Source organism: Pipistrellus kuhlii, unplaced genomic scaffold, assembly GCF_014108245.1.
Source record: "Pipistrellus kuhlii isolate mPipKuh1 unplaced genomic scaffold, mPipKuh1.p scaffold_m20_p_6, whole genome shotgun sequence".
Lineage (NCBI taxonomy): Eukaryota > Metazoa > Chordata > Mammalia > Chiroptera > Vespertilionidae > Pipistrellus > Pipistrellus kuhlii.
This window is the reverse complement of record NW_023425562.1, coordinates 58,263,428-58,335,516: the sequence shown is the minus strand read 5'-3', so window position 1 is coordinate 58,335,516 and position 72,089 is coordinate 58,263,428. Positions and strand designations below refer to the sequence as shown.

At 41.7% G+C, this 72,089-nt stretch overlaps 1 pseudogene; it reads right to left on the bottom strand.

Moving 5' to 3' along the window:
• Positions 1-43,468: 43,468 nt before the first annotated feature.
• On the bottom strand, positions 43,469-50,356 carry LOC118708435 (annotated as a pseudogene).
• Positions 50,357-72,089: the final 21,733 nt, after the last annotated feature.

Sequence of the window (72,089 nt, the reverse complement as noted above, 5' to 3'; positions counted from 1 at the left end):
TTTCAGCCAACTCTAACCCAGAATCACCCAGAGAAGGGGACTCTGGGAAACAGCCAGTCAACACAGCACAAAACCGCTGTTTGATTACAAAAATTCACACAGGTACCTGCGCTTGCAGAAAAAAATTCAAATAAAATCATATGATATGAAATGAAAGAGGAAAGTTATTATTTCCATCTAAGTCTTTGTTTTTTCTGTGCACATATACATAGATGTGTTCATTTATTATTATACAATACATGTATAAATGATATACATTTACATACTTTCTAAATATAAAAAGAGCTATAAATATTATTGAACATCTCATGGACTCCTTTCCATGTCAATACATAGAAATTTACCTATCTGCTTGTGTACAGACTATAGCATAGCATTTGTTTATGTTAGTTGGAGACTTCAGAGTGTTTCCTATGTCTCTTTATTGCAAACAATGATTTACATAAGAGACATATATGAGTTTATAACAATTTCTTTTTAAAAAAATATAGTTTATTGATTTTGTACCGAGAGAAAGGGAGAGAGATAGAGAGTTAGAAACATCGATAAGAGACAGTCATCAATCAGCTGCCTCTTGCATACCCCCTACTGGGGATGTGCCTGCAACCAAGGTACATGCCCTTGACCGGAATCGAACCTGGGACCTTTCAGTCCCCAAGCCGACGCTCTATCCATTGAGCCAAACCGGTTTTGGCTATAATAATTTCTATAAGCCATAATCCTAGAGGTAAAATGTAATTTAAAATCTTATATTTAATGTCTCAACATAACTGTCCCCGCAAAAGCTTATACTAATCAACATGTTTATCAGCTGCGTTTTATTTATTTCTTCTGTTAATTTTCTGTTATTTGTAGATTATGTTTACAGTGTATTTTCTAATACATTATTATCTTTTTATACCAATTTGTTGACTGTTAAATATAATGTGGATGCATTCTCAGTTGATTACCTTTTCATTTTGTTTGTGGTGGTGTTTTTAGTTTTGTGTATTTAGTTTTTCCCTTTATGCTTTATAGACTTAATGACATACTTAGACAGACCTTTTTGCACTCCAGGACTATAAAACTTTCACTCATATTTTCTTCTGGTTCTTGCATTTGTTTTATATTTAGACCTTTAAGCCATTTGGAATTTACTATTGCGTTTGAATGTGTAGTAAAGAATTTAACCTTGTCACAAAGAGGTCTGACTTTTGACCTCAGCTTTTGGGAGGTAATCCCTGAGTCCTTGAATGTCATGCCTATTAGGGGTGTCTTGGTTTGTCTGGGAGCCTGGAATAGGATAGTTTAAGAGTATGATTTATGGGAGGGACTGGACAAACTTTAGAGCAGGGGTTGGCCACTTTACAGAGACCAACCAGATTAGGGTGGAGTTATGGGTCATGTGGTATCAGTCAACATGGAGACTGAAATTAACCACATGGGTAATCAATTATTCATGTCTATGTAATGGAGGCCCCATAAAACCTCTAACACCAAGGTGTGAGTGAACTTCGTTGGCAGTACTCTATGGTATTGTCACATGGTGATATGAAAAATTAATGCATCCTGATCCCATGAGGAGAGATTACTGGATACTCTGCATTCATTACTCCCCCAGATCCCAGCCTGTGTGCTTCTTCCCTTGGCTGATTTTTTTTTCTTTCGGTTTATTGGTACACAGCCACAAGCATTTGTTACTGTCTGTGACTGCTTTTGTACCCTTTTTAAAAATACATTTTATTGATTTTTAACAGAGAGGAAGGGAGAGGGATAGAAATCTAGAAACATCGATGAGAGAGAAACATCAACAGTTGCCTCCTGCACACTCTCTACCGGGAGTGTGCCCGCAACCAAGGTACATGCCCTTGATCAGAATCAAACTTAGGACGTTTCAGTCCACAGACCGATGCTCTAGCCACTGAGCCAAACCAGTTTCGGCTCCTTGGCTGATTTTAATGTTTCCTTTCCTTGTAATAAACTGCAGCCATGAGTACAATAGCTTCTGACATCCCAATGACTAGACCAAAACTGAGAGTGGTTTTGGAACCACTCAAATCTCCAGTAGCTGTCAGAACTGAGGGTGGTCTTGTATGGACTATTCCCTTAATTTAGCAGTTGGCTAAACTCTTACAGCAACATAAGTAGGAATCAACACTTTTTCTCTCTCTTTTTCCAATGAACAGCCAATGTTATCAACTTTTCTCTCCTGCCACTGATTTGGAAAGAGAACTGAATTATATATTAAACACAGAGATTTGTTTACAAAGAAATATTGTTCTATTAAACATGAGACCAAACTGTTTAAGGAAGTTTGTGATTAGGTTGAGATCCACAGAATGTGTCGTTAGGATGCTTTTTGGGACCATCAGCATTGCTCTGGGGGATGAATAAGGATCTAAGGAACACTGTTTCTATACCTGTGTCTCCCTCCACCTCTGTTCCCATAGCAATGGTTATAGGTTTCATGCTCTTTCTGCTCCAGCTGTCACACCAATGCATCCTCGAGCAGGCACTGGTAGACTCTTTTTGATATTACCATGGATCCAATACAACATGGGGACCCATCTTTGTTTTACTCCATGTGTCAGTGTCCTATTTCTTCAGTCTCCTATTTCCACATTTGTCCCCTCCTGGGGTATTTGTGGAGTGATAAGAGCTGTCTCCACAGACCCCCTTCCAACAGAGACTTCACATGGGGCTCTTGGTTGTGTCCTCTTTGGAGACACAGGCTCAGCAACCCTAGAATTCACCGCAGGCAGTAGCCAAGTTTTTTCAGCAATTCTATTGTTTTGTTTTGATACTTAATCCAAAGCACATTATGCATAATTGCAGAAGAATCATCTCGAAACCAGGGGGTCACTTCTCCTAGAGTAGAAAGTCATGGGAGAGAGCGGCTCTTCTGACACATCCTGTTTGTGTTCTGAAGAGCCTTGCCCAGCTTTTCTGATTGACGTCGTTCTTCCTCTCTCCCTTTCCCTTCGGGCTATGAGGATAACACACGTATACACTCCTCTTTCCTCCTTCCTCAAAGGCCAGTTCATTTTTCTGCCAGTAAAGGACACCTTCCAATGAAGGCAGACTCCAAAAATCCAGAAATCTTCCTTTTCAGCTTCTGGCCCCGGTGGGAGAAGAACATGGTCAACCACTCTAAGCAGTTTAGGTGGACATAAGAAACACTGCTGAATGCAACAGAACAAAATGCAACTCAGTGGAGAAAGCAAAACTCTGGAAGTGCACTGTCCACACTTGGCTATTTACATTTAAATTCATTGAAAAATTTAAAGGTTAGTAAATCAGTTCCTCAGTTGCACCAGCCACATTTCAAGTGCTCAGTGGCCACCTGTGGCCAGTGGCTACCCCATTGGGCAGCACAGGTATAGAGCCTTTCCAGCACTGCAGAGACTTCTATGGAACACCGCTGCTCTTCTCGGCTGGCCTGGAACCCCGGGCTCCACTTTCGCTGAGTCATCTTGGGGAAACACTTTCTCTTTTTTGTGCCTTTCACTGTCTGTATGTAGCAGAGTTTCCGTTCTCTCTATGGTCTTAAGTGTTGTTTCACTGGTGTGTCCTAAGACACACATACATTTTTAAAAATATATATTTGCATTGATTTCAGAGAGGAAGGGAAAGGGAGAGAGAAATAGAAACATCAATGATGAGAGAGAGTATTGATCGGTTGCCTCCTGTCTGCCCCCCATGGAGGATTGAGCCTGCAAGCCGGGCATGTGGCCTGAGCAGGAATTGAATTGTGACCTGGTTCATAGGTTAATGCTCAACCGCTGAGCCACACAGGCTGGGCTAAGACACATATTTTGACAGAGAATTTTATTTTCATATTCCCAGTGGGAATTTATAGTTCAGTTCCCAGAATGAGAATGAGTGCTGTCAGTAGCAAACATTGAAAAACCAATAGGTTTAAATAAAGATACAAATGAATATGTGATGGAAGAGTCCAGGATTCTTCTTCGGGGAACATGTCTACTTTTCTATTTAGTAAATTACCATATGAATAGAGAGCAGGCTTAGAAAATAAATGTGCTAGTGCTAAATCTGTTGATTAGCAGGGGTTGTGTACATGTCTTTCAAATTGGTGCCAGGAGAGATGTCTGTGGGTGGCAAACGCAAGCTGTCACTCCTGCAAGTGATTCTCTCATCTGGACTTCCTCCCCCTCCCCTTTTTGTAGGCCATTGATACAGTGTGATGACATTTTTATTTTGTTGCCCAGAAGTCCCCAGATGTTCTTGTTCTTGGGTTTCCTCCCCTGGGGTGTGCGTGGTGATGTTTCATAGCTTCTGCAGCTAGAGCAGGGCTCTCCCTGCATCCTCCCTGTGATCAGTGACTGCCTCATCTTGGTTTCCATTTCCTCTGGAGTGTCATTAACATCTCTTGAAAATGTACCAGAGTGATCATAACAGTTGCCCAAGAAGCTGGCGAAAGAACAAGTAGAAATAAAGTAAGTGCTCCCTGAAGACAAGCTAAGTCTTTGGCTGTGCATTCGTTTACCTCCTAAAGCTGTGGGATTCTCAGCCAGTGGAATTCCAGCTGTGGCCTCAGCATGTGAGGATTCCGTCCAGACTGGCAGAGAACAGGAAGTCATCCCCTCCTGGAAGTGGTTGAGCTGGATGCTATGGACACCCACAGGCTGCCATTGAAATGGGGTGGCCAAGGATGCTTCAGGACAGTGTGTGAAGCCTGCAGAGGTAGCTGGGCAGAGGGAACCGGGGGCGAGGAGCTGGGAGGAGCTGGGAGGAGCAGGGCCTGCCCAGGCACTGTCATTTCTGCAATGTGACCTGGGCATCCTTAGCATCTTTGTGCCTCAGGAGGAACTGGAGATTACTTCCAGGGTTCTGGCTACCTCACAGAATAGTGATGCTGAAATGAGGTGAGCACCTCGATGTAAACATCATTAATTGGACACGTGCTGGAGAGAAACACCACCCTCTCCCCTCTGGCTTCCAGGATAGGTCTGAAGGATGCAAGAGAGCAACACACCTGACAGAATGTTTCTCCTTAAAGACTGATTTTGCCCTGGCCAAGTGGATCAGTTGGCTGGAGCGCACCAAAAGTTTTAGGGTTCAATTCCCAGATGGGAGGCAACAGATCAATGTTTCTCTCTCACGTTGATGTTTCTCTCTTCCTCTCCCTTCTTCTCACTATAAAAATCAATGAAAACATATCCTCAATGAGGGTTAAAAAATAAAATAAAATAAAGCTTTTATTTCATGGTGAAACCCAGCTCTGCATTCTTCATCACCACACAGGTAAATAGAGTCACTCGAGTACTTACATATTAACCATTATCTCCAGTCGTGGAATGAATGCTTTGGTTAATTTTTTTTAATTGGGGGTCAGAATTGGCAAGGGGGTATTGAGGCCATTACCCTGGGCTCATGTAATTCATTAATAGCCCCCAATTCTTCACCTCTCCCCACACTTCTTGCCACATATCTCTTCAGTCTGTCTCACTAAACAGGTGAAGTCTATTTTTTTTTTACCAACTGCATCTGGGCTCAACCATGTGATTTGCTTTGGCAGACAGAGAATTGCAAATGTGACAGTGACACTTTTGAGCCTGGATATTGCCTCAGTTGTCCTAGCCATGGTCAGCCTTTATAGGCTGATAGCCAGCTCCAGATCCTGAGTGAGCCCTGCTGAGACCAGCTGAGCAGCCCAGCTGACCCCAGAAGCACAGGTGACAAATGCTTATGTGGAATGCCACTGAGGTTGTGCTGCTGTTTGTTATGCAGCGTCGTTATGGTAACTGATTACTGGCACCCCTCACAGAGTGAAGGATGAGCCTCTCTCAGCGTTAGGAATAAACTGACAGCATGTCTCTCACAGGGGAAACAGAAAATGGTAGCTTTTTAAGAAAGATATGTGGGCTCCAAAGTTGTAATCTCTTCCTACCTCTGCACGTTTTTAGTTCTCAGATGAGGCTGTTGACTCCATCTTAGGCCCAGCCTTGCTCAGACCCTGGGCCAGTCCTTTCCTTCAGGGGAAACAGAAAATGGTAGCTTTTTAAGAAAGAGATGTGGGCTTCAAAGTTGTAATCTCTTCCTACCTCTGCACATTTTTAGTTCTCAGATGAGGCCGTTGACTCCATCTTAGGCCCAGCCTTGCTCAGACACTGGGCCAGTCCTTTCCTTCATCTAGAAGGGTTTAGAAAGCCCTGTGGTGCTAGTTTAGTGATTCGGCAGTTCAACCTCAAAGCTGATTTGCTGTAGGGTGTGTTTTGTTCTCATCTCCTTCCTTGTAACCAAGCCCTGCTCTGTTCTCAACTCACACAGCAGCTGTGACCTTCTTGGTTCCCAGAGTCCACATTCTCTTCACTCCTGTGAGTTACGGGAGCCCTACCACCAAAGTCTGGTTTCTAAGGTGGAAGTCCACACACTGCGCATGGCCACAATGACCTGTCTAGCATGCGGCACTGTGTTAGGCTCATGTACTTCCCCCTATCATTCTGGACTACCTTTTTGCTCTATAAATTGCTCTCTACTTTCATGCCTGGTTTCTGTCTGCACTATGCCTCAGGTGGAGACCATTCCACCATCCCACTCTGCAGAAGTGGGTTTTTTTGTTTGTTTTATTTTGTTTTTGTCTTAAATCTCATCCTACTGCTTCCGGAAAGGGGACCTGCTTAGGGCTGGCCAGTAGTGTGTGGGTTCTTGACTTTGTGCAGGAAAAAATTCACTACGTGAGTCCAGGTGACTGTGAGGGAACATTTATTAAAGCTGGGGACAGTAAAACAAGAAAGGGCTTAGCATAGAGGAAGCAACAGGAGAGCCCAGGCTGGGCTGCCCCAGCTCTCTGGGAAGTCAGAGAAAAGGGGGCCTTGGGATGAGAGGTTCAGGGTTAGTCTGGGACCAGGGGCTGCTGCCCATTGTGTCCCTGGTTGCAAACCTCATGGGATCCTATAGGGTTTAGGGGATGCATGCCTGAGCTGGGAGAAGAGGGGAAAGAGAATGGCAGGGGCTGCTCCCCAGAGGGAGAGCATGGCTGGGTCCTTCACTTGAGGCTTTATCTCTGTCTCTCAGGCAGGAATCTTAGGGGAAGGTTTCAGCAGAATATTCATCCATTTTCTAGGCGTGCTCTTCCAGGGCCATGGTCAGTGTCAGGCAGGGGGTCCTCAGTTATCGCAGTTGGTCCTGGTGTTGCCCACTCAGTTCTGCCACTTTCCCGGGTCTCGAGGCCTAGAAGTTCTCTCTAGGGAGGTGGCCTCTGCATCTGCTGTAAATTGTTCTGTCCGTTTGTTCAGCTATCTGTCTCCATTTTCCTCATCTACCTGTCCTGGCTCACTGGCTGCCTCACGAGTACCAATTCGAACCTTTACAGGACAGAAAAAGGAACATAAAGGGAGCATGGCTTTTGGAGACAGCGCCTGGGACACCACTAGGTTCCAGGGAAGATGGTGTCTAGCGCCAGGCCACGTGGCTTCTTGCAATAAACACTGGCTTAGAAGAAAATGTTCTGAGTCCCTCTGGCTTCATCCGAGGCTAGAAACCACCCTAGCAGCTGGACAGTGATTCCATTTTAACCAAACTTAATAAGAGAGAGAAATTAGGGAAGAATTTTCTTAATATTGAGAATACTAGGCATTACAGAAAAAAAGGGGCGTCCACGTTCAGACAATATTGAGAATACTGGGCTGAGCAGTGCTTGGTTGCAGTTCTTTCTCCTTGGAACTTTTATAAGTGATTACATGCTGTCAAACTCCAAACGAGAGGTTTTAACATGCATTATCTCAGGGCTCTTCACCACAGTCTCTCCAGGGGATCGTGGAACACGGATGTGGAGGAGGGGGTGAGACCAGCCAGCACAAAGAGGGGCTCTGCGATGGTCTGTGCAGAGCAATCTGAAACCCAGAGAGAACGCGGGCTCTGGAGGTGCCAGAGATGAGGCAGAGCAGAGGTGACATGCAGTTCCACCTGGAGAGTTGGGAGTGTTAGGATGCCATCCTATCACCAGGTATGGCAGCTCTCTGTGCTCTGAAGATCTAGTCAAAACTACAAGGCTCTTCTAGAAAGACAGGCTTCTGCTTGTTGGGGAGTGAAACCAACTCAAATCTCTCTCAAAGCAAAAGCTGAAGCATTTATGTCAGGAGCCATCTTGAAAAGGAAGAGGCTGTAAGTCTCCTCCTTCTTACCAAGTCTCAGGAATCAGGTCAGCCCGGCTGCTGTGGCTCAGTGGTCGAGTCAGGGCACACACCCGGGTTGTGGGCTTGATCCCCAGTGTGGGGTGTGGAGGAGGCAGCCAATAAATGATCCTCTCTTATCACTGATATTTATAGCTCTTTCTTCCTTTCCTTTCCTCTCTGAAATCAATAAAAATAAATTTTAAAAAAAGAATCGAATCAAAACCGACTTGTCATTGCTTTGGAGTTGTACAGTCCACCAAGCCTTAATACTCTTTCTTTGACCTTTTTCTTTTCTTAGCTTTGAATTTTTATGATGGAGAATTCTCTTCTATCCCAATTATTTTATTTTTTAAACTTTCCTAGAGATATTTACTAAGGTATTTTTACAGACCTTTGTGAAAATTAAGGACACACGCTTCCTTTATAGATAGGTCAAGAGTAATTTGCTATTCAAATGGAGATATTTTTGAGAAAAGGAGGTACACTGCTAATAACTGAGAACAATATACTGAAACCAAGACTGTGCCAGGCAAACTACAATGTGTGGTCACCCTCCTCAGAGATTTATAAAAATCTGTGCAGCATAGGAGTTTTGATACCACATGTCAGACACTGAAGCTATAGAGATGAGGGTCCAGGGAGAAAAGGTGCATTCCTGGCACAGAAAGACTTTGGGAGTGGCTGGTGCAAGGAATCCAGAAACAGGAAATGACTCTGATTATTATGGCATGGAGATTGTCACAGTCCTGAAAAAGTTGACTTGGGAGGACATGGGAGATAATATTGAAATGCAGAATAAGGGCTCTTTCTGTAAGTTTGGGAGAAAGTTTGTCTTTGAATTAGGCTCAAGTTTACCATCAACAGGAGCTTGCCTTTTGCTGAAAGTGATTCCCAGATGGGCTCCAGGGCTCCCCAGGGACCAAGGCAGGTGGTGAGTGATGGGCTTATCACCCTGACCAGCCTGCCAGAGCTGAGAGGGATGGATGGGGCCGGGGTGCGGGAGGCATGCTCTGCCATGCGCTGGTGGCACATATTTCTCTGGGGCTGCCAGACATGACAGATAGCAGGCAGCAGTCCTTAATCCGAACAAATTATGGAGAAGGGCAGCTTGCAAAAATTTATGTGAAACTTAGAAAGATTGGAAGCTTTATTGTTTTCAGCCATAAATTAAAGTCGAAGGAACTGGTGCCAAGTAATAATGAGTGAGAAAGAATAACTTGTGATTATAATTTGTGTGTTGTTTTCAATTAAGTCTTGAGTGTTTTAAAGAGAGTTTTCTTTTAATGACATTTTACTGATTATAAAAAAGTAAAATCATTATAGGACTCACACAAAAATATTAGATAGTAATCAGCCACAATTTTACCTCCCACAGTGTATTCAGGTTTTGGAATCATATCCTTTTTACTAAATAGTATGCTTAAATATTTTCCTCTTCATTAGTCATTCTATGGACATAGTTTTAATAGCTGCATATTATTTCATTGTGTGAATTATGATAATTTATTCACCTTGTTCCCTGTAATTGGGTTTTTATATTTTCAAATTTTTATATGCTGAATAACACTGTGCCATACACCTGAAACTAATATAAAATAATATTGAATATCAATAGAAGTTCAAAAATTAACTACAAGGTTGGGCAAAAGTGGGTTTATAGTTGTTCATATGGAAAATAATACAATAATTTCAAAAATAGTACAAACAAAAGTAAATTCTGTGTTTCTCATACTCACAACTGTTTACCTACTTTTGCTCCACCCTGTAAATAAGCAAATAGCACTGCAATGAACACCTTTGCAGGAAAATCTCTCTATAGGGTACTAAATCCTATCATAGATTCTAAATCATAATATTTTTGAGGCAAAAGTTATACATTTTAAGACTCTTAGCATGTATTGCTAGATTGCTTCAATAATAAAGGTTTGACCAACTTACCTCCCACCTACAGTGTTAGAGAGGGCCTCCCCCCTTACCCCACCATCAATGAGGAGTTCTAAATTCTCCCAATTTTAATAGAACAAAATAGCATTGTTTCATTGTAACTTTTAAAAAATGATGATTATGGTATAAAAGGGATATATCTGGTCTTTCTCCCTGGTTCCTAGCACAAAGCTTCCAACATCCTTGGGACGTCCTGAGCGATGTACAAAGGTGTCTTTGTTATGCTAATGAGGTGACTCAGGATGGGTTCCTAGATGGTAAGAGGATGGGGGCTGGTCATCAGAAAGACCAACCAATCACATGATTAGAGGGTTGGAACTTTGAGTCTTCCGGACCTCAGGGAGGGTTGGGGCTGAAGATTGAGTTTCACGAAGTAGAAATCATTTAATCAACTAAGCCTACATAGTGAAAGCACAAGAAAAAACTCTTACTGCAGTACACCCAGTTGTGAGTGAAACATAATAAGGATTTTTGATACATTTTTTTCTCATGGTTACTCTCAGCAGAGAGGTATTGCCCACCCTCTACATGCCAGGAAGGGTGCTAGATGCTGGTAATTTCATTGGGAGCAAAACGGGAGCCAATCCTTGCCTGTGCCTGTGGGAGTTAAGTCTAGTGGTGGGTGGAGACATTAATCAAATAATCACCTGACGTGCAAAATTGTACAAAAGGGAGGTACTAAGAGATTATTCAATAGGAAGAGAAATCAGGGAAGGCTTTCTCGAGGAAGTGATCTAACTGACCTCTGAAGAAAGAGAAAGACTTACCTAGGAGAAGAGGGGTGAGTGGGCATGTGAGGAGCATTCCAGGTGAGAGAGCTGCCCATGCAAAGGCCAGAGTGCTGGGTGGAGGGACCATAGCGAGTGATAGAGCTGCGGGGCTACGCGTCCAGGCCACAAGGGGCATCCTATTACCGATGATTTAAAGTGCTTAAGGGAAAGGTTTCTATTTTAAGGAATTAATTAAAGGAGTTCTTTATATATTTTGGATATTAAACCTTATTGGATATATCGTTTGCAAATATCTTCTCCCACTCAGTAGGTTGCCTTTTTGTTTTGTTGATGGTTTCCTTGACAACGCAAAAGCTTTTTAGTTTGATGTAGTCCCATTTTTTTTTTTTGCTTTTGTTGTCTTTGCTCTAAGATTCAATAAAAAGACAAAAACAAAACATTTCTAAGAGCAGTGTCAAACAGTGTATTGCCTATAGATTCTTCTAGAAGTCAACTGTAATTGAAAGTAAATTTAAAAGAAAGGAGACAGAGGTGAGAAAAAGGATTATAGACCATCCATGGGATACAAGGCAGTGGGCCAGCACCTTAAAGAGATGAGACAGCTGACATCCATAGGCCCCAAAGATAAGAGTGCTAACAAAAAAGAATATACCCTGAGTTAAGACACTGTCAAGGATCCTGTTGGTGGTTAAAGTTTTATCCTTTCTTCAGTACTTCTTCCATTGTTATTTGCAAGATAAAAAGTATATACAATAAATATGACAAATTTGTGTAGCTCTTCTCGAAGCCCATGCCTCATACTGGTGTACTGTCATGCCCAGTGCATCTGACAACTGCTACCCAACGAGTATTTGCTTGTGGGAGTTAGTTTACTTTCATGGGGCTAGCCCACTCCTCTCTCCTGCTTTCATTATCAGGAAATGTGTGAGTTGTGCTAAGATGCTGGAATTATAGCAGTCAGTTTTCAGAAAAGTAGCTCAATTTCTCCCTCTACTGTAAAAAAGAATGCTGTAATTTATTAAGGAACTTTAAAAACTGGGAATTTTTCTTTTAAATTTAAAGGAAATTAGGTTTATTAAACACTGTTAGGAAAAAGATATTTGTTCTGCTGTTTAAAATCAGAGAACTTTTGAAATTGGGAAGCATTCTTTTTATTTAAAGGAAATCAGGTTTATCAAACCTTTTTAGGAAAAGGGTATTTGTTCTGATGTTTGAAATCCAACAGCCTTTGACAAGGGAGGGAGGAGTCCTGGCTGTATTCATAGGTGCTCCCCATTGATATCAAAGTAAAAGCAGCTGGTGGGTCCATACTCTTAGGATGCCTCAAGAGGGCACCTAACACAGGGCTTACAGGGCATTAAATAGTTGCTCAATCAATAAATAATAATACAGTACTAGTAAGTCTCCCCTTTACATTATTGATAGGTTCTTGGCACTGCAATGAAAAGACATATCATAAAAACAATTTTACCGCAGGCTAATTGATATAAACAAGAGTTAAGTTCCTACAGCATCTCATCATTATAACAAAAACATCTTGGAAGGAACTATGTTACCCAAGGACCTATTATCATTGATTCTGAATGTGAAAATTTGTTCTGTTCTAGTGGGATTTTGTACTAAATTTAACATCCAATCAGGTCAGGGCCATGACGTTTACAAAATTGACTCAGGAGATAGAAAATTTCACCAATATTTTGTAATATAAGATGAAGGTAAGATTAAGTTAGGGTGGTAAGAAAGAAGAAACCCTTATGGTTTATAGCAGAGATGGCTATGGCACTTTCTGTCCAGATAGAAGTAGACTCAGGACTTTCTCAACATCATGCTCTGCAATAACCATTATCAATTAGTTGAACAGAGTTGGCCTGCCAGGTGAAAGGTATTTGTAATCTCTTTCTTAAGGTATTCAGAACATCCAATTAACATGCCCACAAACCATCAATGAATTAAATAATAACTACCTTGTAAGCACTGCAGTATCCACATTAATATGGATATCCATATTAGTATGCAATCCTTAGGAGTAGCTGTAGTTTTTTGCTTTGTTTTATTTTTGCTTCAAGTAGCAAAGCAAGTAATTGTAAATGGGTAGAAATGAACTGAGACTCAACTAAGTCTGATTGTGAGTGTCCTGTTCACTTTCTTTGAGTGGCATGGCAAGCTCAGACTCACAGACACATGTTAACATCAAGGCCAAGATTGGTGGAGAGAATACAGTGAAGGCAAGAGAGAGAAAGAAGAGGGATCAGGGGCTGAAATGATCCTAGCAAAGGCTGCAGGGACAGGAATGATGCCCACATAGTTGCCTAACACAGGGCTTACAAGGCATTAAATAGTTAGCAGTCAAGGCCCAAATTATTAGCATTAGCAACTGTTATTTATGGAGCAAGCTGTCACTGGCCAGAATCTCACTTAACTGACATAGATATTGTTTAGGGCAGTTTTTATTCTCCTGCTTTACCCGAGAACAAAGGGAGGCTCAGAGAACTGAGCAGCATACTTAGGGTGATACAGCCCATACCTGGATTTGAGCCAGTGACAGGGGGCTCCAAAGAAATAACCACACCAGACTGCTTAGATGTAGCAAGCAGGTGGCCTCAAAGTAGATATTGGGAGGGTTACACACAGGGATAAACATTTTAAGCAAGGCCAGGGATTGGACAACTGAGGGGACAAGATGTTCAATAATTCTGCCACTTAAATTTTGCTTTTTTATTTGCCTAATATTATTCAAACAACAGTATGCATTAGTTTAACTGCTTCATTTAGAGCGGGCTAAATAAGGTGATACAAGAGCTAACAGGGTGTAAAATGAAGAGACTAGCTGAGTATAAAGTGGTACCTACTTTTACCTTCCATGTTCTCTGACCCAGCCACAGCCTCCCGGCTCACAGTGTGGCCTCATAGGCCAGTACCTGCCTCACCTGGGCACTCATTAGAAATGCAGAATAGCAGGCCCCAGCCCAGACCTGCTTAGTCAGAATCTGCTCTCTAACAGGATCCCGAGATGATCATGTGAACATCACAGTTGGGGTTGCTGGGAGCACAAAACAGCACCAGCTATACACAGAAAGAAAAGGAAGAAGAAAAGATGGGTTGCTGTTTTTTCTCAGAATTAAAAAAAAAAAAAAAAAGGCAATTTAAAGTTTAGTTTGAGGAGAGAAGTTTTTCCTGGTAAAGTTATAAGCAGAATCTGTTGTTTTTGAAGCAAAATAAAAAAGACCGAAGACCTATGAGAGCTGCTCAATGGCTTCAGGGTGCTTGTCTTCCTTTGTGACAGCCAAACCCAAGGAAATGCACATTAAGGACAAAAACTGGATAATTTCACTCATATGTGGAATATAAAACAAAAAGTACCAGTGAACTACCGAAACTAACTCACGAGATCAGAATGGTAGTTACCAGATGGGAAGATGAGAAGGAAAGAGTGACATGGGTCAAGGGGATCAAACATATGGTGACGGAAGGGAACTAAACTTTGGGTGGTGAGCACATAATAGCATATACAAATAATGAATTATAGTATCATATATGTGAAATTTATATAATGTTATTAACCAACGTTATCTCAATGAATTTAATTTTTTTAAAATACTTTAAAATGTAAAAAAAAAAAAAATTATAAAATGATGTCTTGAGGGTGGGAGAGTTCTAGGCATGGGGGTGGAGGGAGAGGCAGCACCTGGCCCAGGCCACAGAAACAGAGGGAAAACTCTAGAAAGGAGAGCTGACTCTAGCTACCAGCCTCAGGCATGTCTGTTGTCACTATGCCCAGTGTATTAAATTTCAGCAATCCATAAACACAGCTCTCAGAGATAAAAATAAAGAATAATTTTCTTGGCCAGGAAGTCACCATCTATTTTTTTTTTTTCCAAAATGGAAATAACTCTGTTGTTTTCTTTCCTGATTATGAAAGTAATACTTGTTGCGAAGAAACGAAGAAAGTGAAGAAAAAAATGTGAAATAGAAAATCACTTCAAACTCTAACAGAGAGAACTGAATTGATATTATACACACACACACACACACACACACACACACACATATGTACACACACACAAGTACATGCACTTTTATATACCAGATATCACATAAAACACTTCTCCAAAGCTGGGCTTGGAGAATGCAGTGCTTTGTGCTCCTAAAACTCAAGGGATGGATGGTTGAGATGATTCTTTCTAGTTTGAGAGGGAGGTAAAGTAAGCCCAGGCAGTTAATATTCATCTTTTAAAAATGAAGCCTTTTAATTAAAAGTCTTGATGCAGAAATATCAATATCCCTTCTGTGAAATTCATCTAGAGCAAGGAAAATTTATACAGCTAAAAAACCAAAAAACAGAAAAAGAAACCCAACAAACTGGTAAGTTTTGTTTAGCTAGACTCTATAACCGAATCCTGCCAACTCTGAGAAAAATAGGGATTGGGAAGGAGGGTCATGGGAGTGACCTTGCCAGCTTGGCCTCAGGGAAACTGCTCTCAGGTTTGTGCCTCCTGTGGCCACAGCACTGAGCTGGGGAGTGTCAACGGCTTTAGTTTGATACTTCTGGCACATTCCAAGGTTGACAGGCTAGCCCACTTAAGTTGACCCTCAAGGGACCCCAGGGGCCTCTTCAGAGGCCCCAGCCTGGAGCAATCCCCTCCTGCCTCTGGGGCATGGTTGGGCACTCTGCCTCACAGCCTGAAAGCAGTCAGTGGACACACAGGTTGAAGTAGAATAAGTGCTTGCTTTGAGCCCCCACTGCATACCATTGCTCAGGCACCAAGCTTCTCTCCCTGATGGCCCCTGAGGCCTTCCCCACTCAGAGCTCCCACCCCATGGCCCTTTCTCTCTTCCTCTGGAGCTGAACCCAAGACTGTCTTGGCCTTGCTCAGTGCTTGCGATCCTTCCTTCTTCAGGTCTTATGTTTGTGCTTCTGACCCTGCTCTGGCATTTGCTTTGTCCCTACACTGCTTTCTTTGCTTGAGACTTGGCATCAGCACCCTGGCCTCAGCCATCCCAAGGTCAGGTGCCTGGTGTTCTGAGTGCTTTCAGCAAGAGGGTCCCCGACAGCCCCTCCTTCTTCTGCAGCCTCAGCCTCTCAGGTAAGTTTCCTTGGGGCCAGACTTTGCCACCCTCTTCCTCTTTAAGTTGCAAAATCAACACATCTGCATTGCATCAGGGAAGATGGTGAGTCAAGAGCATGAGAAAAACGTGAAGATAGTTTTCATGACACCCAGAGGGGCAGAGAAAGAGGGGCAAATTCTTCCCTGTGAAACCCTCTGCCACGTGAAAATGGATGAGGAGGTGGTATTTGCTCATCAGAGGATAGAATCAGTGGGGAACAAATGCTTCCTTCAGTGTCACTTTCCTGTGCTATAAAAATCAGGTATGAGCTGCCATTAAGGGAAAAAAATTTTTTAAGAGTTCATGACCACTTTCTCAGATTCTTTTTTTAAAAACAAACAAACATACTCTAACTCAAAGGCAAAGACACACACACACACACACACACACACACACACACACACACACCTACCTGAGTTAGAGCTGATTCTAACCAATGCAAACACATTAGTTAACAGTTCCCATGTGGCCAGCGTGAGAACTTGGATCCCACCTGCCTCTTCTTCAGCAAAGGATGGTCAGACTAAATATCAAGAGGCGAGGCTGGGCATGTGGTGGCCAACTCACAGGACTCATTGGCAGAAGAGAAACTTGGCAAACCAATAACTGAATTAGTAATACCAACTGAAAAACAGGGCCAGGACCAGGGCCAGGCACTGGGGATCTGAAAGTGCTCAAAATCTCTTTCCTAGCTGCCACAGAGAGTCATTAGAAAGCTAGACATGAGGTTAGACATCGCAGAGAAGTCAGGTATTATGAGCCAAGATGGGTCCTGAGAAGGAAAGAAGTAGGGTGCTTTGAGGGCACACGATGGCAGACTGGCATGGTCTACCCAGAGACAGGAAGCCTTCCCTGAGGCTGTCACGTGAGCTGAGACCTCTAGGATGAGAAGGGGTTTAGCAGACTGGGTAGAGATGGCAGGCTGTGCATTTGGGCAGAGCCCCTGTGATACAGGCCAGTATGGCAGCAGCGTGGCAGGTAGTAAAGGCTGGGCAGGGTCACCCCTGACATCTCTTCTCACATCATGACAAAGACAGCCCTCTGTTACACCAGAAGCTCGGCCGAGCTGGGAGGGAGCAAGCTGAGCTGCCAGGTCTCCGAGGAGCCCCTTGAAGCAACAAGCTGAGAATGAATGAGTGAGCATGTGACATAAGCAGGACGCTTAAACAGGAGACAGCGTAACTCCTCCTGTTCCACGTTCCCTCCTGGAGCGTCTGGTGGATGAGCACAGAGGTGAGGTCTTCTCCCTGTTGAGGAAGCCAGACAAAAGGCTCTGGGTGGGGAGGGAGGGTGGAGAGGAAGGGCTGGGAGTGGGAAAGCACTGGGGAGAGAGAGTGGAGAAAGGGTCTTCAAGATGTTCCTCTCCTCCCCATGAGGAAGTTCCACAGAGGCCTGAAGATGGCCTCTGCCCAAGGCCTCAGGTAAGGAGACCGAGGAATGAAGCACCTGAAGGTGGAATGTGAATATGCGAAAGAGGTGGCCAACCAGGGGTTCCTGAGGCCTCGGCTGCAACTCCCCTCAGAGATGCCACCCCACAGGCTATGCCCCCAGGCTGGTGGTGGTGGTGTGGGTAGGGTCGGGGGCTGCCAGGTAAGCCTTTGTAAGGGCCTGTGATCTGTCCTAGAAAATCACATATTACATATTCCTTGCTGCCAGGCATTCTACCCTATTCTGGAAGAAAGATTTAAGCTGAGGGAAGGTAACAGCAAAGGAGAAGGCAAGCTCCCTAGTTCACTGTGTGCTGAGCATCTGCTATGAGTCATTATGGTGGAAAGCGTAGGGCTCAGAGCAGGGCTGAGAACACAGGCATGTCCTGCCTGCAGTTTCCAGGTGAAGGGGACACAATTAATTGCACACGCACACACACACGCACAACAAATACATATTAAAACTGAAAGTGATTGCTATATAGGGTGTTTGAGGGAGAAAAGAAAAGAGGAACTTAATTTAGATTCAGGGGAGTAGGGGGTAAAAGAAGATCTTCCTGAGAAAATGAGGTTTCCAGTAAGTCCTTTCAGAGAAAATGAGTTTTGGGGTTAAGTTTCTTCCAAGAAAGTGATAGAGAGTAGGCATTAGCCCAGGAAGTGATGATTCAGGCAAAGGGAACAGCAAGTACACAGGCCAGATGAGGAGTTTGTGCTTTATCCTAACTAAGAGCGGGACGGGATCGAACGTGAAGGGTTTGGAGGGGAAGGACAGGAAGAGAACAAGGATAGGAAAAAAGCTAGTGAGAAGAAGAGAGGAGAGAGGCATGTGACAGGAAAGGAAACCAGGGAAAAGGCTCGAGAAGTCGGTATCATCATGGAAGGGCTTGTTTGACACTGAAGGGGACTGGGAGGTTGGGGCTGAGAGAGCTGCATCCGGCAAGGACAGCCCTGTGGGGAGCACCTCCATTCCCGGAGCTGGCTGCAGGCTGGGATTCTGGGCAAGGGTCGGGAAACCAGGGGCCAGCCCCTGAGAAACGTGCTCATCCTCCGAGCTGGAAGTCAGGACAACGATGTGCGCTCCCTGCCAGGAGCTCCAGCAGCTCCGAGTTCAGAGACAGTGAGAGCCGTCCCTACGGCTCTGCCAAACGGAGACCGCATGTCCCTACCCCCCGGGAGTTGGACACCGGATGCCTGCAGCACACACAGCTTCCACCCAGGCCCTGGGTCTGCAGATGAACAAGAGCCCGCCCCCTTTGCGTCTGGGCTCAGAGGCTTGATCACTGTCAGTTGGTGTAGCCAGTATCAGAACCGCAGATTTCACTTGGCAATAATTCGAATTCCCTATTTTAAAGTAAGCACTAGATTAAAAGCTATTATGCCCTGGCCGGTGCGGCTCAGTGGTTGAGTATCGACCTCTGGACCAGGAGGTCACGGTTTGATTCCCAGTCAGGGCATGTGCCTGGGTTGCAGGCTTGATCCCCAGTGTGGGATGTGCAGGAGGCAGCCAATCAATCATTCTCTCTCATCATGATGTTTTTCTCTCTCTCACCCTCTCCCTTCCTCTCTGAAATCAATAAAAATGTTTTGTTTTTTTTTAACTTTTAAAAAAACTGTTATGGAAAATTGGCCAAAACTTGGAAATTAGGTGAAAGAATGACTATGGCCCCTCAATGTCAGTGGAGCCTCATCTAGCAGGCTACCTCAGAGTCCATGTAGGGGGATGTGTCTTTGCTGGACGTGGTGTTTACTGTGGTGGCCTGCCCGCTGAAGGACAGCATGTCCCGTAGCGCAGTTCTGGGTCTGCGCTCCCGCTCTGCCTTCTAGCATTTCACTGCCCTGGGAGCTGAACCTGCCTCTGATGCTCTCTGAAGAATGTGTGCCCTTTTACATTAGGCTGTATCTGTGTTCCAGAACTTGATGTCAACTTTAATCATTGTTTGGACTAGTTACTCAGCTAAAAGAATCTGCTTCTTGCCCAAAAGGTAATTATGAGAATGAAATCAGTACTCTAAAGACACACTCGAATATCTTTATAAGGCCACCACAGGGACAGCAGGAGAGGAATGATATCTCTTTTTGCAGGCTAAAGGAAAAGTGGAAAAACACCGGGAAGCACACCTTACCAACGTCCCAGCTCTCCTCAAAGTGATCTGTCCAAGGCATTCATTTGAAGCAGCCGCAGAGAGAGGTAAGAAAGGAAGAGCGCAATGATTTCCCTAGGCACAGGAGGGATTGGTAGATGAAATTTAATTTGGGTGAGATTTACTCTCATCAAATTGATTGATGTGGGGAATGAATTGAGCAAATTGGCCATTGGCTTGGGGGTTCTAGAGATAAACCACATTTCCGACTCTGCTTCCAAGACTTCTGGTGGCAAATCAATGGAGTGAACTCTGCCCAAAAACCAGCCAGCTAGCCACTGGGACCTGTCAGTGGCATTGTTGAGGGTTTGACCTGATCATTGACTGATTTTGTAGAATCTTTTGGTATAATCATGACGTTGCTAGTTGAAAATGACCGTGTTTAGCCCCCCAGAATTGAACTGATAGATTTTTGGGGTGAGGTATGGCCAAATCTATAGCCATAGCCGCGCCCTCTCTGGGTCTGGTTTCTTCACTGATAAATTGGAATGAAAATATCTACCTTGCTTCCCTCACATGGCATTTACAGACCACGGGAGAAAAGGAGGACACTTTACACTACACAACGATGTAATAATATTTCAATAACTATAGTGAAAGCCCCCGTTTGATAGAGGAGACCCCTCAAGTCTGCTTTATTTCTTTGCTTCCAAACCCATGTCTCTCTTTTTCTCAATGTAATAGGCCTATATTGAGACCAACTGAAGCAATGTGTCTGAGAGGGCAACATTCTCTATCTGAACATCACCCCAGGCCTACCAGTAAGCTCCTTTGGTGTACTGGAAAGTTCTAATGAAATTGTGTTGTTCTAAATTCTCTCTTTTTGGGGGGGCCTTAACTCTTATAATTTAGGGTCCAAAGCAATAGGTCTTTCTATCACCCTTGGGCTCTTAGTTTCTGAATTTCCTCTATTCCGTTCACTCTCTGTCTAAAAGCCAGACAAGCTGGCTTGAGCACATCTCTTTTTTTATACCTTGCTAAACCCAGCAACAGCCAATGCACACTGTCACTTCGGATTATTGCAAAAATTTCTTTAGAGACACAGATTCAACAGGCACATGGTCCTTATTTTAAAATAAGGAATTTCAAGGAATTGCAGGTTTCATTTGAACGAATGTTTTGCCACCACATAACTCAAGTCACCACCTTTCCTCCCGTGTTACCTACTGCTGCCTGATTCAGTCAGTGCCACACAGTTTTAGTCTTGAATAGCACAGTAGCCAACTTCATCGTACAAACTTTTGTGCTTGGTTGGTTAGGGTGGACTGTGGTAACAAACAGACTGAAACATGTAATGGTTCTACACTTATTTATTTCTACATTTATTTCTCACTCAGAGAATAGTTCTGAGAGAGTCTAGATCATTAGGGAGGTAGTGTGTGTGTGTGTGTGTGTGTGTGTGTGTGTGTGTGTGTTTCTGCCCCACAGTCATTTTAAGGACTAACTAGAGGTCTGGTTCATAAATTTGTGCATGAGTGGGGTCCCTTTGCCTGGCTGTCAATCAAGACAAATTAGTGCCTGTCAGCTGGGGGAAGGGATCATGGGAAGTTGGCCAGCCATGGGAGGTTGCTGTGGGAGTGCACTGACCACCAGGGGGCAGATCCTGCATTGAGCACCTGTCCCCTGGTGGTCAGTATGTGTCATAGCTGCCAGCTGGTTGTTCAGTCACCAAGTTGTCCAAACATAAAGGTCACTTAGGCTTTTATATATATAGATGTTTCATAAGGGCTTCCATGGCACCATCCCATTGTCCAATCAGGAAGGAACAACATGATGTGGGAGGTTTTTATGGTCTTGGACAGGAAGTAGCACACATCCCTTCAGATTGCCCTCCATTGGCTAGAACTCAGTCACATGGCCATAGTAACTGCAGAACAGGATGGGCAATGTAGTCTAGTTGTATGCCCAAGAAGAACATTTTTTTGTAAAAAGCTAACAGTGTCTTCCACAGTGCCCCTCATCTGTAACATGTGAAGAAGTGCAGGTCTCACAGGTCTAAGTGAGGAGAAGGTGAGATAATGTGTGAGATAGCACTTTGGAATGCTAAGGCTTACGTGGAATATCTTGAGGGTAACATAATACAACATCAGGTAAAATATAACTGATTAGACAAACTACCCACATGGACTACATCTGCAATTTTCTTCCCTTATGGAACAGGATGGTTTGCCACCATCGGAAATGGCCTCCAGACATATGTGTGTATATATATATATATATATATATATATATATATATATATATATCCATGCACCATACATCTAGAACATAATATTCTGCTGCCTTCTATAATAATTGTCACTGGAGAAGAATGTGTCAGCCATTTACATGGGAACTTTGACAATGATGTGATGCCTAAGCCATTTTCAGATACTTTGTCTACTATAAAAAAAATGAGCGAGGAAAATGGGCTGTCACTTTGACAGTGTGGCTCTGTACACATGCCCTACATCTCTGCCAACTTGAGCCATGTCTCTTACTAAAGGGCCTGGTGGTGAAATCCTCCCCTGCAGGGAAAGGTTTTTAGAGTGGATATTGGGGTATTTGTGAACCCCAGTACTCTTTGATCTCAGGAAGGGTTCTGGGAGATGTGGAGATGGAAGGAGTCTTTGGGTGGCTTCCCAGGATCAGAGAAGGAGGCAACTCTTATCTTTGGAAACACCTGAGGAGTTAGAAAAATGAGTATTGGTGGAAAGGAGGCTTCTGGGAAGAGAATGCAAGTGGTTAAATGGCAGGGGAGTAAGCATTTGATGAAGGCTTTACATCTGAAGGATGAGAAGGAACTTTGTGACATGTAAGGCCATATGCAAAATTGGATCTCTTTCATCCTTTTGATTGCAAAACAATGCTTTCACTATCTCCCCATCATTTTGGGCCATATTAGTACAAAATCTGAAAGGTTTTGGCTACCTTCCCAGGACAAAATAAGGGTGTGTGTGTGTGTGTGCATGTTTATGTGTGTGTTTCTAAATCATCTCAGATTCTTGTCTTTCTTTTCTTCAAATTCATCCAGGAGTACAGACAAATTGTGACTATTTTGATTATATATTTTTAAGTGAAAGTAAAGTATGTAACTTTAGCCTCACACTATGTCCCTTTGTCTAAATGTATATGTGCGTAGTGTCTCTGTGTGTGAGAAGTAATTACTTGCAAACAAAAGTAGATGGATCAGATCAGTGTTTCAAAGAGTTATGATTCTTGATTCACCAGCATGGCCCAAGTGACAAAGCTGCATCCACAGGGACCAAATCAGTCCTTCCCACTACTTTAGACTGCTTCCATCACTGAACCACTTAAAGTATGTGCTCTGTCAATGAGACATTGGCATTTCACACTCTCCTGGGATTTAATAGCTACCAGGCCTGGCTCACTTCAATATACCCTGCAGTGATCACCCAGCAATACTTTTACAAATATCACCTTCCCCATTTCCATTCATAACCAGCATTTGTGATTATAACCATGATAGCCAGTGCTATAAAACACAGTTTTCTTGCTACATAATCCAGATATGCTCTCTCCTTTGAGGCTTTACAATATTGTGAGAGATGGGCAAGAGTGGTGCTCCCCATTTTTTTCAGAGATGAGACGACAAAGCACAGCCTAAAGAGGTAAGTGACCAGCACACAGTCCTGGGGAAATTAGAGCATAGTCAAAAACAGAACAGAGATATAAATTTCCCTTCCTTTTTTAATTTTTTTTATTTAAAAAAATACATTTTATTGATTTTTTACAGAGACGAAAAGAGAGGGATAGTTAGAAACATCGATGAGAAAGAAACATTGATCAGCTGCCTCCTGCACATCCCCTACTGGGAATGTGCCTGCAACCAAGTACATGAAAATAAATAAATAAATAAATAAATAAATAAATAAATAAATAAATAATAAATAAATTTCCCTTCCTGTTTCCTGCCACACTACACCTTTCTGGACATTTTTTTTTTTTTTTTTTATGAGGAGTCAGATTTTATTTTAAGCCCTTGACTAGCATCTTGTTTTAATTATGCCGCTTGCTTACTGAATTTATTGTGGTTGCCATGAGGCAATTTGACGACTTAAGTAGCTCTGGAGGAAAACTCTGAAATTGGGCTTTTAATTGGATTGGCTAAAGTTAAATTGAGCATAACCACAAGTGAATTTTTAAAATGTTTCTATTGGGCAGTTAGAGTGCACTTTTACCCTGGCCCGTTATAGTTACTCATCATCTCCTATTCCTGGTATCTTTTTACATTCTTCCTTTTCCCTTTTGTTTGCCTGCTCCACCGGAAGGTCAATGCTTTGTGAAGTGGAAACTTGGATTCTGGCGTTGATCTTATCATGCGAAAATGCTGGATTTACTTTATGTAGCACACATGAGCAGAGGATTTGCTCCTTTGCATCCTCCACTTTCCTATCCCCTGCCCACAGAGCCAAACTGGGACACAAGGTAAAGCTTTAGAGGGTCTGGCTTAAGAGCTGCGTGGGTAGCCCAGCCCTGGCCCAGATGGGAAGATGAAAAATAACCTCCAATGTTGAGTCCAAACTCTGAAATGTCCACAACTCTATGGAACACTTAGACTGAGGGAGACTACAAAGTCCCTCTCTTAATGAGATTATTATCAAACTAGAGGCCAGATGCATAAAGATTCATGCAAGAATGGGCCTTCCTTCCCTTTGCTGCCGGTACTGCCTTTTTGCTGTGGCCCAGAGCTGCCTTTCTGCCTTCCCATGCTGCCCAGAGGCCCAGAACAGCTGGAGTGGTGTGGAACGCCTGCATTATCACCATGGCAACGAGGCAAGTCTCCTGCCCCAACCCCGTCCACTTGGTGTCTGCATATGCAAATTAACACAACATCTTTATTGAGTTAATTTGCATACTCACTTCTGATTGGCTGGTGGGCGTCTCAAAAGTATGGTCAATTTGCATTTTACTCTTTTATTAGTGTAGATGACCATTGCCAATTTGATCATGTTCTGCTGGTTATAAATCTCCCCAAGATAATGTCAAGTGGAGGGAACTAACTGCTAGACCTGAGTCCTAGAGATGGATAGGGCAGCTCAGGGCCAGGGAGACACATTCCTGGAATTTGCCACAGGAATCAGACTTTAATTAAACCAAGCTGAAATAGCCTGGGCATTGCTAATTGCAATATTGCCAGCAGGCTAGGTGTAGATTAGTCACCCTTCTGCAACTTTGATGTCTCTATTAACAACCAGCCTCATTGCCTCTGGGTAAACCAGTGGGGCCATTGACTATGATTTGACTATCTACAGCCTTTCTGATTTAAGCAGGAAAAATTCCAAGAGCCATAGGTAAACTTTTGGTACCATTAAAAAGGAAAGTTCTATGCAAGTATGAGTCAGGCTATTTCTTTATTATACTAGAAAACTTGGTATTCAGAAAGTTCTCAAAAACTCAAATACCAAGAAATAGTCTGTCAAATCGGGGTAGAAGCTCAAATGGTTAAGCTGATGTTATTTCTTTGGGTCTAATTTGCCCCAAAACCTTTAATGAAATTAGCAAACAAGCTCTTCACACTTTAAGGCAACTCAGGAAATATTTCTTAGCAAGCTACTCTGTATAGAGCATGGCATTCTGTGAAAAGAATTTCAGCAAAACTCTGCAGTAGGTGATGTAGGACAGAGGGAGCCCAAACACGGTGTTGGTATCTTTCCATTTGTGGTAGTTCCTCTCAGCTTGCCAAATCAGGGAGAAGCTGGAATTTGACACTTAAAAATGAAAACATGTTGAAACCTACTGTGACTTTCCCTGCAGCCCCCATTTCCTAAAATGCTGCAGCCCTGGTGGAACAAATTACCCTCCAATTTAGCTTCTCTTGGTTCCTACTTCTTGACTGCTGACCACATTTGGAAAATCCATTTATTTCTCCAGTAGCTTAAAATCAAGTGGCCCAAAAGACTTCATACTGGTGGCTACTGGAAATATTCAACAGGGACAAGCTTAAATAGAAGAATTAATGTAGTGATGTTTTCATTCAACAAATGGACATTGAATAGAGCAAGTGTTTATGATGGAAAGATAATCGATCTACTAGGTAATTTCAGCATTGGGGAAGCATATTTAGCATTTCTCAATAATGGCTTCCCCCGGCTCCCCCTCCCCCCCTCAAAAAAATTTACGAAGTTGGTAAGGATTGCTTTTAGGGACTTCAGTCCTCACCTCCACTCCAACCCTTACTTCCAGGTGCTCTGCTTTTGGATTAACAGAACACCACCCTTGAATACATGTCTGTCAAAAGCTGCTCTGTAATCTCATGTGCATCTTCTGTGACTCACTACAGCCTATTGCTCCAAGTCCGACCAGTGGCTGAATATTTCCTTTTTTTTTTGTAGCTTAATTCCCCATGTGCTGCGAGACTTAGAGAACCTTTTTCTGAAGATACTAGTGCTTTGAATTTTTTTTGAAAATTCTTTGCATCCCAGTAGATTGTCAACTTGGACAAATATTCCATGTATATTTAAAAAATACATGCATTCTACAGTAGTTGAATGCAGTGCTATGTTAAAATCTCCACTATCATTATGGGCTAGTCTAGTTCTCCTTTAGATATTTCGAATCTGTGTTATTGAATGCATGGAAATTTAGAATTGCTTTATATTCCTGGTGGTTGATTATTTTATCATTATAAAATATTAGAGTGGCTGCTGGCCAGGGCCTCCCTCCCTTTCCCTAGTCGGCCTGCCTCCTGGTGGGACTCCTGGAAGAACTCCTGGTCAAGGGGACAATTTGCATACTATGCTTTTATTATATAAGATTTTTCTTTATCTCTAGTCATTCTCTTGTCTTGAAAATCTACCTTGCAGGGTAATTACATACCCACATCCTCTAGCTTTTATTTAAGATATACATTATTACATTTAACATACTTTTGGCCTTAATGCATCTTTATACTTAAGGTGAGATTCATGTAAGCAATAAATAGCTTTGGGGTTTTTTAATCTAGTCTCATAATCTTTGTCTTTTAATTGGAATATTACCTATCAACATTAATAAAAGAGAAAAATGCTAATTGACATTACCCTAGCCACGCCCACAGCCAATCAGAGTGAGTATGCAAACTAACTCAACAAAGATGGCAGTTTATTTGCATACGCTGAGGGAGGGAGGAGTGAAGACTAAAGACAGCATAGAAGAAAGAGGGAGGGAAAGTGGAAAGCAAGGTGGCTGCTGAAGGGAAAGTGCGGCCAGCATGTGTGGCTGCAGAGGCAGGAGGGTGGGGCAGGGCGTGCAGAGGTGGTGGTGGCACACGAGGCTTCAGCTGTGGGTCGGGGCATGCAGTGGTGGCAGAGGTGGCGGTGGCGGGAGGGAAGCCCGCTGGAAGTCTTGCAGGAATCTTCCTGCAACGGGCCCCTAGTCTATTTATATTTAACGTTATACTTAAGTTTAAATGTGCTGGCCTACAATTTATTTTCTATTTAGCTCACCTCTATTTGTTCCTTTTTCTACCTTTCTTGCCATTCTCTGATGACATTGAATTATTATTATTTTATTATAATAGTATTTTATTCCATTTCCTCCCTCTCCTTATTAGTTATGCCATCTTTGAATACTTTTTTATAGTTAACCTGAAAGCCACACTATTTATTTTTGACTTAGAAAATGTACATTAAAATGTACATTAAAATCTTTCTAATGTACATTAGTATCTTACCACTCCTTGGACAATTCAAGGACCTTAGAACACTTTTAGTCTACTGTTCCTTCAGTATTCTATTTTATTTACTTGGTTTCCAAAAATATTTATATATTTTTTCATTTTTATTATTAATCTTTTTAGGATAACACTTTCTTTTATGTGCTTATATTTACTTTATATTTCAATTATTTGACTTATAAAGTAATTTTTTTCAAGGATTTCTGACTGGTATATTTTCTGAGCCTCTCAATGCATAAAATTGAGTGTCTCTTACCTTCCTACATAAACAACAATTTCTCTAAATATAAAATGTGGCATTTACAAAGTTAGATCCTTAATAATAATATGGTTTTGTTTTTAATCATGACATTTAAAAAGAGTTTTTCTTGACTGTAGTTTATATACACTGAGTGGCCAGATTATTATGATCTCTGAATGCATAATAATCTGGCCACTCAGTGTATACCCTATATAATAAAAGCCTAATATGCAAATTGTCCCCTTGACCAGGAGTTTGATCAGCAGGCAGGCCAGCCAACTGCCTATGTCCCCTCACCCTGGCCAGGCTAGCCAAACTCCACCCATGCACGAATTCATGCAGCAGGCCTCTAATATATATCCTATATAATAAAAGACTAATATGCAAATTGACCATCACTCCAACACACAAGATGGCTACCCCCATGTGGACAAAAGATGGCTGCCACAAGATGGCTGTCAGGGGAGGGCAGTTGGGAGTTACCAGGCCTGCAAGGGAGGCAGTTGGGGACACCAGGCCTGCAGAGGAGGCAGTTGGGGGGGAGGGACCAGGCCTGCAGGGGAGGGCAGTTAGGGGTAACCAGGTCTGCAGGGAGGGCAGTTAGAGGTTCAAGGCCTGTAGGGGAGGGAAGTTGTGGGAAATCAGGCCAACAGGAGAGGGCAGTTGGTAGGGATCAGGCCTGCAGGGGGAGGCAGTTGGGGGGAACCAGGCCTGCAGGGGAGAGCAGTTAGGGGTGACCAGGCTGGAAAGGGAGGGCAGTTAGGGGGGTCCAGGCCTGCAGGGTAGGACATTTGGGAAGATCTAGGCCTGCAAGGGAGGACAGTTGGGGGTGACCAGTCCAGCAGGGGAGGGCAGTTAGGGGCAATCAGGCTAGCAAGGGAGGGCAATTAAGGGTGACTGGGCCATCAGGGGAGGGCAGTTGGGGGCTATCAGGCCTTCAAGGGAGGATAGTGGGGGCAATTGGGCCGGCAGGGTAGCAGTTAGGCATCAATCAGGCTGGCAGGGGAGTGATTAGGGGATGATCAGGCTGGCAGGTAGAAGCAGTTAAGGGCAATCAGGCAGGCAGGCAAGTGGTTGAGAGCCACCAATTCTAGATTGTGAGAGGAGTGTCCTGTTGCCCTTGAGGGGTCCCAGATTAAAGAAGGTGCAGGCTGAGCTAAGGGACCCCTGCCCCAGTGCATGAATTTTTGTGCACCAGGCCTCTAGTGTGTGTGTGTGTGTGTGTGTGTGTGTGTGTACACACACTGAATGGCCAGATTATTATGTGTTCAGAGATCATAATAATCTGGCCACTCAGTGTATATTTGCCAGTTTTTTGTCTAGGTGGATGTTTCTTTTTGTTGATTTTAGCTGTTACAGTTCTCTATTTATTTGTTTGTTTGTGCCTTCTAAGTGACAAGCTCTAAGCCAAGGATGTAACAGTGGAAGATAAAATTACTGCTTTCAAGGAGTGTAAAGTAGTATACTTGGAGAAGAAACAAAATATTTACTGCAATTTAGTGGGTTAAGGACCATGATATGGGAAGATAGGGAAGTGTGGAATCACAGAAGGACACAAAGTCCAGATGGGATTTTCTAAACCATAATAGTTTATGGACATGATTGTTAGCATTGTTATTATTACTTATTAGAGACCTGATGCATGACATTTATGCACTGAAGGGGTCCCTCAACCCAACCTGTGCCCTCTCACAGCCTGGGACCCCTCAGGAGATGTCCGACTGCAGTCTTAGGCAGGCCATTCTGCCTAAGCCTGCAGTGGGACATCTCTTGAGGGTCTTTAGTGCTGCCTTGAAGGCAGGAGAGGCTCCCCCCACTGCCGCTGCACTCGCCAGCCATGAGCCCAGCTTCGGGCTGAGTGGCACTCTCCCTGTGGGAGCACACTGACCAGCAAGGGGCAGCTCGTGCATTGAGCATCTGCCCTGTGTGGTCAGTGCACGTCATAGTGACTGGTTGTCCTGCTGTTTGGTCAATTTGCATATTAGAGTTTTATTATATAGGATAAATCTAGCTTCTGCCTCTCTCACAGGAACCATGATCATAATTGTGACAAACACACCTTTGTGTTCATGGCTGACATCCCCAACCAGTTAACCCGAGGAGCCTGTCTTCTCAACCGTTAGCTCAGGAGGAGATCTCCAGGTTTTACCTGCAGGAGGAGTTGCAATTTAATATGATTTGTGGCTATTAGTGGCTGGAAGATTATTTTATAGTCTCAGTACTACCAGACTACTTTAGTGTCAGGGATTTTGAACCCTGGAGTATCCCTTCCATGCTCCAAAGATTTGCTGAAATGCATTTCTGCGGCTTGATCAAGCACAGAGTGACAAATGACTTGTATAACATCTCCAAACACTCTTGGAACCATCCAAGCGTGGCTTCTTAGCTTGCACATTTCTCATTTCTCCCCCCCCCAGCCATTCTTGTTTACAAAGATTGATGAGGCCTAAACAAATCATATAAAAAATATTGTTTGTCTTAATTTGGATTTTCTCAGAAGACAAGGTTTCAAGTACAAATGATGAATTTAGAAGGTGCAAAGAATCCCAGCAGGGGAATGGGGCAGTGAGATAGAAAAGGATTGCAGCCAATAAATGGGAGTTTATTGAGACAGCTATCTGAGTGGGCAGCTGGAGCTTCACCCCAACGAGGAACTCTGATAGCAAGAGTGGGGTACATACCTAAGTTCTCTCATCTGAGGAGCATGACATCTGGGGTATTTATACAGTCATAGTTGAGGCTGCCTCCAAGAGGGGCTGCACTTGCAGCTGGCTGGCAATGGGGGTGAGCGGAGGAGCCCCCAAGGGACCTGGAGAAAAGCCTCACACAGAGGGAAGCAAATACTGGCAGCTGGAAGTGGACCGCCTGATGGATATGGATCAGGCCAGTGTCACTTCTGGCTCTTTACACTTTGCCCAACATACACCAGTCCCCACAGAATAAGTTCTTTAAAAAATAAACACAAAAAACCCCCACCCCGCTTTTTGAACCCTTGAGTAAAAACATGTTTGAATTGCTCAAGCTACGTCATCTCTGCCCTCTCCCTGAACTGTACAGCAACTCAAGAGTAATTCAAGATGGTCCCTGGGGCCATCTTTTCTTAGCCAGTCTGCTCTGCCCCTAAGCTAACTAATCTTACTGTCTTTGGCATGGCCCTTTTCCAACCAAACAGTCTGGGGGAAAAATTCATTATTTTCATGGAGGAAAACTATTGAACCGCTCCTCTATGCCAGGCACCAAATATTGCTGCCAGTAGGGCAGTCCAACCCAACACAGTTACATCTCTGTGTTATTTCACCATTTATAAGTGGCCATCTTGCTCCTGCAGGCTCACATCACAACAAATCCATGGCCATGGCACTCATGCCATTACTGTTAGGCCTAACTGTGGGTTCTACCCCTGGACTTTCCAACAGCCATTCCTCAAACTGTTATATTTGCCCTTCTAAAATACGGCATTATGGCACAAATGATAAAATGAACAAAGTAGAGTTATGACTATTTCCAACTTGTACTATAAAATAATGTTTCATAGAATATATTGTATTTGCATTGTAAAATATGCCTTCTTCTAAGTGATCACAGAATTTTTAAAAAGTTAAAAATCTAAAATAGCCACAAGAAAAAGAAAGTAGTAATTAAAAAAGATGAGTATATGTATTCCATGATATCAAACAAAAGTATAACATAACTAGAAACTAATAACAAAAGATAAAATAAAATTTACTGGTATACACACTCTTTTAAATAATTATTGAATTATGGAGGAAATGAAGACAGCCAATTGAAAAATAGTGAGAATCAGAATAGTTCATAATAAAATTATAGGATATTCATAAAGTTTTCTAATATATAAAGGGATCAATCTAACAAGAGGATATAACTCTTATAAACATTTATACACCCAACATAGGAGCACCTAAATATATTAAAGCAAATATTGATGTACATAAAGGAAGAGATCAATAGTAATAGATTCATAGCAGAAGACCTTAATACATTGTCATCAATGGATATATATTTCAGAAATAAAATCAATAAGGGAACAGTGGCATTAAATGACAAGTTAGAACAGATGGATTTAACTGATATTTTTAGAGCATTCTACTCCAAAGCAGAAGAATGTACATTCTTTTCAAGTGCACATGAAACCAGCATTATTCACAATAGCCAAGACATAGAAATAATTTAAGTGACCATCAATGGACAATTGAATAAAGATGTGGTACATGTATACAGTGAACTATGAGTTGAGCCATAAAAAAAGAATGAAATCTTATCATTTGTGACAACATAGATGGACCTAGAGGACATTATGTTAAATGAAGTAAGTCAGACAGAGAAAGACAAATACCATGTGATTTCACCAATAAGTGAATCTAAAGAACAAAACAAATAGACAAAATAGAAACAGACTCAGAGATACAGAGAACACACTGATGGTTGTTATATGAGAGGGAGTTGAGGGAGGGGGTAAAAAAGTGAAGAAATTAAGAAGTAAAAATTGGCAGTTACAAAATAGTCAAAGGGGTACAAAGTACAGCATAGGGAAAATAGTCAATAATACTATAATGACTACGTATGGTGCCAAGTGGTTACTAGACTTATCAGGGGGAGCACTTCATAAATTATATAAAAATCTAACTATTATACAATGTTGTGTACCTGAAAATAATATAAAACAATATTGAATATCAACTGTAATTGAAAAATGAAAAAATAAAATAAAAAGATTATAGCCTCAAGCCCACACAAGCTCACTATTTATTAAACCATTATAAAGCAATAGTAATTAAAACAATTTGGTTCAGGGGAAGGAATACACAGATTGTGCCAACTAGAATGCTTTGCCAGCAAATAACAAGAAAACCTGCTTAAATTAAATGGACTAAACCGTAATTGGCAAACTGCGGCTCGCGAGCCACATGCAGCTCTTTGGCCCCTTGAGTGTGGCTCTTCCACAAAATACCATGGTTTAGGTGAGTCTATTTTGAAGAATTGACATTAGAAGAAGTTTAAGTTTAAAAAATTTGGCTCTCAAAAGAAATTTCAATCTTTGTACTGTTGATATTTGGCTCTGTTGACTAATGAGTTTGCCAACCACTGGATTAAAACATTAAGGAAATTCAGTGCCTTATATAACCAGGAGGTGGCTCCAGGCATAGTATAGTCAGTGCCTCGGGTGTCAGCAAGGAATCCAATTCTTACCAGGTCTCCCATTGGCATCCTTCTGTGATGGCTTTGCCATAGTGTGGTTGCAAAGCAATGTCAGCAGGTTCACGCATTTAGCCATGACAAGATCTGGAGAAAGGAAAAGACTGCATCTGTCTTCTTCAGGTCTCCTTTTAAGGGTGAGAAACTGTTGCCCATACCAACAGATATTGTCTGATATCGCCATGGCCAGCATTGGGATCACACACCAGCAAGAGAGTGCATTGACCATTATTAGACATCACACACATTGGATAGTCAATTATTCAATCAAATAGACAGATTCTTAGAGAATTCATGTCTATGTTGCATGTTTTTGTTAAGTGAAAAAGTCCTTTTTTTCTTCAGATTGACAGCTAACTGCACGATCCGGTATATAGCATTAAGGTAAGAAACAATATATACAGTGTTATATTTGTTTTAAATGTCGCAATGGTTTTGCGGCTCCCAGGTTTTTTTTTTCCTTCGAAAACAGGTCCAAGTGGCTCTTTATGTCTTAAAGGTTACCGATCCCTGCCCTACACCTTCTCTCTTCTAATGTTTTCTACTGGAAGTATTTTTCTTTTGTCCAATAGACGTGACTAATGCCACCAATACAATATTAAATGAAAGTGGGCATCCTTTCTGTCTTCCTAATTTTAGTATTTATTAATTTCTTTTTTAAAGTATTTTAAATTTAAAAGTGAGTCAAATGCCTTTTTAGTATCAATATGTTAAATTTTTTTATTCTAAAATCTATTAATCTATGAAAGTATTAAACCATCCTTGCATTTCTGGAATTAATTCTTCTTGATTATGCTACTATTCTCTTGTTGAACTGCTTGGTTCTAATTGGTGTCATTGTATATAAAACTTTAATGTGTATATTTACAAGTGAGATTAATGTGTAATTTTTATGTTCTTGTACAACTTATTCTATGTTTTGGTATCAGTGTTACATTCATTTTATAAAAATAATTTGAAATTTCTTTTACTCTTATGTCCTGGATAGGTTCAAACAACATTATAATGATCAATCTCTGTAGGGTGAGTAGAATATTTATATGAAACTATCCAGGCTGGTGTGTATGTTCTATGAGTTGATGGAGGCTTATTCTTCAAATTTTTTCTCTATTTCTTTAACAAAAATGATCTATTTGGTCCTTATGGTCTTTGTGTTTCTTGAGATGAGTTTTAGAGAATTATCTTTTCCACAAATATTATTTATCTTATCCAGGTTTCACAATTTTATTTGCATATTTGAATCTACTTGCATAGAATCATGCAAATAGTCTGGTTTTGAAAAAATGTATTCAGTTGCTGCGGTTATTATTTTTGTCCTTTCTTACTTTGTGTTTGTGTTTCCTCCCTTTTTGCTTGATTAACTTATCTACTTGTCAGTCTATTTTACTGATTTTTTCTTTTAAGAAAAACAGACTTTCATTTGTTAATTCTACTATTTTCTAACTTATTAATTTCTGCTTTTACCAATATTATGTTTTCTTTTACTTTATTTTGTATTTTTCCCTAATTTTTTGTCAAATATTTAATGCATTGATTTTTTTCTTTGTTTGTTTGTTTTACTTAATACAAATATTTAAGGCTAAATTTTTTTCTGTTCTGCCCTGTTTTTGACCCATAGTTCTAGTGTTTATTTTAATTATCATTATTTTCTGGAAATTGTGAGTGTCTTAGCTCAAGCTGCTATAACAAAATATCATAAACTGAGTGACTTATCAACTATAGAACTATATTTCTCACAGTTTTGGAGTGTGGAAATTCGAGGCAAGGTTTGCACATGGCTGGCCTCTCCTTGTATCCTTACATGGCAGAAAGAGGGTGGGCCAGCTCTCTGGCTTTGTCTTCTAAGGCACTAATCCCATTCACAAGGGTCCACCTTCCTGGCCTAATTACCTCCCAAAGGCCTCGCTTTCAAAAATCATTACATTGGGGATTAGATTTTAACATATGAATTTTGAGAGACCACAAACATTCAGTCCATAGCAACAAATAAACACGAATACCATTGCAAATCCTCTGGGTATTTTGCAAAATGCAGACTCTGTCTTAGTAGATCAGGTGCATCTGAGATTCAGCATTTCTAACAAGCCCAAAAGGATGCAGATGCTTTTGTATGCAGACTACCATTTTTTGCAGGAATCTGTGATTGTTTGATTAGTATGATACCTGAGTAGAGACAACCTTGCTCTGCTGATAAATCTCTTCCTGGTCTTCCCAATGCTCCCACAGGCAGGCTGCCAGCCTTATTCTCTTTGGAAGCTACCAAGAAGTATGGATGTTTTTAATCAGTTGACACTGAAATTCCACACTCCCTTCCCAAGCAACGTTCTTGGGCAATTATTTAGACGTTTATCTGAACTTCTCAGAAATTGTCCTCAGATTTAAAAGAAGTTGAGTCATCATCCTTAAAGAGTTGATTTATTCCTTAAAGCCAAGGTGGATTTTAACTAAGGGCCCCCAGAAAGAGTCAATGTGAGTGAAATGAAGAAAGTGACAGGACATGGCGAACCATACTACTAGCGTGGAATACAAGATGAAAATAACAAGAGGGCGTGGAACACCCATAAAATATCAAGGAGTTGCTTAACAAGCCAAAGTTAGAGGCACTTTGCAATAAATACTGTTAAAATAAAGTGTGAGCTGGTCCTGCCCTCTGAAGTGCCCATGGAATGTGGAGTGGCTTGACCCCGCTGAAAGAATTCATGTACAGGCATTTGGAATGTGACCCACAATCACTCACTGGAGGATCAGGGGCGAAAGGCCATAGTTCTTCCCCTTCAAGAATGAAGAAACTAGAAGGAAAAACAGACAAGTTAGCACATAAGACTGAATGAATCCAGTGCTATAGAAAGGAAAGAGATTCCTTTTGACTGGGAAATCAGGGCAGACTTCACAGCAGAGGTGGAGCCTGAATTGAAAGATTAAGAATTAGTGAGATATGTACACATATAACACCTTAATAAAAAAATTAAAAATTAAAAAAAAATCTATGGAGAAATATCAAAAAATAAAATTGGATTGAAAAAAAAAAAAGAAAAAAAAAGAATTAGTGAGAAAATGGGGCAAGAGGCATTCATAGCTGAAGAAAACATTAGTCCAGCCCTAACCAGTTTGGCTGAGTGGATAGAGCATCGGCCTGCGGATTGAAGGGTCCCAGGTTCCATTCCGGTAAAGGGCATGTACCTTGGTTGCAGGCACGTACCCAGTATGGGGCAGGGCGTGCAGGAGGCAGCTGATCGTTGTTTCTCTTTCATCAATGTTTCTAACTCTCTATCCCTCTCCCTTACTCTCTGTAAAAAAATCAATAAAATATATTAAAAGAAAGAAAGAAAACATTATCCCAAGAAGTGAAGTGTGGAAAGGCCTATCCCATTTGGTGAATTGTTAATGGCCTGATGTACTTGGAATTAGGGAGTCAGGAAATGAGGCAAAGAAAAAAGTTTGAGACAAGGTAAAGAGGACAGTCCTTCAAGAACCCCAAATTCCATTTTCAGGGCCTTTGATTTTAGGACACATGGAGTTGCTGATTGTTTATTGGTGGACTTGTGACATGATCAGATTTGTGTTTGGAAAAGAGCATTCTGTAAAACGTTTGAAGAAGAATGAGTAGGAGGCAAGAAGCCTACTTAGGAAGGCAGGCCCGTGGGACGGGTACATTTGCAACTAACTAGAAGCAGATGTTGAGATCTCTGGTCCTTGGACTGCACTTTGAGTAACAGTAAGCTGTAGATTGTGATCAAATAACCAAGGATAACTGAAAAGGTGACTAAATGGAAAGGTAGAAGGGCAAGAAAATGAAATTTTATGCTAACGTAAAATGTGTCTTCTAAAGAAACATTAAAAAGGACAAAAGCCAAGGCTGGGGACTCTCAAAATTAGCTGAACAAATTTGGAATCACCTGAGACTCTTTGAACACTTCTAGTGACTGGGCCCCATCGCAAGAGATCCTGATGTAACTGGTCTTGGATCAGGAGGTGTATAAGCTTCCTGGTTGATTTTAACGTGCAGCCCAGGGTTGAGAACCGTGAGTTACTAGTTCTTAACAGGTATGAATTAGTGATAGCTGTTAATTTAATGTTTTGAAATAATTATTGAAATCATGTTTTCCCAACAAATTTCCCAATATAAATTGCTATCATTTTATTCTCTCAATCTTAGATAAGATCTTTATTTTATTTTTCTTCCTTCTCTTTGTTAATACAATCTGGGGTTTTGTATGTAAATTATAGTTACTACATTATTTTTTAAAATTAGAGCACCTTCATTTCAAGGATATTTTTGTCTTTCAATTTTAAAATCAGATGAACAGTTTTCAGGTTCTTACTTTTAATTTCTGTGTCATCAATATGCTTTTTACTATGGTTTTCTCAATTTTATGTTTTGCATCTAGAAAATATCTTTAAGACATTTGTTTTAAAGAAGGCTGATAGCCCTACCTGGTTTAGCTCAGTGGAGAAAGTGTTGGCCTGTGGACTGAAGGGTGCCGGGTTCAATTCTGGTCACATGTGCGAGTTGCAGGCTCGGTCCCCCCCCCCCCCCCCCCAGTAGGGAGTATGCAGGAGGCAGCCAATCAATGATTCTCTCTCATCATTGATGTTTCTATCTCTCTATCCCTCTACTTTCCTCTCAAAAATCAATAATATAAATATATTTAAAGGAGGCTGATATATTTTGTTGATGTTATGTGTCAAGTTGACTAAGTTATGATGCCAGGTTGTTTGATCAAATAGTAGTCTAGATTGCTGTGAAGGTATTTTTATTTATTTATTATTATTATTATTTTAAAATTTTTTTATTGATTTCAGAGAGCAAGGGAGAGGGAGAGAGATAGAAACATAATTGATGAGGGAGAATCATGGATCAGCCGCCTCCTGCATGCCTCCTAATGGGGATCGAACCTGAGAGCCAGGCATGTGCCCTTGATTGAAATTGAACCCTTCAGTCTGCAGGCCAACACTCTATCCACTGAACCAAACCAGCCAGGGCTGTGAAGGTATTTTTAAATGTGACTAATATTTTACAATCAGCAGATGTTAAGTAAAGCAGGTTACTCTCCATCACATGGGTGGGCCTCATCCAAATCAGTTGAAGGCCTTAAGAACAAAAACTGAGGTTTTCCCAAGAAGAAGGAATTCTGCCTCAAGACCACAGAAATCCTATCTGAGTTTCCAGCTTGCCAGCTTCCCTACAGATTTCAGACTTTCCTGCCCCATAACCTCATGGACCAATTCCTTAAAAGAAACCCTGAGTGATATACCTTCCATGTCCCAATAACATCTTTTCATAGCTATTAAATATGAACAACTTAGCTGCGTAAAAAATTTCTGGGCCACAACTTTCACCCTCTGTGAGCTCCTTTGGTGTTGGTGGGCAGTAAGAAGGCAGCCTGGCATTTGTTTTTTTGTGGGTAATCTGATATTTAGGCCTGGAAGCTTACAGAATTTTTTTCTCTGAGAGTTAAAAGTGTTTGCCAATAAGTCTTTAATCTGGGTTATTTTCCATTCATATTCCTTAGAGCTCAAGTGAGCCCTTTCCATCTTCAATACTTGGATCTGTCTTAGTTGAGGAAATTTTTTCCCATTAACATATTTCTTTGATTCTAAGTTGATGTCAATTGAAAGGGTATATCACTGACTAGTTGGAGGGGTGTGAAATCGCAGGCAAATTATAAAATATAAGATGCATCTTAATTTCAGAAAATTTGCAATAGGGGGAAAAGATAACTGAGGAAGAATGAACAACTGATTTTAGCTCTATCTGGTTTGGCCTTTCCTTTAGGATTTCCCTTGCTTGGCATTCCCTTCACCATCCTTTGTTTCCATTTTTTTCCTCTTCTGTTATTTTCACCTCACTGTCTCTTTTCTGTTTTCTAAGATTTTCACATTGTATCACTTAGTCATGTGTATCGTTAAGTAAGCTTTTACTACTTTCAAACATCATTTTAAGTTCAGCATTTGTAGACTTGTTTAATGAATTTAAATCCTTCTCAATCGTAAACATTTCCACTATTTCCTCCAGGTGTCTTTGCATAATTGTCTATCATCTCTTCATTATTTTTATTCCAATACTCAAAAGCCCCATCTTTATGCAGCTTAGAGAACACCACATAGTTTCCGGCATTTTCTTCAGGATACTGCCAGTGATCATTTTCAGAACTAGGCTTGTCCTCTGCCTCTTCTGGGTATGCTGCTCCTTTTACTCAGTTCTGCTCTACTTCTTTTCTCTATAGGCCTTTCTTTCCCGTTTTCCTGACTGCTTGATTCCATCTTTATTCACAGGCTATTTATTTATTTGCTAGTTCAGTCCTTTCTCAGAATCACAGCTGGGGCAAGATTGATATGTGGGCTCATGGTCAAATTCTCGGTTTTCAGTAGCTTTCTCTCCCACCCCCCGCAGGGCTCCCGCCCCCTCAGCTTCTCACCCTCCTACTTCCATCATCTGGTCTCTGGACCTCTGAAGCGATATCTACAAACAATTTACATGCCTCAGAATGCACTGCACTGGGGCACTTCCTCATTTTGTCAGAAGGGCTCCTACCAATGGACTCAAAGTGATTCCCCAGGAAGTGAAAAATGGCCCCAACAGCTGGCAGCGAGCAGCTAACAGCAAGGCTGAAGCAAAGTGTTCCCAAATGAACATAAACAACATTCAGAGAATATAAACAGAAATCAGGCAAGGCCACTCTGAGACCGTGCCTGAAGTAAGACAGAGACAAGGCTATACCACAACCACAGAAAGAAATATCTTTTTGTCTTTTTTTCCCTTGCTATTAGGATCATTGCTGTTTCTTTACCAGTGACAACTCTAACACTGTTTCACACCTACTAAATAAAAATCATCAACACGCCCAAGCATCAAATTGCCTGCACTTTTGGACGGGACTGGCTCCAGGCCTGCTCTCCTCCTCCTGAGATGCCCAATCCAAACGTGGCTCCCAACTTCCTTCGGCCTTCCTGAGAATCACTCAGTACAAATCCTAAAACTATAATAAGGCCTCTTCACAAGACGTCCCATGGATCCCACTGTGTGCTCTCTCCCTCGTATCACAGCTAAATAAACCTCCCTCTGTTTGACCACAGGTGTGTTCCCGGTGGTCTTTGGCTGGTGAGCTCCAACAGCCTGAAAGAGAGTCACTTCTTCAGTTGTTAAAAGCAAACTGCTGTGCGATTTTGAATATTTTGGGTTAATAAGGGCTAATTGCCAGTAATCAACCTCTCCGTCGTTTGGTGTGTTAGGAGAGTATGCCAAGGGTTCGCACATAGTATTCTCCTCTGAGATGTGGCTCACACATTGGTCATTGCAGAGCTCTGCCCTGTGTGCTGAGAAGTACTCTGCTGTCTGTGCAGCATCAGGATTGGGAGTGACTAAGAGCGAGGTGGCTCTGCTTTGGAGTCAGCTGGGCTGCCCCTTGGCTGGGGTGCCTCAGTGCTTCTTCTCCTCCTCCTCCCTCCGGTAGACTAGCCAGGCTTGTTCTCACGCCCTCTCTATTCTATTGGCCAAGCGAGTCACAAGACCAGCCCAGTATTCCAAATGGGCGGAGAAGACGTTACAGGCAAAAGCCCGGAACACAGGGCAGCCATTAATGGAGGTCATCAATGCTGTTGTTTGATCTCAAAGTCTCTTGTCTATAAAATAGAGAAAATAATACCTGCTTCAGAGTTTTGTGATGAGTTAATAGATACAAAATGTTAAGACTAGTGCCTGTAATGGGGGAATAAGGGCACAGATGTAACACCGTAACCAAAAAAGAAATAGTAATAATAAAAATAAAAAAAAGACTAGTACCTGGCACCCAGAGGCACTTTACAAATGTTTGATGGTTATTATTGTCTTGAATTGGTTGCAGTTTCCTATTAAGAGATTTCTTGCTTTATAATCATGTATTTCCTTGGTTTTATTTCATTATCTATCTATTTTTGTGGTTGATTGGTTAACCCAACAGTAGATAGTGATGCATATTTTCATCAATAATGTTTTGGCCAACTATTTTCCTTAGAGCTTAAGATAAATACACATTTGGACTCATATAAAATCATCCATTTTCTCATTGACAAAAACAAATGTATGTGTAATTTCCCTTGAATTTTCTTGCTCAGTGTCACTGTGTTAGATATGTGTAGTAGAATTATTGGATTAAGTGCCTAAAACATACTTCCTATATAATAAAACCCTAATATGCAAATTGACCAAACTAAAAAACAACCAGTCACTATGATGCACACTGACCACCAGGGGGCAGATGCTCAATGCAGGAGCTGCCCCCTGGAGGTCAGTGTGCTCCCACAAGGGGAGTGCTGCTCAGCCAGAAGCTGGGCTCATGGCTGGTGAAGGTAGCAGTAGTGGCAGGAGCCTCTCCCGCCTCCACTGTAGGCAGGCTGTAAGGAGCTAGGGGTACCAGACTGCAAGGGCCCAAGGCTGCGAGAGGGATGTCAGACATCCCCCAGACTGTGAGAAGGAGCAGGCCAGGCTGAGGGACACCCTCCCCCAAGTGCATGAATTTTGTGCACTGGGCCTCCAAAAGTTTTATAATGTAAAATCTGATGTAAGCATAAATGGCAACTCTGGATTTCTCCTTCCTCTCTATCGCTTCATGGAGTTCTCCTCTCCACTGGCAAGTGAAATTGGGAGGAATAGATTGTCCAAGGGGCCTGTGAAAGACACCCCTTAAAATTGAACATTGCAAAACCGATGTGAGTATACAATAGCTCTGGGCCTGTTAGTTGGTATAAATAAGTTTTGGTCAAAAAACGTGAAAGCCGCGCATTAAGAGCAACCTCAGATGTAATGCTCACTGTACCACACTTCCCAGGAGTTCATTTTACTTGCTGTTTTTCATAATGTGCCGCAAATGCTGCTAGCACAGACTTTCATACAGAGTGCAAGCCAGCAATCATACAGAGACCCAAACACCTTTGAGATCGTTTGTCTGTCACTGTGACTTGCTTGCATTTCACAGAGCTTTGTCAGCTCTGGCCTGCTTTTCTATACGCACTTCCTGTGATGCTTATCAGGGACGGCAGAGCTATCAACAGACACCAGACAGAACGCCATGGCCAAGGTCAGGCAGTAGTACGTTTTAGTACTCCAACTCAGACCCAGACTCTAACTCCAGGCCTGCACCATGCCCATTCATTCTATTCTATCTTTTTTTTTTAAACTGAGAAAAGGAAGAAAAAGAAAAACAAGTAGAGCACCGACATCAACAGCAGACTATTTTTAAAGATAAAAACCACTATTTGAGGACTGTTGAGATGCAAATATTAAACCTCTTAAAACAAGCCACTTAGAATGACTATGTGGGAAGTAAAAATAAATAAATAAATAAATAAATAAATTTTAAATTGGGTTTCAAATAGAGTGTTTTTCTCCATCCTTATATAACTGCAAAAATGACTGGACACTTTGGACATTTTTTCAATCTTTCTCAAATGAAATCACCTTTGGTAGAGAACCAAGCATGGAAATTTTCAGCGCCAAAGAATGACTCTGTAAAAATCATGGAGCGATTTAGAAAAAGTGATGAGAAGAAAATATGCATGTAGCCAGAGGTAGCAGCACTGGTTGGTCTGATGTGGTTGGGGAAAGGGCTGTTTTAAACCAATACACTTCTATATTATGAAGTATAGTGCATTATTGTTTTGTCTGAAAATTCATCAACATTTTATTGTTAACTTTTAAATAATGCAGTGCAAGTATTTTTAGGAGAATAGTTCAATTAATTTGAGAACCAACCACAATTTCATATTTAATATTTTTGTCATACAATGGAAAATAAATATGAGTGGTAGAATTCCAGAGATCTGGCATTAAGAAATATTTTTAATATATCTGATAGAAATATTTAGGTCTACTTTATATTTCTTAAAACAATTAGCCAAGTTCTAAAAATTGAGTTTCATTTTATTGAGGTCAAAAGAATTTTTTTTTTTTTTTTTTTATAGAGATGTTAAATACAAGGGGATTTGGGGGAGAACTGGCATCTTTACAACATTATCCTCTCAGTCCCACATTACATAGCCGTTCATTTATTAAATGCTTCTTTTTTATCCCTTGGTAGTTTTCAGTATTTATATGTATAGTTGGACATATTTACTCTGGATTATTTAGCATTCTGCTTCTTGTTAAAACGAAATGTTTTTATTATGTTTTCTTTGATGTTTAAGTAACATATGTGTGTACTTTTAGAAGAATATAAGAAAACTTGGGCAGTGGAGGGAAAAGGGGAAACAAGAGGACATCTGCAATACTCTCAATAATAAAGATTTTTAAAATAAAGATACTTTTACAACATAGGCTATTTTATTTTTATTTTTTAATGTTATGAATGAATACACCTTAGATAAACTTCTGCTATCTATTTACTCCTGGGCAAACAAATAAGAGCAAAAAGCCATTAATATAAACCTCTTTGAATTTTAATCACTGTCCTTCAAATAGCTTGAGTTCTGAGAACACAAACTAAACTTGGGTGCATCTGTAAAAAAATAAGACTACTTACGTGTCTTATTAGGATCTTCTAATGGAATGTCTTGAAACCGGTCAAAATTCACTGCAAATATAAATCAGAAAAAATAAAACAAACTGTTGAATAACATGTTATAATGACCTGGGAAAATCTGATTATCAACTACTGACCATTAGCACATGCAACAGATTGAGAAATTAAATCCTCTGCTATATACTTTTAAGTGTTTTGTCAGTGTTGAGAAAATTCTAAACATTTCTATCAGTGGCATTAATCTCTCCACATACGTGTTCAATTTTATTTAAAACAAGAAAACAGGTCTTTCTCTCCAGATTTTCATGTTTATCAGTGCAACGTAAAATGAAGCAACTCAGTAGAAATGATTTATTACAATATTATTTTAGAAAGGTTCATTCCTCCAAATGAACTAGAAAATGCCCAAATCATGAGAATGACCAACCTCAATGGCCTCCTCTCCATCCAGCTCTGTGTCTCCATGTGCTTCCTGGGATTCATCAAGAGGGGCCAAGGTGTCATTTGCAAGCGTTTCTCATAATGTATCATCATCTTAAATTTAGACTTTTAACAGCTTATTTCAACTTTTCCCCCAAAGGCTATGTTCTCTTCCTACCAGTTTTTTAATTTTCATATTTCTTTCAATTTTCAATGTTAAAAATGGCCTTTCTTAATTTGTTCCTCACTCATACCAGGAGTGCTTTTCGGGAGATTCAGGAGAATTCACCTGTTGTTCTTCTTCCACTGCCATTCTGGAGAGCTGAGAGAAATGAGATCTGCAAAGCCATTATGTGGGATCTGGCCCTGCCAGAGGCGTGCTCTTGCTGCCATTCATTATAAAAAGGCCACCGGTTGTTCAACTTCAGCAGTTTCCATCAGAAGTTGCCTTTTTGTTCCCGATTAAACTCACTACTCGGACTATCAGATCTTCCTTTGACTCCTACAACCTGAAAGTAATTTCATCAGCCACTTTCTCCTGAGAATCCTCCTCTGGGATCTCACAGCAACCTTCATAGTTCTTTTCTAATCTGTCCCCTAGTCTGTCTTTGCCAGGTTCTTTCCATGTGAGATGACCTTGTCCATTTTCCTCTTCCTTTGAGCCTGTGTTTTTTGTTTTTTTGTTTGTTTTATTGTTTGTTTTGCCATTTTACATATATTCATCTAGCTCTTTATCTAATTCTTTTGTATGTTCTTAAGACACCCACTTAAATTTCTGAGCAAATAATTGTAGGTCTCTGATTGTCTGTTTTTGTCAATAGTGCCTTCCATTTCCAGGATACCAAGTTCAGTGGCCACTGCATCTTGATTCTGCTCCTGAAGCACAGCACCCAGGTGTTGTGATCTTGCCTCCAGAGACAGGTGACAGGTGGTTTCTGGCTTCTCTGGCCAAACTGAAAAGGCTCTGGTTTGGGTAAGGGGTTAAAATATTTTTGTTACCTGTGTTTCCAGAGAGTCATCATCATTTGAATTAAAAAAAACACAAAAAAAAAACACACGAAACAAAACAAAAAAAAACCTCTCTTCACTTGACCCATACCTTTAACAGGCATAGAATGTGATACCTGTGCTCAGGCTGCTCCCCACCTAGTGCTTTCAGCACCTGCAGCAGCCTGTGGCTGGGTACCACCATCACTTGGGAATCCAAGTCCGAACGCTGTCCATCTTCCACATAGTCTGCCTCCTGCCTCCTGCATCATGTTTCTGCAGGCAGCAAGTTGGGCTGGACAATTTTAAATATTTTGAAATATAATGTTTTGTTTCTCCCATTCCAGTTGTTATAGTTTTAATTTATGTTTCTTGAGTTAATTCATGGGCTAAGACTTCCAGTACAATATTGAATACCAGGGAAGAGATATGACATTCTTGTTTTGCCATTTTATAAATGCTTTTTTTTTTTTTTTTTATCAGGTTAGGCAAGTGCCTAGTTTGCTTAGCGTTTTTAATAACGAATAGATTTGTAATTTTATCAAATGCTTTTCTTGCATCTATTGAGATGATCACATGGTGTTTATCCTTTAATTTGCTAAGGGATTTTCTAATGTTAAATCTTCTTGTATTCTTGGGGTAACACCAAGTTGGTCATAATATTGCCTTGAATTTGGCTTGACGAGTTTTTGTTTAGGATTTTGCAAATAAGTTCATGGGTGAAATTAGTCAATAATGTTCCTTTTTAACCGTGTTTGCCTGGTTTTGGTGTCATAGTTATATGCACATCATAAAATTAATTTGGAAGTGTTCCCTATTTTTATATTATCTGAAAGAGTTTGGAAGAAGATTGGAACTATCTATTACTTGAATGCTTACTAAAACTCAACTTTAAAAGCATCAGAGTCTGGTATATTCTTTGTTTGTTTGTTTGTTAATTCTCATCCAAAGATATTTCCCCCCCCCCTTTTTTTTTAAGAGGGTGGAAGAGAGAGGGAAAGAGAGAAACATCAATGTGAGAGAAACATATTGATTAGTTGCCTCCTGCACACGCCCCTTGGTTGGAGTCTGCAACCAAGGTTCGTGCCCTTGACCAGAATCGAACCCAGGACCCTTTGGTCTGCAGGCTGATGTCCTAGCCACAGAGTACAAACCAGCTAGGGCAGAGTATAGTATATTCTTGAAGGAAAATTTTAAACTGCTAATTTGGTTTTTTCAAGAGTTAGTTATAGAATACTGATGCTTTCTATTTCCTCTATGGTCCATTTTATTAAGTGGTATTTTAAAAGGAATTTATCTGTTTCATATCTGTTTTTAAATTTATTATTTAAAGAATTACTCCTAACAAACTGTTTCTATATTTAAAATTTTTCCTATATCTGTAGTTTTCCCTTTTATTTCTATTATTTAATTTGTTCTTTGCCACAAGTTTGACTATTAATATTTTTAAAGAACCAACTTTTAGTTTTGTTAATGCTCTCTCTTGTAAATTTTCTAGATAATGAAATTCTATTTTTATACTGATTGTTTCCTTCCTTCTGCTTCTTTGGATTTATTTTGCTGTTCTTTCTAATTCTTACATTGCATGCTAAGTTAATGAAGTTCTACAATAGCTTTTCTCACTGTCTAATATAAGCATTTAAAATATTGACTTTCATTAAGTTGTAACTACAAATTTTAATGTGTGATTTTTTTGTTTGTTTTAGTTTAATTTTTAAAAAATCTTTTCTAATTACCGTTATGGTTTCTTCTTTGTTCTATACATTGTTTGCATATTTCATTTAGAGACACTTAAAACTATGTAAACACCAGAGGATGAAAGGGGAGGCACACACTGAGTTCTAAACACAGAACCGGATGCTTTGTCAGGACAACAGACCCAGGGCTTGATACCCAGTGAGTGAGACCAAGGGACATAGTGACGCCGAGAGGGAGGAAGGGCAGAAACAGAAAATTGATGTCTAAAATACGATGATTAAGTTTTATGCCAATCCTGTCCCCTTACTTATAAAGAAAAATAATAATAACAACTGCCAAGTGTTTTTCATATGTATCCTTTAGCTACTTTATTGTTCCTGAGTAGTGGGAATCCTTACTCTCTTTTTACAGGTGAGGAAAAACCATGCTTTAAAACATCATGTGATTATTACTGTGTAGTAAAAAAAATGTAACACTGATCGGAGAGACGTTCAGACGTTCAGACTTGGCTCTACACTAGAGCAAAAATAGTTTTTTCACCAAATGGGGGTAGAACAACTTGGCATCTACATGCAGGAAAAATAAATAACTAAATCTAGACACAGACCTTACACCCTTCACAAAATAAACTCAAAATGATCACAGACCTAACTGTAAAATGCAAAATTATAAAATTCCTAGAAAATAACAAAGGATAAAAATCTAGATGATTTTGGCAAGAATGTTTTCAAGGCACTGTCCATGAAAGAAACAACTGATAAGCTGGTTTTCATTAAAATTAAATTTTTGTGCTCTGCAAAGCATACTGTCATGAGAATGAGGAGATAAGCCACAGGCTTAAGAGGAAATATTTGCAAATGACATATCTGATAAAGTACTGTTACCCAAAATATACAAAGAACTTTTAAAACTCAACAATTTAAAAACAAACAGCTCAAAAAAAAAAAAAAAAGGCCAACATTAGCAGGCATCTCACCAAAGAAGATATACAGATGGCAAATAAGCATATGAAACGATGCTCCACATTATATGCCATCAGGGAAATGCAAGTACAAACAACCATGAGGTATCACTGTACACGTAAGAGAATGGCCAAAGTCTACAGCTCCAGCACCCAGCGCCAGGGCGGCGCTGAAGCAGCAGGCGCTCTCGGTCACGCTGGAGGGGACTCAGGATCGTACAGCCGCATTGGAGGATAGTTTGGCAGTTTCTTACACAACAAAACGTTCTTCCCATAGGATCCAGCAGTCATGCTCCTTGGTGTTTACCCAGAAAAGATGAAAAATTAAGCCCACACCAAAAAACTGCACGCAGATGTGAATACAGCTTTATTCATAACCGTCTGAACTTGGCAGCAACTGAGATGCCCTTCAGTGGGTGAATGGATGAACTGCGGCACATCCAGACAAGGGAATATTATTGGAGCTGAAAAGAAATGAGCGATCAAGCCATGAAAAGACATGGGAGGAACTTAAATGTTTATTACTGAGTGACAGGAGCTTATCTGAAAAGGCCATGTACTGTCTGGTTACAATGGATGTTCTGGGAAAAACAGAACTATGGAGACAGTAAAAAGATCAGTGGTTGCCAGCAATTATAGAGAAGGATAAATAAGCAGAACATGGAGAATTGTTAAGGCAGTAAAACTACTTTAGGACACCATAATGATGGATACGTGTGATGACACATTTGTCAAAACCATAGAATGTACAACACCAAGAGTGGAACTTAAGGTAAACTAAGGACCCTGAGTGACAATAATGTGTCACTGTATGTTCATCATTAATGTAGGAAATATACAAGCACTTATCTGGTACAGGATTTTGATAGTTGGGGAGACTGTATGTGGGGGCAGAAGTTATATGAGAAATATCTGTATCTTCCACTCAGTTGTGCTGTGCTGTGAACCTAAAACAGCTCTAAAAAATAAAGTCTATTAAAAACAGCTCTAAAAAATAAAGTCACACACACACACACACACACACACACACACACGACAGCCCTCCTTTTAAGATCTGTCTCTCCGAGGCCTGTCCCTCCTGAGACCCCAAAAGAGGCAACCTTTAAACTTAAATGAAGTCAAGAGTCTCTCTGGATGGATCTCCCCAAACAACACCCAAAAGCCTTTCTTGGCCTCTTTTATGGTCCTGAAAACCTTGCATGTGAGCTTCCGCACGCTACACAACATCTGACGGGATGCAAGGGTCCCAGGAAGGGAGCCTCAGGGTCATGAGATTGTCAGTCTCTTCTGAGAGCACGAAGGAGGGAGAGACACAGATCTGAAAGGGGGCCTCAGACCCAGGATTCACTACACTCAGCACGGAAAACCTTTGACTCGCCAAGGCTGATTCTCTAGGACTCAGCTTGCCACTGTTCTCAGATACGGCCCTGATCTCCAGGGCTCAGATCTGCACATTTATATTGGCTTTCTGTGGAAACGCTGCATTCTTATGGGGCGGTTGTAGGCAGCACGCCAGCCTGTGCAGGGTCAAGTTTGGAAAATGCAGTGTTTTTGTGATTTTTAAAGCCAACCTCCATAAGGGCTGTCTACTCTGCTCACGTGAATCTAGTTCCAATCAGGAATCCTCCCCACCCAACTCCTTCGCACTGTGAGGCTGCGGGCTGTCATTCGCAGTGAGAAGGCTGGGAAAAGTTACGAAAGTTACTGGCGGGCAGAAAGGGTCATTGGTGAGGGAGAAAAGGACAAATAAGAGAGGAAATGGGTCTTTCTTGCTGTAAATCCCATTGGAAGGGATTTGAGGACCAAATCCAGAACCCCATGGAGCTCATTCCTTGTGCACAGTGGTGGGACCAGCTGCCACCCCCAGTATTCCACTTGAGTTGGCCCGCAGACTTGTTTGTTCTGGCTCAGAATCTCCAGTCCATTTTGCCAGCCGCCCCCAAATCTGAACTGGCAGAGTGTGGGCACGAGTTCTATCTTTGGAAGTTCTTCCCCTCTCTCTCTCTCTCACCGCTAAAAATAAACCATCCCAGCTATCCAATGTGTTTGCAACAGACCCTCCCAGTGACCCCACTCCTACAACCAAGGAATATATAGATGAACTATTGAGTGGGACATGGCTCTCCGGCCACTGACTCATTCTCTCCCTCAATTCACTGCTCTCTGTTCAAGACTTCTTGGAGACATTTGATTTCAGGGAAAAGTTATGAGGTTATTAAGCCATGTGCGGTGTGAAATGACAAAGATGGCCCGTAGTTGCCACCTAGAATTTGGGGTTCAAAAATATGAGTAACTGGGGAGGAATAAAAGCCAGAATTAGAGGGGGAAAGCAGGGCAGTCTTTTCCCTACAAACGGGGGACCGGGGCCATTGTAAAAGGAACAGAAATAAAGAAAATCAATTCACTGTGACCTTGACTCATGCTCATGAGTGATGACTTCTTCCTGTGGTCAACTGTCCTAAGAATTACTGGAGTGGATGTGATTCATTTCTGCAAACTTGTCTAACCTGAGGTTTTAATTTTAGACCAGGGATCCAAGTTAAATATTTCATGTGAACAGACCAAAAATAGAAGATGAAGAAAAATGAAGAAAAAAAAGAAAAAAAGAAAACCCTTTATTAGACAAATTACAATGCATATTCAACCAACATTCATGGGATGCCAAAGATAAACCATGCTCCAGAGAGTGCCACATCCACCAATAGCCCCCACCCACCATGCCATTCAAACTCATGCCATCTTGGGTTCCTTATGCTCTGCAAGGAGACTACTGGTTCACTTACTAGTATACATACAACGTTGTCCAGAATGGGATTACCTTTCGTAAAAGGCCTTTTGGCCTAATTCCAAAGGAAGGAATTTCTCGGGGTGATATAGCCCAGGTGGGCTGGGTAGGGAGAGATAACCTGCATGTGCTTATCTGTAAGTCCTACCTGTAAAGTGCTGTGGAGCCTGTTTTAGCCCATCTCTCTGGGAGAGCTTGCTCAAGATCCTATCTTCTATGATGTGATAGTATTCTCCTCTGTTGTCCTGCCCACTTCCCACAAGGAGGTAGTTGGGCTCTTGGGTTCTAAACCATCGTCTTTCCTCCTGCTACTCCTGACTCCAAGAGCAACTCACAGTGTGGTTTGGGAAGCTCTGGCACCCCATGGGGTAAGGATGGACTCACCTTTGCCTTTCTCCAAACCTTCTGTTTCCATGCTCACACTGGGGCATCCCTGGAGGAATGACAACTCCCCATAGTCTCTCCATAATAGGGAGAGAATGAGACCTGGAGTCTGGCCTGCCAGAGCCTCCTCACAGTTCCAGAGGCTCTAGTCCTAACTGCTAGGACTTGATGAACAAGCTTTATTTTATTTCTTTTTCTTTTCTAAAATTCTATGTTGTAACCTTAGGACTTGATGCTAAGTCCAGCCTAATTTGATCTTGCTGAGCTTTCAGTTGGGGGCATTGTGATGGGCCATAGCCTCCAGGGGAGAGCAACCCCTCACTTCTCCTTGCCAGCCCAGGGACAAGAAAGCCCTAATGCGGGGAAGTGCCATTTCCACCCTGGTACCAGGTTACTTCCTGACCCTAAAAGGCTCCATTGGAAGCAGCTCCTGCTCAGCCCCCAGAGCAAAATGCAGCAAGGTTCCTGCAAACTGAATAATGTTATGGGCCAGACAGGTTTCTCAGCGACTATTTTTACTCACTCACTCACTTGGGGTTTTAGACAAATTTCAAGGTCAAGCCAATTTTTTTGTAGCCTATAAAACCCACTGAAATTCAGGTCCTACTTATAGTGTGAGCTCAAGCCTATAAAGCACAATTGTTTATTAAACCCAAATGAATGTCCCCACACCTGAGGGAGGCCAGTGAGCAGGAAATACAAAAGGCAGAGATAGTTTGGTTGAAAGTCAATTGGAGGTTCTATTACATTCATTCAACAAATAAGAAACGCAAGAATTATCTCTGAGCCCTTAATATTTGCAATTCTCCACATCTATTCTCTGACTCCACTCTACTGATTTAACTTCCTAAAATTCATCCTAATAAGTAGTACATGGAGGTGTTTAAACATTTATCGGATTTTCAAATATAGCACAGTTAAATCATAAACAAAAAAACAAACAAAACAAAAACTCATATCCCCAACCAGAAAAAGTACAAAATAACATTTTCAAGATGATATTAGGTTATTTCTTTTTAAATGTAAAGAAGAGATCAAACCTACAAAAAGCAACATTCAAAGTTGCATCCTAAATACAAAAAAAAGGTCACACAATTACAAAGAAGATAATAAAATCAGACCAAAGTTATTCATAAATATGATGCTCAAAAAGGGAGTAAAATGAGGCTTTACTGTGTCATCTTGGGTAACACTTGGTTTATAATGCAAGAGGTGTATTTCTCTCACCTGTGTGTATGCCACCAGTTGACATTTGTTTTTATGTTGGGATCAAAGTAACCGGGCACACACAGAGCATAAATATGCTCCAGTGTTTTTTAAAAATATGTTTTTATTGATTTCAGAGAGCTGAAGGGAAAAGTAGAGAGAATTCTCTATTGGCTGGCTTCTTAGCACACATCCTATGCATGAGCCCTGACCAGGACCTCCTGGTTCATGGTTGATGCTCACTACTAAGCAACACTGGCCAAGCTAAATCTACTTCTTGAAAGCACATTAAATAATATTTCACTTATTTTATCCTTGAAAACACAGGCGATGAGATAAGAGATTTTCCATATAGTAAATGATTATTTTGCAAGCCACGATATCAACTAGAATCAATCAACTGAGTAGCAAGACAAGGCATGGCCACACAAAGAATGGCCTTGAATGGTTGGCCTGACTGAATGGTGAGTTAGGACCTCCTTGTATGAACTCCCATGAGTCCCAGGCATATCTCTATCATTGCGCTAATCACACGAAATTAGAATTCTGTGTGTCTGTTCCTTTATTAGAAGTTGAGCTTTTAGAGGTTGGTTCATTGCATGCCACATAGTAGGTGCTCAATAATAATTGCTGAATGAATGAACAAGAGCATCAATCAATCAGGGCACAGGGAATTAAAAGCAATATTTGCTTATTTCCTCAGAAGCTGAAAACTGGAGGCATTTTTCACACTTCCCTAGGTAACATGTCTCATGTCATGTCCTATCTCCCAAAGAGAATTTAAATTACAACACGTTGCAGGAAAGCTGTTGATCAAAGTGAGCAGCCTCTTGTCTGGACACAAATAATTCACAAGAAATGGAGCTGTGGCAGGCAGCTCCCATCCTGAATAAGGCGCCAGTGAAAAGGGTAGGCAGATCCTGGGGGGACACTTCCCTTTCAGCCCCTAAACCTGCTTCTGAGCAGAGTTCTAGATCAAAAGAAGGAGGGACGCAGTCTGGGTTCAATGTTATTACCAGCATTACACCTGCCAGTTCTATCCACACCTCAGAAGCCACCTCTTCAGGAGGTGGTTTCCCTTATCTCTCTAGTTACCCTCCCTTTCCGTCCACATTAATGTTATGTGCTGGCACCATGACAAGCATTCAATACTATAAATGGGGTATAATTGGGCCATAATATTTTTACCACTTGCTACTGTCTAAGAAATATTTTTTTCTTAATTGCTTTGTGTGGGGTCAGTCCCATTGAAGGAATGGGTTTTTCTTGTCCTCCCCACTGTGCCTAGCATGGGGCAGGTATCTTGGGTTGGGTTCTCCAGAAGTGTTTCCCTGAGATAGTGGTACAAGAGCCAGCATCTTACTAAGGAAGCAGCCCCAGTACCCCTTCTTTTGTGTTCATCTGTGGCCGCATGATTGGCTAGGTCTACAGTCTCTCAAAAACCTCAGGCTCAGACTAGATTTGGGCCATTTGTTTCTAGATCTTGAGCATTTTGCCTGGGAGTCATCACTTCCCTCCATCACTTAATAGACACAAAACATTTATAGCCAGAAAGAGCCCAGGACACCACCTAATGGACCAGCCCCTCATTTTATGAGTGATGGACATTCCGGTAAAGCCACATCTACTCTGAGGCATTGATGTGGTTCAAAGAATGGACTATTACACTTTCATATTAAAAAAACTTTTCCCAATAACACAATCCACTATAGATGCCCTCCTGATAGCCTGGGGCACATCCAGGACAATAGGAACAAGCAGGCATGGCTCAGGGAGGTCTGCAGTGAACAAAGTTCTATGTGCTGTTGGGACATTTTCCTGAAGAAGCTTTATGGTTTTAGTTTTTACATTTTAGGTCTATAATTAATCTGGAATTAATTTTTGCATAAGGTCTGAGTTAGAATTTGATGTCTTTTTCCATAAACCTGTCCAGTTGTTCAAGGACTATTTATTGAAAAGACTTTCCATTACTTGAATTGATTTCCTGTCTTTGTTGAAAATTAAATCTATACTAATAAAAGGATAATATGCTAATTAGACCTGAAGACCCTCCGGACATCTTTCTGGACAAAGCCATGGTGGTAGGGCCCAGGCAGAGGCGATTAGGGGCCATCAGGCCAGGAGGGGAGGGAAGTTGGGGGTGATTAGGACAGGGGGGGGGGTGACATTTGGGGAAGAGCAGGTTGGCAGTGGGGGGCAGTTGGGGACAAGCAGGCCAGCAGGCAGAGAGGTTAGGGGCAATCAGGTAGGCAGGCAGGTGAGCAGTTAGGAGTCAGCAGTCCAAATTTTAAGAGGGATGTCCAACATCCCCCAAGGGGTCCAGATTGGAGAGGGTGCAGGCTGGGCTGAAGGACACCCCTCCGTGCATGAATTTTGTGCACCGGGCCACTAGTAACTACGGAAGCAAGAGTCTATTTCTGAGCTCTTTCTTCAATTCCATAGATCACTTTGTCAATCCTTTTGTCAGTAGCACCCAGTCTTGATTATTATAGCTTCATAGTTAGTCATGAAGTTGTGTAGGGTAAGTTCTTCACTTTGTTTCTCTCTTTCAAGATTGCTTTGATATTCTAGGCCCTTTAAATTTCCATTTCCATTTTAAAATCAGCTTGGAAGAAAAAAATAACCCTACTGGGATTATAACTGAATGATGCACCATTTCTGTAAGCATGTCAAGCTCCTACTCTTAATTTTCAACCACACATTTAGTTAATGGTGAACTTGAGACCTAAAGGAAGTCATGTGACTTGCCTGGGGACATCAGTTACATCTGGATAGCAGTGGTTCCATGTATCCCAACCCCCAACCTTTTTACTTGATTCCTCCTGCACTTTGTCCAACAAATATACAGCATTGTCTAACATGTGGACCAACACCCGTGGGGATAAAAAACTGTAGCTGACAAAAGCCTCAGTCAGATCCACCTTTTCTACTCACTGAATTGCTTTCCTATTGGGAAAAACTGTCATTAGTTTTCAAAATGATAATGTCTTATCTTGTCTCCATGGTAACCCATCTTCCGAAGGCATCTTGACTGGCCTTTTTCTTGAAATAGCTTTTCTTTCAAACTTTCCAGGACTGAAAAGCAGACCCTGGCTGCTCATTCTGAAGTCCACTGGAAGATGTCAGCACACGAAAGAACAAGGGGTTATATCCCAGGATTTCACTTACAAGGGGACCTGTTTGGGAGAGAAGAGTATCTTGGACACTCCAAGGAGGCTGGGGACAGCTAGGGTTAACCTCTCAGAATTTTGAATGTAGGCTGAATGCTGATGTGCATTTGTTTAAACTCTTAATTCTTGCCCTGAAGGACCATTCGGTCTACTTAAATAATTAGAACAAAAAAGCAAGCAAGCCAAATTGTCATATGGAGACATGTTCCTTCCTGTAGGAAATCCTAGAGCCTTTGATTGGTATATCTGCCTTGTGGCTCCCAATAAAGAACATGGCATGTAGAATTTCCCAAACTTATCTGACCATAGAACTGACTTAATAGAATGTTATTGCTTTGTATTATTCTTTTTCAAGAACCTTGACATCCCTGAGTGACAGAGAGTCATCTCTTTTAATAAATTCTATAGGCTGAAATTTATATTTCATTATAAATTGTTTATATTCATTAAATAATCTTTATTAATATGTTGGAACAACTCACAATATTACCTGCACTCAGTTCTGCCCCAAAGGCCCACAATGACCCTTAATTGGTGTGTATTTTGATAATATTGTCCTACAGGCCTGTGTCCCTTAACATCCAACATTTAGTTGAAGACATATAATAATAATAGTATATCAAACATGTCCTAGATGTTTAGACAACTGCCTTATATCCTGGCTAGAAGTAATGTAGGCTAGAGCAGAAATTAGATCATGAAGGATGAGAGAGGCCCTTTCCAAAGGTCCCAGGGGCAGTGTGTTTGGGAGATCATACGGGTATCTACTGAGGAAGACCTAAGAGACCTCAAGGTTGAGCCCAAGAGGACATATATCCATTTTACATGATCTAAGCTAGAAGAAGAGAACTTTTCTTTTTGGTGTTGATTTTATAAGTTTTTTTTTAAATAAAGTTTGGATATTAACCTCTTACCAGATGTATCATTGGTGAATATCTTCTCCCATTCAGTGGGTTGCATATTCATTTTATTGATGCTTTCCTTTGCTGTGCAAAAGCATTTTAGTTTGATGTTGTCTCATTAGCTTATTTTTTCTTTTGTTTCCCTTGCCTGAGGCGATATATAAAAAGACTCAAACAAAACAAAACATTACTACTAGAAATGCCTGAGATTTTACTGCCTATGCATTCTTCTAGAATTTTTATGGTTTCAAGTCTAATATTTAAATCTTTAATCCATTTTGAATTTATTCTTGTGTATGGTATAAGAAGGTGGTCTAGTTTCTTTCCTTTTTCTTTATTTTATGTGTCTATCCAATTTTCCCAACACCATTTATTGGATAGACTATCTTTACCACATTGTATATTCTGGCCTCCTTTGTCAAATATTAATTGACCGTAAAGGCATGAATTTATTTCTTGGCTCTCTATACTGTTCCATTTATCTCAATGTCTGTTTTTATGCTAGTACCATGCTGCCTTTATTACTATGACCTTGTAATATAGTTTGATATTAGGTAGCATGATTCCTGAAACTTTGTTCTTCTTTCTCAAGAATGCTGTAACTATTTGGGGTCTTTATGGTTCCACATAAATTTTTGGGGTACTTACTCTATTCTGTGATACACTATTGGTATTTTGATAGGAATTGAATCTTATAGATTGCTTTGGGTAAACATTTTAATGATGTTAATTCTTCCCATCCATGACCAAGGTATATGTTTCCACTTATATGTATCTTCTTCAATTTATTTTTTCAGTATCTTATAATTTTTCAAGTACAGGTGTTTTACATCCTTGGTTAATTTTTTTCCTAGGTATTTTTAAATACAATTGTAAATGGGATTGTTTTCTTAGTTTCCCTTTCTGATAGTTCATTATTGGTGTATAAAGATGCAACTGATTTCTGGATATATATTTTGTATCCTGCTACTTCACTGAATTCATGTATCAGTTCTAGTAGTTTTTGTGGGGGGATTTTGATATAATTTTTAGGGTTGTCTATATACAGTATCATGTCATCTTCCCTAAATTTGAACCCTGCATACCCCCACCATTAAACTTTTTTTTTGATTTTTAAAAATATATTTTATTGATTTTTTCAGAGAGGAAGGGAGAGAGATAGAGAGCCAGAAATGTCGATGAGAGAGAAACATCAACCAGCTGCCTCTTGCACACCCCCTGCTGGGGATGTGCCCACAACCAATGTACATGCCCTTGACCGGAATTGAACCTGGGACCTTTCAGTCTGCAGACCAATGCTCTATCACTGAGCCAAACTGGTTTCAGCCACCATTGAACTTTTAAGAAAATTCAGTTGAAACCCCTGTCAAGTAAGCGGTAAAAAAAATAAAAAATAAATAAATAAAAATTCTTTATATAGCAAGAATAACTGATCCTCAAATTTTATTTGAGGCCTAAAAGGAAAATTAAACTTGTTAAGTTAGAAATATCCTCAGAGGCAGTGGAACTCTTTGGAGTCCCCATCTGTTCACCCCAGCAGCTTTGTTTGAAACTGCCCACAGCTCTACTCCACTGGCTGGGCCCTGGCCCCTTGGTTTTCCCTCTGGTGCCAGGACACTTCCCATTTGTGTTCGTTCTAGTGGGGAACAAGTTGGAAACCCAAGTCTCTAATTCCACTTGACAATTTATCAGTATATTGAGGCCTTTCTTTGGGAACTAATCCTGGTCTACAAAAATAGTGCCCAAATCTATTAACTCTCTGTAGGACCAGAACATGCTGACTGGGTTCTCTACCATGGGAAGAAGCTTGGATTATACATTTAGCACTTGGAGTGGAGCTGCGCTTCCTAAATTCCTTCAGCCAATCTGATTTCCATCCAAAGAGGATTAGTTTGGGGTGTCTGAGCAGCTAGCCCAGAGCCTAAGAACTCCCTTTGCTAAGGGCATCCCTTCCAGAGAGCCCTCCCTGATTATCCCAGCTCCACAGTGTTCCCTTGTCAGAACCCTTGTAAAATGTACTGGGTCCAGTTGTGTCTTAGGCATCGACCTTTATCCCAACTTTTCATCTTTAGTGTGGACACGTGAGGAGGAGAATCAATTCACTCTAGAGCTATATATATATATATATATATATATATATATATATATATATATATAGTATTATTACCCCAACTCACAACTTGCCTGTGGCAAACAATATAAATCAAGCACTTGATCTTTTCTACTGAGCTCAGATATGACCTCAAAAATCCTTCTGCTCAGTAATTGATAGGAGCTGGATTCTAAGATGAAGTACATTTTTCATTCCTGTTCTAGAGATTAAAATGTGCTTTAAGAATGTACTACAAAAGAGATACAGGTAATTTTGATGAGGGACAGATTGTTTTAATCATTTACTTAATTCATCAGATATGCATTGAGCATTTTCTCTATACCAGTCACTGTGCTCATCAGAGGAATGTAGAAACGCCCCATGAGCATAGAACAGGGGCTCAAATAAGATTGGGGAAAGGCTCTGGCCAGTTTGGTCCTGTGGTTGGAGTGTTGGCCCATGGACCAAAGGGTCACCGGTTCAATACCCATTCAAAAGGGCAGACCTGGGGTTTCAGGTCCTTCCCTGGATGTGTCTCTCTCACATCAATCTCTCTCTCTCTCTCTCTCTCTCTCTCTCTCTCTCTCTCTCTCTCTCTCTCTCTCTCCTGTCTCTCCCTCCCTCCCTCCTTTCCTCCTCCCTCCCTTTCATTCTCTCTGAAAATCAATGGAAAAAATATCCTCGGGTGAGGATTAAAAAAAGAAAAAGATTGGGGGAAGGGGCCAGAGGAGGCTTCCTTGGACAATTTTTTAAGGAAGAAAAGAAACTAGATAAATTTGGAAGCAGGGTCGAGGAGAGCATAGCAGACAGTAGGAACAATTTATTGTACAGGCACAGATGTACAACAGCTACCCAAGAGTTTTGATGACTAAAGTAAAGAACATCAGATAAAAACAACAGGAAATGAGTTTTTTATGTGTATTTCTCAGAACACTCGTGTCAGAAATATAATGGGGGAGTGTTTAAGAAGATTCACGATACTGTGTCTGTGGAAGGGCTGTGCAGATGGCGGCAGGTTGTAAAAGAGAGCTATGAGGAGTGTGGTCCATGGACCAGCAGCAGCAGCTGGGAGCTAGTGAGAAATGTACATCCTCAGGCCCCAGCTCAGACCCACTGAATCAGAAATTCTGAGGAGGAGCTTACAGATTCGGGGTTTAGCATGCCTTGTAGGAAGAATTGCTCCACAGCAACAGTGGATGCTGTTATCGGGACATTCTGCCCCAAACTGGACGCAGCATTTTCCCCGCTGCACTCAGCCTCAGCTCCTCCTGATTAACCTGACTCCGTCCACCCCACACCACCCAGGATTTCAGACTCCATATTTGACTCCCCCACACACACTGTATGACACATCCCAGCTACCCTCATGCCCTGAGAGCCTGCTAGTCTGACTAATAACCTGAAACCAGTAGACACAAATAAGAAGTCAAGCGATGGTGGGCAGAGTGAAAAAGGTCATGTCAACCCATTCAGTCAGATGGACCTTTTCCCTCTGTCTCACTCTGGGCAAGGATGGAGGGCCCAGGCTCTAGACTGGCCTGCCTGGGTTAATTTTTGGCTTCTTCTCTTTCTTACTGTGTGACTTGGGGTGAGTTATTTAAGATTTCTGTGCCTCAGTTTCTTCAGCTCTAAAACAGACATTACAATGCTATTCATTTCAGAGGTTGGTGTAGGGATGAATGAATTAATGTAGATAAAGTACTTCAAATGCAGCCTGGCTTATACTACTACTACCACTACTACTATAATACTACTACTACTATCAGCATTATAGTATTCACCTATTGCAACAGTCCCCTGGCCTTCAGTTTCTCTTCACTGTTCTTGGCCCTGCAACCTGGCCCACCGGATATTATGAAGTCTTATATTGAACACATCATTGCCCCCATCAAAAGTCTTCAGCCAAAACCGGTTTGGCTCAGTGGATAGAGCGTCAGCCTGCAGACCGAAAGGTTCCAGGTTCGATTCCGGTCAAGGGCATGTACCTTGGTTGTGGGCACATCCCCAGTAGGGGGTGTGCAAGAGGCAGCTGATCGATATTTCTCTATCATCGATGTTTCTAACTCTCTGTCCCTCTCTTTTCCTCTCTGTAAAAAAAATCAATAAAATATATTTAAAAAAAAAAAAAAAGTCATCAGTGGACCCTAGCTGGTTTGGCTCAGTGACTAGAGCGTCAGCCTGTGGACTGAAGGGTCCCAGGTTCAATTCTGGTCAAGGGCACATGCCCAGGTTGCAGGCTCGATCCCCAGTGGGGGCTTGCAGGAGGCAGCCAATCAATGATTCCCTCTCATCATTGATTTTTTTTTTCTCTCTCTCTCCCTCTCCCTCCCTCTCTGAAATCAATAAAAAGATATCCTTTTAAAAAGTCTTCAGTGGCACTTCTCCCTTATCATTATTATTGACTAATAGCCCTGCACACAAATCCATGCACCAGTAGCTTGCCAGTAGCTCGCTGCCACCCCCAGTAGCTCTCTACCCACTGCCCACTCTCCTGTAGTTCACCCTGCCCCCCATAGCTAACTGCCTTACCCCCTCTTGTAGCTCTCCACTGCCTGCTTGTAGTCAGTAGCTCGCTGCCTCACCCTCCTGCTGATCTGTGATCCCGTTGTTACATGGTCGGTCATTACACTTCACGGCGTAACGACCATTTGCATATTATATCTTTATTATATAGGATTTTAACCCCCACCCCCTTTTAAAGTAATGGAACCCTTTGCTTCTAGTAGATTTACAGATAATAGTGGGTCTTTTTTGATTAAAGTTATGGATGGGAAGGCCCTGCCAGCACTCCGTTGCCCCCAGGAGACATCCACATGGAACTCTGGGATCTTAAGAATCCAGCACAGAAACATCTGGCCTGGGAAGTCCAAACAGCAGTCAATTTGCCCAGTTGCTCCAAGATCACAGACTCCTCCCCTGGAAGGCAAATCACCATGTGCAACTGCACCTCACATCTTCGCTTGAGCTGCTTACCTGGTCCACCCATAGAGATGACCTCAGTCTGAACTTCCCACCTCAACTGTCAGATTTTGCTCTGCTGTTTGTCAGACTTCGCTCTGCTGGTCAGCCCAGCCCAGAGGGACCCTCCTTCCTCTTGACCCTGGTGTCTCTGTACTTTGTCAGACACCCTGCCGCAGGCAGGGAACAACAGACCCTGGGGAACCCTGAGAACAGAGGAGCCCAGGAGGAGTTATTTGCAACTCAGAATGTTCTGGCCTGCTGCCCAGGCTTTGTTCCGGCTTCCGATGTTCTTTAGAATCTTCTCATTACATCACTAAAAGAAGCACAACTAAGCACTAATCTCTCCCTCTCTTTTTTAATAACGTTTATTGTGTTTTCTGATTATAAAAGTAATATATTGGAACAAATATATAAAATACAAAAAAAATTATCAAAAAGAAAATAAGGATACACTGTAATGTTTCCACAGAGACAAGCATTGTTAATACTTCGGTATGTTTACTTGGAGTATTTCTGTACAAATACATTCACATTCATTCTTGCTATTTGGACCGTAATTATATAACTATAGGTTATATGCCATTTGTGTGTGTGTGAGTGTGTGTGTGTGTGTGTGTGTGTATGTGTGTGTGTGTGCGCTTATTATTATTATTTTTTTTTCCATTGGTTATATGCCATTGAAAAGTTTTCAGAAAGAAAGTTTTTAGCCGAAACCGGTTTGGCTCAATGGTTAGAGTGTCAGCTTTGGGACTGAAGGGACCCGGGTTTGATTCTGGTCAAGGGCATGTACCTTGGTTGTGGGCATATCCCCAGTAGGGGGTGTGCAAGAGGCAGCTGATGGATGACTCTCTCATCGATGTTTCTAGCTCTCTATCTCTCTCCCTTCCTCTCTGTACAAAATCAAGATATATTTTAAAAAAAGAAAGAAAGTTTTTAATGGCAAAATTATATTCCTCCAATTGGATATACATTTACTCAATAAACAATAACTAGCATATTGTTGTTGTTTCTCTTCACCTGAGGATATTTTTTCCATTGAGTTTTAGAGAGAGTGGAAGGGAGGAAGAAAGAGAGAGGAGGGAAAAGAGAGGGAGAGAAACATTGATCTCACATCTATTTGTTGCCTTCTGCACACACCCCAGCTGAGTCCAGAAATCGAACCTGCAAACCAGGTATGTGCCGTTGACTGGAAATCGGATCTGAAACCCTCTGGTGTGCAGGCCAATGCTTTATCCACTGAGCAACACCAGTCGGGTCTAAAAACATTTATTGAGTACTGCTAGGCATGTGTTTGGTGCTGATATATACAGTAATGAATACACAGGATTTGACCCAAGGAGCTCACAGACCATAGTGGGAGGTATATTTTTAACAAATGAACATGAATATAAAACTACAAATTACATCAGGCTTAATAAGGGAACAGAATAGTATGTTATGAGAAAGCTTAGTCCAGAGAAAAAGCATAACCAAGATTAGAAGTATAGGTGAAAGCTCTCTGAGGCAGTGACATGTCATTTGAGACCCAAAGATAAATAAAAGTTAGCAAAAAATAGTGGGAAGAAGAACAATTCTGTGTCAGGTTTTGCTGCATTCCAATCATAACAGAAATCTCAGTGGCTTAAAACATTTACTTTTCTCACTCACAAGTCTTAGATTTGGCCAGGGTCTGGATGATCTTGGCTAGGCCCAACTGGGCTTGGCTCCAGGCTCAGGCTGGTGACGGGACTGCTCCGAGAACCTCACGCAGAGCCAAACAGCTATGGAGACATGCTCTTCTCGCAGTGGGTGATAGAAGTAGATGAGGCCATGACAAACTTCTCAGCACATTTAAAGCCTCCGCTAGCATCAAGTCTGTTCACATTTATCAGTCAAAGCTGGAAATGAGAGCTGGAAAGCATGCCCTCTCTCCTACGTGGAGACATTCTACAAAGGACACGGGTGGACACTTTATTACAAGAGCAGAGGGAAGATTTGAGAACAACACCACAATTTACCTCATAGAACAAAAGAAAAAGCCTGGACCAAGAGTCAGGGTCAGGAAGGAAAAAAAAAAAACTAGGAGAAAGGCCGCTGTGACTGAAACACCCAAAGAGAGAGGAGAGGAGTCATAAATAATGACATGAGAGAAGCAGTGAGATGCTTTGTAGGCTGTTTTAAAGTAAACTTAACTTTTATTATCACTGCATTAAAGTGTCCAAACAAGAAAGTGATGAGGCAGATGATGTAGGTCAGCTCATGGAATACAATTTCTACTGAAATACTTAGCATCCAAGCCTCCCTTGCAGGTACAAATAATGATGTGATACAGATCTGGTCAATGAGATAAAGGCTTATATGTGATTAGAAGAGTGTCTGGGAAATTTTTGGATTTCCTTGTAAAAAAAAAAAAAAAAAGGAGTTGAATTTCGACAGATTTGGTACTTTTCTCTTTTCCAACTTCCATCCTGGAATACAAATATGATGCCTGGAAGCACAGCAGCTGTATTGTGACCATGAGGACAAACAATAAATGTAAGAATAGCAGAAATGTCAACAGTAGCTGGGTCCTTCCTAACATTGTTCAACTTCCACATCAGCTCTGAACTGCCTATGTCGGGACTTCTTCTCATCTGAGGGAAAAAAAAAACAAAACCTTTTTTTTTTTTTTCCTTAAGCCATCATAATTGGATTTTCCTTTACTTATCCTGAATTTATTGAAATCTGAGTATTGTTGTGTAAGAATGAGTTTTGTGAGGCAGGGAAGAGGAAAAGCCAGGAGATTAGTTAGAGAACTGTTGTAATAATTCAGGAGGAGATGAAGCTATCTTGGCCGCAGTAGAGCTAGAGATTAATGGATAGATTAGAGAAACATTTTTAATGAAAAATTAATGTGATGATGGATTAGCTGCATGTCAGGGAGAGGAGGGATGATAGGCAGAATGATGAGACTGGGAATATGATGAGATACCATGGCCATGACTAGGACCAAAGGGTTTTGCAGACGTATTTGGGGTTTGTAGCTGAAAAACCACCCCATGACAGAGGCGAGAGTATGTAGGAATGGATTTTTCCCACAGGGATGGGGTTTAAGGTTGGAGTGTTCCAGAAGCAGAGCCTGCACCAAGGATTGTGGTAGAGGCAGTTTCCTGGGGAGATATTTCCAAGAAGCACCAGTAGGGAAAGTGAGGAAGGAAGGAAAATGAACAAATGGATGCTACTATGAGCAACTGAAGCTCAATTCTGTTGGGGACCCTCTGAGGAACAGAATGTGTCCCACTCGAGCAGCAAAGAAGCTGGGTTATTTATCCATCAGCTCTTCATATCCATCATTTCATTGAGGGCACTCCCTATTCCTGGGGGCTCAGATCACCAGCACTTCTGAGCACACCCCCCACACCCAGGGAATGCCCTCAGCTGGAGTCTTCAGGGCTTAAAGGGGAAGCCATCCACATAGTCGTGGTGAGTGGTGGTGAGTGCTGAGAGAATGCAGAGAGCACCAACAGCATCTTCTAATTTGGAAACAAAGTGCTCTCGTTAGCCTTCTGATGGGAAGTCTCTCCTAGCTGAGTTTAGTGCTCATGAAACTGAGCCACTGGCATGGCCAAAGGAGCTGGAAGCAAGAGTTTCTCCCTCTGCCCTCCCTCAGACACTGCTGAGTCAAAGCTACATTTCAGCAATGAAGATGCACATTTGATTAATGCAAATTTTTGCTTGAGATAACTGCACTTGGGACTTTTCCCTTGTATTTATGAGTCTCATGGGTGAGCAAACTATCAGTGCTGTGATAGTCTCATGTGTCCTCTTCAATCTCTTCTCAATCAAATGTGAGGCATGCTATAGCACTGGGGTTAGGCAACCCGCTACTGTAGAGCCTAAGACCATTGGAAAACACAGATATTTACATTACGTTTCATTAACAGCAAAATTAGTTATGAAGTAGCAACGAAAATAATTTTATGATTGGGGGTCACCACAACATGAGGAACTGCATTAGAAAGGTTGAGAACCACTGGTGTAGATGAATCAGCTTGGACATCCTAAAGGAACTGTACCCAGTCCAGTGAAAGACAGCAAATGGTGGCTGCAGGAAGACTGAGATTGTATCCAGGCACATGAGTGAGAGCCCACAGTTGAGGCCAAAGTTAACATTAACCAGGGTGATTTGGAATTTTAATTTTTGTGTGGTTCTTAATTTTTATTTTCAGTATCTTAGACTACCTGTACAAACAGATGTTTGAGTATTTGATAAAGGAAGGTTGGATTGGACCCGATTATTCAAGTTTAGAACAGTTTCCTATCATCACCATAAAAATATTAGAGTTTTTAAATCGATCATTTGAGCTCATTACATAACTTCAGCTCAGCTATTTTGAACAACGAGGCCTACCTACTCTGAGATGGGAACACAAAAGGGAGTTGATTTAGTTAATGTGCAGTGCTGACGCATTTCAGAGCCTTTGGGGGAAAGAGCTAAATTGCCCACCTTAGTGTTTTATAAGATTTAAAGATTCTTTTTGATGTCAGGATACAACAATGACACTCGGAGAGATGAAAGACAGAACTCTTTGTTACTCAGAGCTCCAAATGAAAGGCTTCCAGGCAGGGCCTCACGCAGGGGATTGCACCCCTGGCTAGGGTAGTAGCAAGCCGGAGCTGCAGGGGGCAGCGTACCTATGAAAACCATTGTAGGTTTAGCTCAGTTCAGGTCTCTGTAAAAGGGCTCATTGGAATAAGTTCTTGGGCTTTGGGCATTGGGACTGTCTCTATTTGTCTGGGAGTGGGCCCCAGGGCAGTTAGGGCTGCTACATAATGACCTGGAGTATGAGAGACCTGCTAAGTAAGTGACTGAGAGTGTGAACTTCATTAGTTACCAAAAAAAAGCGTAACTAACCGACTTCTAGCTGGGACTTCAAAACCAGGTCAGGACACCTTACACAAAGAAACAAATAACAGGCAGACCTATATTTCTCCTTCGCCTCAGGACAATGTAAAAAATAGTGGTTGGTATTGGGATGTGGCCACAGGACTGTGGCATTGAGTGCTCCCTAAGAGACCGTTCATTTCCTTCCCTAAGGAGATGGTCGCGGCCCTGGTTGACCATAAGTTTAGACCTGGTGAAAGGGGACAAAAATTGGGGTATGTTAGAGGGAGCCATCTGCTCCCTGCTTTTCGTCTTCATCCCAAGATGAGTCCTCAAGCTTGTGCAAGCACATTCTTGGGCAGAAGTCTCCTGCCCTCCTCTCTGCCCCAACTCATTTCTTCCCATGGAAGGGGGATGGATGAACTGTGAGTCTAGGACGATGAATGGGATGCAGATGGTTCACTCCTTTCCTCTGTCTTTAGTTTCTGCCCATTTGGTGAACTCTCCCAGGGAGTCTCTGCTCCTAAGGGTAGGAAGTCCTGCAATTGTTCATGTAAACAAATGGGTAAATCTGTCTAATTCAGGGATAAAGCAAGAGGAAGTGCACTGTAGCTTAAACCAATTGAACTTGGCCTCTAATAAAATGTATTCTGGCCCTAGCCAGTTTGGCTCAGTGGATAGAGCATTGGCCTGTAGACTAAAGGGTCCTACGTTCGGTTCTGATCAAGGGCACATACCTTGGTTGCAGGCTCTTCCCCAGCCTGGACCCTAATCAGGGCTCATTCAGGAGGCAATCAATCTATGTGTTTCTCTCACCATCAATCAATGTTTCTCTGTCTTTCCTTCTCTCTTCCACTCTCCCTAAAAAGCAACGGAAAAATATTCTCAGGTGAGAATTAACAAAACAGCAACAATAACAAAAACCTTTTATTCTGTGTCTTCAACTCCATTTGTGTGATCCCTATAATACTTGTCCTTTGCTCAGAATTCTGATGTGCTAGTGAAGATAAGATTAATTATCTTTTGTGTAAGCGTGTCCACCAACCATTTTTCCTTGTACATTTATGCTACCCTTTCCTCTCTTCTTGAATCTGGACTGGTCTTGTGAGTTGCTTTGACATTATGCAGAAGTGAAAATTTGGGATTTCTGAACCCAATCCTGATGATGCCTTGTAATTTCTATTTATGTGCAGAGTCCATGTGATCCTGCTAGAAAGAGAGGTCAAGTGCCGAGAGAGGTATTGGTGGGTGAGACACCACATATAAAGATGGCCACATGGAGAAGTAGACCTCCCTTAGTGCATGAGAGAGCCCACGAGAAGAGAGAGGTACAGCTACCCCAGCGAAGCCCCAGGTGAGGTCAGACATGTGAATAAGACCTCCCTTCCATCTCATTCATCTCTAATAAAAGGGTAGGAAGCAGAGAAAACATTGGACTGCAAATTTTATAAAATTTAAATTTTTTAAATTTAGTTACCTTAACAAAAATTAGTTAAGAGGTATGTTTCAAACAATCCTAACAGACTAATTTTATAAGCCATTCACCTCTGTAAATATCTGTAGAAAAACAGGCAACTCATTTATCTCTCTGGTCTTCTTTCTTAATCTTCCAAATGAGCATGATAAATTACTAATTTCCAATGTCCCTTCCAGTTGGGTTAGTATGTGAATTCTATGCCATCCTATAATCTAGTCAGTGCTACCATAATCCTCCTATTTTTAGTATACTGGTTGGTTGCATGCTAGAGCAATAAATTAATCATAAGATTTATATTAAAAAAAGACAGCCCTCCCCGATCCCCAGTTGAGTTGCACCAGCTGATATTATGTGGCACAAATACAAACCATCCCTTACTGAGCACTGCCCACATTCCTGGGCAATAAAATGACTGTTGTTTAAGCAATTAAATTTTGGAGTGGCATGTTACACAGATAACTGAAACTGCCTGTACTCCCAACAATGAGGTACTGGAGTTGCCTGGGTGCTCATAAGAATGTTACATTAGAAAGCGGGACTGAAGACACAGAACAGAAAGGATGTGGGATCCAAAGTACATGAAGAGGAGATGGCCTAAGATGAAGAAGGATGAGTGAGGTTTATAGATTTAGTGATGTGAAGATTAGGAAGTTTCATTCTCATGCGTTGGTTTTTCTGTGATGTCTGAGATGAGATCATCAGCTGAGTGGGAGTTGGAGATGTAGTTTGAGGATTGAGGAGGACCTATAAAGTCATCTTGGATGATGGCAAGATAGCTCACTAGGAAGCATGTTTGATCCCTGGGCAATGTTAAATGTCTATTTGTAGTAGTGAGTCATGAAATGGACATGAATCTAGTCTAATAAGCCAATGTTAATCTATTGGGATATAGGGATGAGATGATGGAGAGGGGCTAGGAACTGGTGGTTCTCCATTCTGGCTGACCACTGTGATCATCTGGACAATTTTTTAAATCCCCAAATGGCTCCTTTAAAAACAAAAGTGATGCTGGCATCTAATCCTTGGAATTCCTGATTTAATTAGTCTAGGACCATGGTCAGCAAACTGTGGCTCAAGAGCCACATGCGGCTTCTTGGCCCCTTGAGTGTGACTCTTCCAAAAACTACCACGGCCTGGGCCAGTCTGTTTTTGAAGAAGTGGCGTTAGAAGAAGTTTAAGTTTTAAAAATTTGGCTGTCAAAAGAAATTTCAATTGTTGTACAGTTGATATTTGGCTCTGTTGACTAATGAGTTTGCTGACCACTGGTATAGGCTAAACCTGTACATTAAATTTAGAGGTGTCTTCCTACTAGTCTCATGGCCAAATCTGACATTTCCAGCCATGTTGGCTGCACACTGCATAATTTTTGAAGCCTCCACGCATATAATCTACATTGGGAATCATTCCCCTGAATTTGTGCTATGCACAACATTCAAAACTGTACATGGTGGCTGGTACATCCAGCCTTGTTCTGTTTGCACAGTTCTTTGTCTTTCTCAGCATTACTTTCCTCATTCCCCTCCTACTCCTTCTCACGTCTTTCAATTTACATATTTTCCCTGAGGAAACTAATCAGCTCCCAATCTTCTCCCTATCTCCCAGTCTCCTACCTTATTCATGAGTCACCGCTCTAAAGCTCCTACATTTTCCTGCCCACACATCCCTCAGGCATCTCAAGCCCAAACTCATTGCCCTTCTTCCTCCCATACTGTCTTTCCCTGTTCAGGGCACTGTTATCCATCCAGGTATTCAGCTTAGAAATGTCAATCTTCTGTGGCTCCATTCTCCATCTCATTCATCTCCTCTCCTTTCTCCTCTCCTCCACCCCCATGTAAAGGATATAACAAGAAGGTGGCTATCTGCAAACCAAGAAGAGAGCTCTCATCTGACACTGGAACTGCCAGCACCACAGTCATGAATTTTCCAACCTCCAGAACTCAGAAATAAATATATGTGGTTTATGCCACTCAATCTTGCCTGAAGTGACTGAGACGCCATTTTTATATACTCGTTAAAGCCCAATTCATATCCAGCCCTCCCCATTCCCCCTTCTTATAGCACTAAAAGTTGTTTTCTCTGTGTGTTCTTACTCCTAACCACACTGCACATTTCTATCCATCTCTACACCTCAGAGATCTTCAAGGGGAGAATTCTTCTGGTATCTCCGGAGCCTGGCATAGCACATGATCTGTATCAGGTGGTCAATAGTGAAGGACACTAGAAACTCTGCCAACAAGAAGCAAAGGTAGACTTGACTCACCAGGTTGGAATAGGTGCCTTTACTTGGCATGCCCAGTACAATTACAGGTCTTGGGTGATTTAAAGGCTGTTTCTGCAGGAGCCAATACATCTGTGATGAAGGCCTTGTCATCCAACATAATTGCCCAACTTGTCTTTGGCTGTTTAAATGCACCACCTGAGACTCAGAATCCTACAGATTGCCTGGTCAGCAGGGAGTACTCAGGCATGAAGCAAGAGGGGACAAGGCCCTCTACAGAGCCTTCGGGGAGGTTCCCAGGGGAAAGGGGTTCACATGGACTGAGTCTGGCCTAGGAACTCAGGTGTTAGACAGAAAAGTTGGTTGTGGCAGCTTGCATTAATTGACTCAATTCTTACCCCTCCCTGTATCCATGCCATTTGCCATGTGACTTGGGAAAGAGAGTATCTTTTTCCACCTATAAGCTTTGTATTTGGTCACATGATTCTCCTTAGACAGTAGAAAGAGGAACAGTGACAGGTGACACTAGTCCTCCACAGGCCTTACCTGTTTCTGTTTGTTCTCTGGTACCTTCACTATTAGCGAGAGAATGAGATTCCTGGCTGGGCCACTCCCCAGGAAGAGGATAGGAAAGATGCCTGAGCAATAAGCATTTGCTGTGGCATTCCATGAGGTTTTGTGATACTTGTTATGCAGTGTATCATGACTCTGGCCTGCATGATGGGCCATGAACCAGATCAACAGAAACACAGTGGGCACAAAGGGCAAAGGCAGAAGTGTATCAAAGATAATTGGCAGCCCTAGCTGGTTTGTCTCAGTGGATAGAGCGTCATCCTGCAGGCTGAAGGGTCTCAGGTTCGATTCTATTCAAGGGCACATGCTCAGGTTGTGGGCTTGATCTCCAGTAGGGGACATGCCGGAGGCAGCCGAATAATGATTCTCTCTCATCATTAATGTTTCAATCTCTCTTTCCCTCCCCTTCCTCTCTAAAATCAATAAAAATATATTTAAAAAACAGATAATTGGCAAGTGCTATCATCAGAAAAGCAACATGCATTCCCAGGCCTGAGGACTGGGAGTGGAGATACCAGGTGAGAAGGCTCGTCCGTGGAGCACTCTCCAAGGTAGAAGGCAGGGGCAGAGGTTGAAGAAATCTTCCCTTCATTGTCTCTGTGCTGTCTGTCTGTCTGTAGCTGGTTCTGATTGGTGCCTGTGTGTAAAAGTCTGGGCATCACTCCATCACACTCCTACCAGGTATTACATTCAAAGTTGGGGTGGCTGCTTGCTGGAAAACAGGAGAGCTGGGTCCTAGTTGCAGATTTTCTTCAAATTCTCTGGATGGCTGGAGGTAGGTCGCTGGTCATCTCTAAGCCTCAGTTCCCTCATTAATCAAGTAGGGCATTGCACAAATTCCTTTGTCATTCAGGATGGGCTAGTTTTTGCAGCAAACTGCAAACTCCAGTCGCTTGAAAAACAAAACAAACAAACTGTGTTTAAGGTTTATTGGTGTTGTCCGAGGGTGACAGAGTAGTCATTCTCTAATTTGTTACCAGTCACCGAGACAGAGGAGGAAGAGAGAGGGGGCCAGTCACACACTGGCTCTTACAGCTCCTGCCTGAAAGGGATGTGCTTTCACCCACTTTTCATAGGCCAAGGCATGACCATGACCAAATTTAACTCCAGACAGGCATGGAATTGCAATTTTACCCTGTTCCTGGAAGGAGAAAAACATGGGACGTTTGCAAACAGCCTATGACGCACTATGCTCTGCATACAGCTTGACATTTTGAGTATTTTAACATTGAAATGTCTCCTTCTTCCAGCTGCATCATCAATACTGTCCCTTCCTCTACCTCTCCTACGGTGTGGCTTCTCAACTCTGTTTATATAACCCAGATATTGACTAGGGTCACCCTGTCTGAGGTCTACACAACAATGGCTTGAACCCTCATCTCTCTTCCTGAGGGAAGTCCAGTGTTCAACTACAAGCATTTTGTAAATCCCTGAGTGCCACCCCCCCCCCCCAAAAAAAAAGCAAACAAGTCTTGTCCTCACTTGCCTGTCACCTGCAATGGCTTTGTTCTCCTCCCTGCTCCATTCTGACGTGAAAGCAGCCCTCCTTTCCTTGATTTCCTCTAAATTTACTTCCACAAAGCATCTATATGTGCAGAGCAGACTTTGCTGAAGAGTGGACAGGACAGAGACTTGCATCTCAGAAACACGTATAACTTAAAGATCAGGCCTTCCAGTTCTCCGGAGTCCCTGGGTCACCCTAAGACTGAAGACTTCTCTCCAAGCTTTGCTCTGGGGGCGGGGGGGCTCTGTGCCATGGGGTATCCCCACTCCTGCCAGCCCCTACACACTCTTGATTATGGACAGACAGTGACATAGCTCTTCACTCTCTACTTGGCCCCAGCCATATACCTTCACAGATAGGCATTCAAAGTGTCTGCTAAACAAAGCACCATCCACTGTGGGTCGTGAGCGACTCAGAAGACCTGGAAGAGTCTATAAAATTCCAGTTCCCACCCCCCCCCCACCCCCCCACCCCCCCCACCCCCCCGCCTGGACCCCTCCGTGAGGAGAAAGGAGCAATATGGAGATTTATGTGTCCACTGACAAAGGCGCTGCTGCCTTCCCCTTGCCCCAACCCTTAAAAGGGAGAAGTTGCTAGCATCAGTGGTGGTTTTAAATAACTTTCTCTCCGTTAAATACAGACACTCTGGTTTTATGAGCGCTCTTGCATGAATGCCAGGCCCCAAACCCCACCACCAACTCACAGGGATGGTACTGTGTTTATCTTCATTCTACTGGTGAGGAAACTGAGACTGAAACTGAGAACAAATCCCCCCCCCTTTTTTTTTCTCTGTCAAACTGCATCTCTCTGACCTCATGCCTTTTACAGGAAAGG